Here is a 72,089-nt window from a genome sequence, read left to right on the forward strand (position 1 = left end):
TGCCGTTGCACTGTATTGCGCTCCTGTGTTTTATCGTTGAAGTACCACTTAAAAATAGGAATACTGAAGGCTTCAACTGCTTAAAGGTGAAGTCGAGGGTCGTTCTCAAAAGAAATTGTGATGAACACTGCCACAGAAACAAGTTCCAAATTAGTCCAGGGAGAAGAAAATGAGTAGAAACCAGAGGAACTAGGTATAGTTTTACCAGAATATTTAAAGTCTTTGCTTTTTCAAATGGAGCAATTAACCCCTGACGAAAATTCTCTCGTAACAATTAAAACCCTATCTAGGGCTATGATTGGTGGCTACATTGTGAAGATTGCCGAAGACAATAGAGTGCCAGGATTTTTAGATAAACTAATTGAACCAACCTAAAATACGCCATTATCAACCCTTATTTAGTCCCAGGATAGGGAGGGTTGAAATATTCATCAAGGCTTCTTATAGCCTATCTTGCGATTATAAGAGTTCATTCAATGGTCACTGAAGTTGTTTCCTCCAAAAAATGCTCTTAAATTACATCAATACAATTTATCCCCATGTTGCAAAGCCCTTACAATGGAAATGTGAAAATAGTAATAATAATAATAATAATGAAATGAAATGAAATGAAATTGGAGTTTAATGTGCATAAAAAGAGTTACAAAATAACTCACGAGATTATATAATAATAATAATAATAATAATAATAATAATAATATTTATTGTGTTCCACAACAATACAAAGGGTATCTGCTAGGTAGTACACATAGTTTTATATAAAATAAAATAAAAATCTTATTCTCGTAAGGAGAAATATCTAAATTCTTAAAAGAACGCGTCACATGTTAATTGTAAAATTGAAATTGTTACATTATAAATTTTTTATGGTAGAATTTACATTTCGATCATGCTGCTGTCTAATATCGGGATTTTGATCGTCAAAGTTCTTTAGGGTCAAAGTAAAATTAAATAAGTTTACATGCTGGAAGTTATCATTGTACGTTCTCAAGATTCTATTTATAGGGTCACATGATAATTTGGTGTAAAAGGTTTTATGCTTTCTCGTTTTTCGATTAGGAATATTAAAGATCACTTTATGTAATATTACAGAACAAGTAATTTTATAGTTAATCAGTTTACAAAGAAGAACAATATCGAGTTTTTTTAAAACCCGTGATATACTTTCCAGATTTAAAGATTTTAGTGTGTTTTCGTAAATATAAAAATGCCAATTTTTGAAATAGGATGAATAATACCAAATGAATTTTCTTTGGACGGATTCCAGTTTGTCAATGTTAGTTTTGCAAGTCCCTCCAAAGCTGAGTTAGCCATAAAGGATTAGTGGGCGAACTAAAGTCTTGTAAAGCTTCAGAAAACATTTGGGTGATCGAATTTGGAGAGCTATGTTTAATATCCCACCTAAAGTTCTTCGTGCTCGGGTTGAACTATACCCTACGTGATCAACAAATAGCAACTTATGATCAAAGACCACACCAAGGTCACAAATAGTCAGTTCCCTGTCTAAAACTTTATCGTTTAATTTATAGTCGTATACTAGGGGATTTATTTTGCGGGTATAAGTTATAATTTTCGTTTTGGTTTCATTTATAGGGATGTTATTAGAATTACACCATTTTTTCAGGTTTACTAAATCTTGTTGTAGTGCCTCACAATCAGAAATCTTAACTACCGATTTCGCGCACTTATGATCGTCCGCGAATTGATAAAGTTGAGAACTCGTTATATAACTTGAAACATCTGCGATGTATATATTAAAGAATAATGGGCCCAGTGAAGATCCTTGGGGTACTCCACACAAGACTTCATAAGATATATTGGACAAAAAATTGTTACACTTAATAAAATTTCTTCTTCCATGAAGATAGCTTACAACCCATTTTAATACGGGACCGGACAAGGCGAATTCCGCTAATTTCTTTATCAATATTTGATGCGATACTCTGTCAAATGCTTTAGATAGATCTAAATATGCCACATCAACTTGTCCGCGACTCTTAACTAATGGCTCGACATAATTTAGAAATGTTAAATGATTGGTATCAACAGAACGGCCTGTAACAAAACCATGCTGGGTTTCTGGAAGGTTAGGAGTAAACCATTTGTATAAAGTCGAAAACTAGGGCCATGGCGCATAAAATAGAGACCGGGCGGTAATTAGTCGCGTCTCCATAAAGCCTTTCTTAAAAATGGGTGAGACTAAAGAAACCTTCCAACTCTCAGGGAAGAGTCCCTGGCCTACCGAAAGGTTGAATATATGTGCAAGAGGTGCGCTTAAAACCTCTTTGTAACCTTTTATAATAAAATTAGGTATATCGTCATAACCTTTCGAGGTTTTTGGTTTTAGTTTATCTATTGCTTTTAGAACGTCTGCCTCTGACATTATAATATTTGATACGTTTGTCGCTTTTTTACTTGTTTCAATCGAGTAATTTAAGTTCGATTTGTCATCCGCTATCTTTGAAAAACATTTTGCAAATTCTTTTGTAATTTAATTTTCATTGGTAATTATGTTTCCATTCTTTTCTAAATGGATTACTTTCTTTGTTCTTACGTAAGACCAAAATGTCTTTGGGTCATTGTAAACTGATTCACTGATTTTTTTTCCCGTAATTAGTTCTGTCTCTGACTAATAGTTTTTTAACTTGAACACGGTAATGTTTGTAATTATTTGAATCTATGGGGGAGAGTTTCCTTTTGTTCTTTTGATGGTAATATCTCTTGCGTCGTAATGCAATTCGTAACTCATGGGAGAACCAAGTAGGATATTTGTTTGCTTTGTTTCTTTTCGTGACCTGTCTAAGTGGAATGCTGGAATTCATGGACTCAATTATATATGAATTCAGTAAGTTCACAGCTCTTTCGATATCCCTGGTTTCAAAAAATCTACACCAATTACTATCTCTAATTGAAGTATAGAGTTTATAATAGTCCCCTTTAGTATAGTCTCGGAGGTTATAATCTCTACCTTCTGAATTCGAGTTGGGGATAGAACAAAGAAATGATATCAATAATGGGGGATGGTATGGGTCGATTGGTACTAGTGGATAGTTCAATGAAGGTTTAACTTGACAGTGGCCACTATTATTAAAGCAAAGGTCGAGAACTTTCCCTTGGTGATTATTATAATTGTTTAGTTGTAATAAGTTACAAGAAGTAGCCATGTCTATAATTTTATCCGCCTTAGGTCTGATGTCATATCTACAGAAGTAAGATGTACCTTGATTCAAGTCAACTCCGGGTAAATTGAAGTCACCCATGTAAATTATATGGCCATTGTATGTGAGTAGTTTGTGTGAAATATGCGAGCTCAATTTCTCATACGCGTGAAATGAAGTGTCTGGGGCCAAATAAATATTACCCAATAATAGTTTTTGGTTTTGGGTGCATTGTATCTCGACCCAGACTGATTCAAAGTTCAATACCAGGTCTGGTCGCCTTAAAAATTTTAAGTTTTTAGAAAGTGCGGTTAGAGCTCCCCACCACGTGTTGACTTAGTTCTGTCAGATCGAAGAACAGTATAATAGTCGGGGAAAAGATCTGTAGAGTAGTGTGACGAGTCAAGCCTCGTTTCTGTCAAGCAAATTATATCATGGTCCTGTAAAATACAGTTCGAGAAGAATTCTGATTTTTTAGTTCTAAGAACTCGAACATTTTGATAATAAATATTATATGGAGTGTTATGCTTATTAGACTTCATCATCGATTGCTTTGATATCTGCTGATTTATTCGTTTCTGCCGGGTTCACGTGGTCATGAATCTGATCGAGGTGCAATGGACCTTTGAAGGTCGACATAAAGCAACCCGCAGGAAAATTTATCGGATCGTTAAGTAATTCAAATTCGGTGTCGTCAGCGGTCACGTAAAAAGATGCATAAGTTGGGTGTTTAGATTTTATTCTGGTACAAACTACCGTCTTGAATTCGGTGCCGTCCAGAATACAATCTTTGAGGTCATTATTGCTGGTACAAGGAGGAAGGCGTGATATAAATATCGCTTTCTTGGGAATCACTTTAGCTCGAGGTGGCAAGGCTTTTAATTTATTTGACACCTTTCCCCCAATTTTAATGTTTTTTACCGTTCTTATAGATTTATTCCCCGCTTTCGTTGCGTTAGAATAATTTTAGAAATAGACACTATTTAATACTTAAGAGGTTTTAGCCGAAATTCTACCTTACCCGAAAAAGTAACTTGAATTTCGTCAAGACATTTTCCTTTAATTGAATTGACTTCACACTTGTCAAGTTGTAGCAGTATTATACTAACTTTAGCAACCTGGTTTGCAGCGTCAGGTAGACGATAATACTCCTTGTGAATTGCGACATTATGGCCCATGAAATTGCAAAGTTGTTCGATTTGGTTTTCAGTCAAATTCATTACTTGCGCCACCGTTGCAGCGTGTTTGCGCAAATTTGTTGTAGTTATTCTATTGTCAGGTGATAAACCGGCTTAGGCAGGCGTCAGTTCTGTGACTGGTTAAGTTGTCTTTAGATCCTCTGACAAATACAAACTTGTTTAGGGGATGGATCCCAATTTCTTCCCTTGCTTCGATCGATAAATCCAAATAATGCTTCAGTGAAGGAGTAATAATTACTGGAACAATCCGTCCTCGGATTTCCACTCGGTATAGCATCTTGCAAAGGGATTTTTCCATTTTTGAGAGCGAATTATAGAGATCGCTTGATATATTACTTTTCGTGCATTTTTGATAAGTCGAAAGTTCCATTCTTTTTAACTCTCCACCCCGCTTACGGTTAAATAAAACAAGTTTCGTAAGAATAAGCTTGTTTAACAGTCCGTACACGGCCAGATTGGAAATTTTTCGTTCAGAAGCAACCGTGCAATCTATTTTAGCAAGCTCTTGGTCGAGGTACATTTTTAGTTTTAATAAGTCCTCAACTATGGGAAGATTGGGCTCTTTGTTCATTTTTGCAATCGCCAAAGTTTCGAGAGCATGACTTGAAACTAGCCTTGTCCAATCTGACTCTATAACAGTTATAAAATCTTCGGTTAAGGTACGACTGGCCACATTGCCTTTCGTTATGAACTGAGAGTTCATAAACCTTGCAAGCTTCTTCAGTGAGATTCCAAGCTTTAAAGCCAAAGAAGGAATACCATATTTCCTGGTTTTTTCTTCAAATCGAGACACAACTTTTACTCCAACAATTATTATGTCAAAATACTTTGGGTCAATAGCGTGAGAATAGTGTTTTACATTTGGATTATGTAAGGCCGCTCGTGGTCTCAATGACCTTGTTTGGAAAATATTGCATCTCCGTATTTAGCCAGAATAGGATCGGCGCGGACCACAAAGGCCACATAGTCCAAAGCCATTTTGTTAAGTATCTTATCTTTAAATTCACTTTCAACATTTGCAGGAATTGGTAGCATCATAGTGCTACTCGCTTGATGAAATTGTGTTGGAAATTAGAGATAATAACGGTTGTTTTTTTATCTATATCCAGATTTTTTCTATACTTGTGTTTTTTATGCATCGCGGTCATTGTTGTAATCTTTATTTTTTATCGCGATGCCTTAACTATATAACCGGATAACATTCCGATAACGTTTGTCAGTTCTCAGTTCACAGTTGATCAGTTCCCAGTTATCAGTTGTCAGTAGCGTTCACGGAAATTAACATAAATGTTCTACTTAATTTAATAAAGAGTTCATAACCAGTTAATCCCAGAGTCGTTCTTGCGTCAAACAACAACAGGTTATGGGCCCAGCACGCTTCCACTGCGCAAAGGTTTAGAAGTCATAAGAAGTTCAACGCCGGGAAGATTATCCTTTAAGGTGCGGAGTCAGACATAGAATGGCCGGAAATCACCTGGGACGAATCGAGACGTTAACTAAGGATAATTATGATACCTGGAAAATGCAAGTGGAAGCCCTGCTTCAAAAGAACGACCTCTGGGAGTACGTAGATGGAACTTCAACAAGGCCAACTCTGGTACGGGGAACGGAAGGCAACGCCCAGGCGGTCGCTACCTGGGACAGTAATGATCGAAAAGCAAGACGGACCTAATCTTGTCGATCAGTCCGTCGGGGTTGAAGCAAGTAAAGAATTGCACCACCTCACGGGAACTATGGAAGAAGCTCGAATCCATCTACCAGTCCAGTGGACCTGCCCGGAAAGCGACGCTGCTGAAGAAACTGACCCTCAAGAAAATGAAGGAGGGAGAAGATGTTCGGGACCACGTCCGAGAATTCTTCGACGCAGTAGACAAGTTGGCTGACATGGGAGTAGCTGTAAACGACGACCTACTGGCCATTATGTTGTTATACAGTCTACCGGAATCGTACGAGAACTTCCGGTGCGCAATAGAGTCCAGGGATACGTTACCTGATCCAGAAGCCTTAAAAATAAAGATCCTGGAGGAATCGGACGCCAAGCAATCTAAAGAAGACGAACCCGTGCAGAATGCGATGATGGGTAGTAGGGGTAGAGGAAGAGGTTCACGTGGACGAGGAAGCACGACCTTCAAGTACAAGTGTCATGGATGCAGGAAACCCGGCCACAAGGTAGCCGATTGCCCCGACAGAAACCATGGTTCAGGCATAAGAACCAGAAAGAAAGAAAACGCCCATCATGTACTGGCAGAAAACTTGGCCGAGGAAGACTTCGCATTGCACCTGAAGGCTGATCACGATTCCTGGTGCCTGGACAGCGGAGCCACCTCACATATGACTTCCTACAGAGACTGGTTCAACGTTTACGAAGAGACCACGAAATCTTTAAACCTGGCCACTGCTGAGTCAACGAAGATACGAGGTGTTGGCGAAGTAAAATTACCCGCAACGAATGGCAGCGACAATCGAATTCTTCGCCTGGAACGAGCCCTTCATGTCCCGGATTTAAGAACAAATCTCCTATCCATTGCCAAGATGACAGACAAAGGACGTGAGGTCACATTCAAGAAGTCGCAGGCCTGGATTAAAACGGCAACCGGGGAAGTTATTGCAGTTGCTGACAGAGTTGGAGACCTTTATTTCCTGAGAAAGGCTGAAGAAACGGTCCATGCAGTGAAATCGGAAATAAAGCCTAGAAACAACCTGGAGAACTGGCATTTCCTACTCGGTCACTTGAACGAGAGAAGTTTAAAGGAAATGGCCCGGAAGAATTTGGCTACGGGACTCAACATTGAAAAAGATGGGAGCCTGGGAATCTGCCAAATCTGTATCAAAGGAAAGCAATCGAAGGAGCCGTTCCCGAAACCTGAGGATAGCCGCACCTCTCATGTCCTGGAAATAGTACACTCTGACGTATGCGGCCCGATGAGAGTAACGTCGATGAGTGGAGCCAAGTACATCGTCGTTTTCACTGATGATTATTCCCGGTGGAGTGAAGTCAGCTTTTTAAAACACAAGAGCGAAGTGTTGAAAGCCTTCAAAGAATTCAAGCAACGAGCTGAAGTGGAAACCGGGAGAAAAATCAAGACCTTGCAGTCCGACAACGGAACCGAATACTGCAACAATGAATTCGACAGATTCCTGAAAGACTCTGGGATAAAAAGAAGGCTCACCGTACCATACACCCCGGAACAGAATGGCATTGCCGAAAGAAAGAACAGAACACTCCTAGATATGGCCCGATGTTTGATGATACAAGCGCAACTTCCACCATCATTCTGGGCAGAAGCGATGGCCACGGCTAACTACATTCGAAACCGTTGTCCTTCCCGGAGCATAAATGGAGAAGTACCATTTACCAGATGGACCGGAAAGAAGCCATCCCTGCAACATTTGAAGATTTTCGGCGACAAAGCTTTGCTGTTGGACGAAGATAAAAGGAAGGGGAAGTTTGCAGCCAGGAGCAAAGAATGCGTTTTCATCGGCTATTCTGAAGTCTCGAAAGCCTATCGACTCTGGGTTCCGTCTGAGAAGCAAATTTAACGAAGTCGAAATGTCAAGTTCCTGGGAGAATTTAATAAACAAGGCGGATATGATGATTTCGTCTTTCCAGAAGTCAACCTGAATTACGGAAGCAAAGCTAAAGGCGAAATCGAAGTCCCGGCCACTACACACGCTGCAAAACCGCTAGGCAGAGAAGAAATCAAAGAAGTCAAAAAGGAGTTCAAAGATGAAATCCCGGAAGAATCTAATGCCCAGGAAAACGAGGAAGTCTTCGAAGAGCCCTCAGAAACCCTCGTTCTGAAGAAAGGTCCTGGAAGACCGAAGAAAATAAGAACTGGAGTACCCGGACGACCGAAGAAAAAGTTCAACATGATTCCGAGCGTCTCAGAAGAGTCTATTGAAGAGGCTACTGATGAGCAAGAAACCCTGTCCGATGAGTCAGCAAGCCTAGCCATCTTATCAGAACCTTTGTCCATGAAGCAAGCCCTGGCTTCTCCGTACGCAAACGATTGGAGGAAAGCTGTAACGGAAGAGTTCGTTTCGCTTATCAAGTGCGAAACCTGGGACATCGTTGACTGTCCGGAAAACCAGAAGGTCCTTGGAAATCGCCTAGTCTTCCGAACGAAGTACTTACCCAGCGGAGAAGTAGAGAAAAGGAAAGCCAGGCTCGTAGCGAAAGGTTTTGCCCAGAGACCAGGGATCGACTACCAAGAGACGTTCGCACCCGTCATTAGATCCAGCTCCATAAGACTGCTTATGGCCCTTGCTGTGGAAATCGGTTTGGAAGTCCACCAAATGGATGTCGTCACGGCCTATCTTAATGGCGAACTCGAGGAGGAAATATATATGGTCGTCCCGGAAGGATTAACAGAATCCCTCGAAGAAATCGTCAAGTCAACCCCCTTCGACAAGTCGATCATTGCCAGAGCAAAGAAATGGACCGGGGACCTGGAAGAAGAGGGACATAAAGTCTGTCGCATCAAGAAATCCCTCTACGGCCTAAAACAATCGGGCCGCCAATGGTAGAAGTTACATCAAAGACTTTCGGAGATTGGAATGACACCATTGAAGAGCGACCCCTGCTTATACGTTTTACGAGTCGCGGAAGATGTTATGATCATTGGAGTCTATGTCGACGATCTGATCCTTGCAAGCAACAACCCGGATTGGATGACTGAAGTAAAGATTGAACTTGGGAGAAAATTCGATATGAAGGACCTGGGGCCAATCCATCACTGTCTCGGAATGGAATTTCACCAAGATCTAAAACAAAATACCATCCGGATTTCCCAAGCGAAATATGCAGAAACGGTCCTGAAACGTTTCAACATGCAAGACTCCAAAGCAATAGCGACTCCATTGGATGCCAACAACAAGTTGCAAAATCCGGAACACCCAGTAGCAGAAGACATCAGTCGTATTCCGTATCAATCTCTGGTCGGCTCTCTCATGTACCTGGTAGTGTCATCACGACCGGATATGGCGTATTCAGTCAGCGCATTGAGCCAGTTCAACACAAGTTATGACGAAACTCATTGGATTGCCGGGAAAAGAGTTCTGAGATACCTGAAGGGAACTCTTCATCATGGGTTGCTTTATCGAAAGACCGGATTGCCAATCCAGGGTTTCGTTGATGCAGACTATGGAGGCTGTCCGAAAGATAGGAAGTCATATACTGGATATGTCTTCAAACTAGCCGGCGCTGCAGTATCCTGGGAAGCCCGGAAACAGCGAACTGTTGCCTTGTCCAGTACAGAAGCAGAATATATGGCAATGTCCGACGCAACCAAAGAAGCCATATATCTCAAGGGACTTCTCAACGAACTTGGAGTATCAGTTCAGGCGATCGAGCTGTACAACGACAACCAGGGTGCCCAGAAACTCGTTCAGAATCCTGTTTTCCATGCCAGAACGAAGCACATTTATATCCGGCACCACTTCATTCGAGACACCTACGACCAGGGACATATAGTCTTGCGGTATCTACCAACAGAGGAAATGCCACCTGACATCTGTACAAAGAGCCTGTTCCGTCCGAAGCACCTCTTCTGCGTCAAAGCCCTTGGACTGGAAATAATTAAATGACCACCCCCTGGATAGAAGATTGAAACCACCGATATTAAGAGGGACTGTTGGAAATTAGAGATAATAACGGTTGTTTTTTATCTATATCCAGATTTTTTTTATACTTGTGTTTTTTATGCATCGCGGTCATTGTTGTAATCTTTATTTTTTATCGCGATGCCTTAACTATATAACCGGATAAAATTCCGATAACGTTTGTCAGTTCTCAGTTCTCAGTTCACAGTTGATCAGTTCCCAGTTATCAGTTGTCAGTAGCGTTCACGGAAATTAACATAAATGTTTTACTTAATTTAATAAAGAGTTCATAACCAGTTAATCCCAGAGTCGTTCTTGCGTCAAACAACAACAAATTGCTTTTTAGTGAAATCTGTGCGATCACTTACATTGGCAATACATTTTTGAGAATGTTTCCAAAGCTTCTTGCGAAGGAAAAATCAATAGCAGTTTTTACATGGCGCGTATTCGCTGCTACTGTGTTTTACCTTTGGTCTTCGTTTAACCCAAATATAACCAGATTCTTGATTTAAACTTTTGACGTTTTCATTAAATGCTCCTTTGTTAGAGAGCATTTGCAATTTCTTCTTTCCAGTCGGAGAACCAATTGCAAATAATAAAGCTTCAGCTACATCGACCTCGTTGGGGTGCTTTCTTTGTAAATGCCTTGCAAGTTTCGCAAAGCTCTTCTCGCAATATATGCAAAAATACTTTTTATCGTATTTACGTTTACATTTAGTGTCTTTATTTAAGTTAACTTTTAAAGGTGTTGTCTTTTTTGGCGTTGAAAAATTAGAGCGAATCGCAGAATCGTCAAGTGCAATAGAAGTTTGCTTTTTCTGTGCGTTATGACGGTTTGAGGAAACAGGTTCTTCAATGGGCGTACCTTCTACGAAATCTTGATTCTGTATATCAATTTTACTGAATTTCACGGACTTTGGACTAGACACAGCTTTACAGCCATCAGTTTCTATTATTTCCGATGGCGCATATTCACTCCCGTAAATCGAAACGTCGCTACCAATGTCCGTGAGCACACTCATAATAATCTCTGAAATTATTCCCAGTATAATTTGGTTCAATTAGTAGCCCAGGACTATTAGGGTTTGACCTAGAACATTTGAACATAAAGATGAAAATTGGTACATGTGTTGTTTTTGACCCAACAAAAAATATACTAAAAGTCCCCTGCTGTAGAGCGCGAGCTTTCGCCGCCATCTTGGATAATGGCCGCCGGGAATGCCAGCTACAATGTATTCCACGTTCTTCTTCAAAAATTATGAAAATTGGTACACATAATGATTGGAAACACATGAACATCATGGTAAACTTTTACAGCTCTGTGTTCAATAGTTTGGTCGCCATATTGGAAAATGGCCGCCGTGAATGCTAGGTACAGTATATTTCACCATGTTGTTGGAAAATTATGAAAATTGATAGGTATTATAATCAGAGCTGTGTGAACCTCATAGTAAAATATTGAAGCCAATTGTCAGATATTTTGGCCGCCATGTTGGAAAATGGCCGCCATCAATGCCATTTAGATAGAGTATATGGTTCAAGAATTATGAAAATTGGTAATTATTATGCTGAAGACCATCTAAATATCATACTTGAATATTGAAGACGTGCTACTGATAGTTTGGGCGCCATCTTCGAAAATGACTGCTCGAAGTGCCAAATATATTACTGATATATAAATTTTTTCGATATTTGTTTATTGAGTAGATGATTTTCATTAACGTAATGAACAACAAAAAATGGATATCTCGAAGTCGAAATTATCGACGCCATCTTTAAAAATGGCCACACGAAAATCATTGCCCTAAATTCTGAAAGAAAGTTATTTTAAGCTGTTATTCTCAACATGTTGATTAGAGAATATGATTTAATATGGGGTTTATACATTCTAGTGTTGTTTAAGATTAGAATATAGACAAATATCTAACATTTCATACATATTCATCGTCATCCTGAAGATTTTTCATAATAATTGCATGTTAGAGCCCTTGATTAGGCGCTACACCTAGCTGGTGGCCTTATCAGCGCCCCTCCCCATCATATTCCAAATTTAACCTGCGGAACCGCCGTCATGGCACACGGGATCGGCCAGCGGGCCCGACAAACGCCACTTGAGCAGGTGACTGAAGCTGGACACCGTCAGCGGCGAGCCCAGTCAGGAGGTGGTCGGTGACAGGGAAGGATTAAGGCAGCAGAAGACTCGAGGGGACGGGGGGGTTCTCTCCAAGCACAACAGTGCCATACGGCCCAAACAAATAGTGTATTCGCGACCCCTAGAGGGTGGCCAATAGCGGGGGCGAAAGCGGCCCAGAAAAACCTTCACGGAATGGGGCAAGGAACGGTCTGAACCAAGGGCGAACCCAAGGAACTCCCGAACCGTCACACCGAACTCGGGCCCCTCCGCCATGACAAGTCCTTTGAGTTAAAAGAGAACACTTCTTTCATTTACATGCTGTAACTGGGTGTGGTTATGATAAGGCGTGGTTTAAAGTAATGACAGATAATCAACATCTTACAAATTAGTTGCCCTTTTTTAATGACCGTATTGCATCTAAGGGAGCCATAGCTGCTGCCGAAGAGAGATTTCTTTTCGCTTTTTTTAGGGTGATAATTGACACATACTGTCAAGTCCTCATTTGATCTCGCCAAGCTTCATCCAACAACCGACGCCCCAAAACTACATTTTTGCCGAGCGTATCTTCAAGGCCAACAATAGCTAGGAAACGATTTAATCCCGAACAGTGGGCATTGGTTCGCGATCGGGAAAGTCGAAGACCCATCCACACCATTCTCCTTCCGGCATCAGATGAACTTATAACACTCATTATTTGTACCTGCAGCCTGCAGAACATCTTGTGTCAAGAACTGTGAATGTAGACGATCTGGATTAGCTTGCTGGGCAATGTGTGGTCATAGTCAAGGTATAAGCCATAATAAAAAATCTTCAGGATGACGAGAAATATGATCGAAATGTTAAAAATGTGTCTTAAATCTAATCCTTAACGACACTAGAATGTATATACCCCATATAAAACGGTTTTTCCTAACCAAAACCCGAGTAATATGGCTTTCCTTTTCTTTTTTCCAGATTTTAGGATAGTAATATTTCAGCGAGCATTTTTGAAGATGGGTCGATAATTTAGACTCGAAAATAGTTATTTTTATGGCGTTTTATACGTTCATGAAAATCATCTACTCAATAAACAAATATCGAAAAATTTTATATATTAGTAATATATTTGGCACTTCGAGCAGTCATTTTCGAAGATGGCGCCCAAACTATCAGAAGCACGTCTTCAAAATTCAAGTATGATATTTAGATGGTCTTTAACATAATAATTACCAATTTTCATAATTTTTGAACCATATACTGTATCTAAATGGCATTGATGGCGGCCATTTTCCAACATGGCGGCCAAAATATCTGACTAATGGCTTCAATATTTTACTATGAGGTTCACACAGCTCTGATTATAATACCTATCAATTTTCATAATTTTCCAACAACATGGTGAAATATACTGTACCTAGCATTCACGGCGGCCATTTTCCAATATGGCGACCAAACTATTGAACACAGAGTTGTTAAATTTTGCCATGATGTTGAAGTGGTTCCAATTATTATGTGTACCAATTTTCATAATTTTTGAAGAAGAACGTGGAATACATTGTAGCTGGCATTCCCGGCGGCCATTTTCCAAGATGGCGGCGAAAGCTCGCGCTCTACTGCAGGGGACTTTTAGTATATTTTTTGTTGGGTCAAAAACAACACATGTACCAATTTTCATCTTTATGTTCAAATGTTCTAGGTCAAGCCCTTTTTTGGCCTATCTGTCCTGGACTATAGTATCTGTTTACCAGATCTTTGATAAAATATCCACGGTAAAAATAAATCCAAATGCAAAAAGTCCACTGGTAAAAAATCCCAGATATAGCCGAGTCTTATTGGGGGCAATTCTTTAACTTATTAGCCGAGTTATCACAATAGATAACCATCGATTAAAATGTTTCCCACCGCGCTTTATATGAGAGCGCGACGTCAGTTGAATAGTTTTGTGTCACCAATTCTCGAAAGAAATGTGGCGGATGTCTCGCGATTCTGTTCGTGCTAATTAAAAAAAACTTGAAAATTAACCAATAAACTTATTTTTTGGTCTTAATTTATATTTTGACTTTTTAGAGATTTCCATTTGAACTGAGCTACAAGCTTCGACGCGGCTTCCGCCTTGAAAGTCTTCGGCGTCTCTACCGTCTTCAAGTTTATCAGCGTTTCCACCGTCTTCAAAGCCGCTCCCGTCTTCAAATGCTTCGACGTCGCTCCCGCACTTTTCAACGTCGCTCCCGCACTTTTCAACGTCGCTCCCGCCACTTTCAACGTCGCTCCCGCCACTTTCGACGTCGCTCCCGCCACTTTCGACGTCATCACATTAGTACGTATCTCAATTTTTTCTTTACATTAAAAATTAGCCTTGGTTTCCAAATTAATGAGCAAAGTAAATCATGTACATATTTTAGCTTAAAATGATGAGGTTACACGACCATGCTTGTCTCGAGAGCCCCTTTCACCAGCTCATAGGGTGGCAATTACTGTGAGGTAAATATATCCAGGTTACGGGTGAATACGTTTCAGTATTTAACCTATTATTTGAAGGCTTTTAGCTACCGGTGAGACCTTAATAAGTATTGCATATGACTTTCGCATTGGAAAATCAACGGTCCATAACGTAATCAAAGAAACCTGCGACGCTATATGGGAGGTTCTTCAGCCCATTTACCTCAAAGCAAGTATAAAAAACATTTCTATGTAGGAGTGTTTTTAACATACTTTTGTCAGAGTACGACCGAAGAAACATGGAAGGACGTCGCTATGAATTTGGCCGACAATGGCGGTACCCAAACTGCTGTGGGGCTGTCGATGGAAAACATGTTGTAATTCAGCAACCATCTATTAGCGGTTCTATTTACTACAACTACAAGGTAAATATGACGTTCTAGGTTCGAACAGCTGCGTCATAATTTATTGTATAGGGTAAAAATTCCATCGTTCTCATGGCTGTGGTGGATGCTGAATATAAATTTTTGGCCGTTGACATTGGTGGATATGGATCCAATTCGGATGGCGGCATTTTCAAAGCCTCTCCAATTGGTTCTGCTCTTGAAAAGAATAGGCTTTATTTTCCACTGCCAACGAAACTACCAAGAAGCAACACCATCGCGCCATATGTGTTCCTAGACAACGAAGCTTTCCAATTAACAGAAAACTTTCTACGGCCATATTCCTCCAAGGATCTAAATTCTAGAACAAGGGTTTTTAACTATCGTCTAAGCCGAGCTAGGTATATTTATGTTTTACATTATTTATAATCATTGTTATTGTCGGAAAAATATTCAACTAACGTTGTACTTTAATATATTTTTTTAAAGGCGTTTTAGTGAGAATGCATTTGGAATATTGGGTGCAAGATGGAGAATAAGTCTATAACTCTTTCACCTGAGAATGTTAATCGTGTAATCAAAGCTACGGTCGTTTTGCATGATTTTCTAATTTCGAAAGAAAAGTGCTTGAAGAAGTCACAAAAGGTATACTGCCCCCCTGGATATGCTGATTTTACGGATAGCCTTGGGGGTTATCGCTATGGCACTTGGAATGATGAGCCAGAAATGCTTTGTTTTCTCTTCATGGAACTATGGCCAGAAATTCCAGTGAAAAAGCTAAAAAATGTCGAAACTTTACACAGAGTACTTTTGGTCTGACGAAAGGGCTGTCCCTTGGCAGTGGGATATGTCTGGTGTTAACCGCTAATAAACTAATTAAAGACACATTTTCACAACTTCGATTCATATAAATGTCATTTAATTGAATTAAAAATTGCAAACATATAACTTAGTTTAAGAATTATTTCTCATATAACTTCACGCAACTCCCATAAGTTCCATTTTACAATCAAATTGAGACTCTTCTGGTACATTAGTTAATAGATCAGAGAAGTATTTGCAAATCCTCTGAGATCGTGTTTCAATAGGTCTTTCACATTTGTGGGTGATGGAAGCTGCTAGTAGGCTAAAGTCCATTTAATATTTGCATTAAAACTAATAGCTTGACAAAGATTATAGACAGCTGATTTCAATGTTCGCAATTTCCTCTCGAATATCCTGACGCGTTCGTTTTCCAGTAGGGTAATCCACCAGTTTCCTCTTATTTGATTTTGGCTTCGTTGTAGATGCCCTTGAAATTGCCGAACTTGACCTCATGGGGGTATTTTTTGTGCCCTTGATGTAGACGCCCTCGCGATTGGCGAATTTGACCTTGTTGGGATAATTTCTTCAGGTAAATCTGATTCTGGAGATGGTTCCTCGTGCTCAGCATCGTCGTCAATAATCTCATCCGGCAGATTTCCTTTTGCCATTGCATTTAATATCTATCCTATTGAACAGTTATATAGCCATTTGATTTAATAAATTATATTAATTATGTACGTGATCAGCAGCCTCTCCATTATTATATTCGATATTGCATATTGTCCTAAATTCAAAATGGTATAACTTCAACTAAATAACATTACATTGGCCATACTCACTCTCGACGGCTCACAACGTCCTTTAAAAACATAAGTTGTTTAAAATATGGCCATTTAACTAATTGAATATCTTAGTCTTCTACATATTCTTGTCCTGATTTTTTCTTGCTGACCGCATGGAAATTTGTTTGGAACTGATCCTCTAAATACTTCCACATTTTTTGCACGTCTTTCACTGAAAAAAAAAATCAATTAATATAACCACGTCACTACGTACAAATATACGGTTTAAAAACAAGATTAAGAATAAACTTTATTTAATTTACCTGACATTTTCATAAGTTTGGCAATTTCTTCCCATTTTACTCCTTGTAATTGCCTATTCCCAAAATCGGGACTGGCTTTGTTCCAGATTTCTGGGTAATTATTCATTATGTTGATCGACACCTAATTTTTTGCATCGTATGGCATATCAATGGTTTGGATTTGGTCACTTTCCTTTTCTTGTAGCATCGCCACACATAGCCGTCGATCCTGGACTCTCGTTTTCTTAAAACCATGAGTTCTTGACATTTTGGACATTTAACAGTACGAGCCTAAAGTTTTTTGTTTTGTAACCATTCAATTATTCCTTTTTTGTCTTTGCACATTTCATGAATTTCAAATATTGTAATTACTTCCGCCTCGCAATCTCGCCGGATGTATCCAATTCGGAGGACGAATCTACGTCCGAGGAATCCGTCATTTTTCGTAAATTTTTTAAATTAGTCTAACACCCAAAAGGTCACAATAAATGAATTTACCAACACGTTGCAACTTAAAAATCCCTTCCATAATACGCCCGTTCCGCCCCCTAGGACGATTTCTGAAAAAACAAAAACATCAATTTTGGAAAAATTGGCCCACTTACCTAATTTTCCCACAGTTTACAGCCGTTTTGCCTATAAAAAGCTGCAACTTAGTATTCAATATTCATAATTTTGACTCTATCCACTGGACTACCGGATCGCCGAGAGCTAGGATATTTTAGGTTATATTTGTTGGAGGTTTTCGGTCGTGCGCATGCACATCGCGCTCGCCCTCTATATATATATATATAAATAACTCTCTAGTTACTATATAGTAGGACGTATAAGATTTTGCCTGGACCTATTCTTAAAAGTGGCCTCTCCCTACTCTGAGGTCTTCTCTTCCGTTGGCTGGGTCTTTGAAAAGGCCGTACACTTGTCATGGGGTTTTACACTTCCTTTTTGGGCCACCACAGACAATGGTTCTTTGTCTTCAACATCACCATCATCTACAATTTCTTCTCTGTGACATTAATTTAAATTAATAAATGTGCAATCTTGTTTATATTGCTAAATACTTGAGTAGAATTACTTAAATATTATTAGTTTCAAAAACAACAATACGTTGTTTTTAAAAATAATAATATTACAGGGTCCTTACATAATTGCAATTTCCTGACCTTTCAAGGTTGTCCGGGTTGTGTACGAACCCTGTATAAGAAATGTGCAATTGTAACAAGTTGTAGCGTACTCAAAGGCATCTTGCACCATGGAATTGAAAATAATCGTTGCCATCTTGGCTTGGGTTACCTCGTCTATTTCATTGTCTTTAGTCGGCGAAGTTGACTTGCGTTCATGTTGGGTAGTGTTGTGAAAGCCTGAGCAGCTTGACTCCTCAATATTACTATATGTTCTTGAGAAGACCATAAAAAATAAAGCCAAAAATAATGTATTACCTTACCTTACTCTCTAGGTTCTACAGTGGTTTTTAAAAACCCATCCAGAAGTTTAAACAAATACCACTTTGGGTCTAAAATATCTTGTGAACCAGCTCCGCTTTTTTTCTTCGTGTCTATAACCTTTTTTCTTTTCGGTAGCCGTCTCGTATGGATTTCCTTGAATTATAAGCCTCTAACTCTGTACTAATATGAAATAAATGTATATCCACACTTAAAATATATAATGCTACCTTGTAATCGTACCTGTAATCTTGAAAAGCGCTCCTATCGCTGCCCACCGGTCATCTTTTAGGTTTGTTTCTTTGTAACTTTTGTGACCAAGGTCGTACAAATAAGGATATTTTCAACTTCCTCAATAAACATTTCCTTGTCTAAAACAAGTTCCTTTCTTTCTTCAGAATTACTCACGTTCTTTGGAGGCATTGTCTCACGTAGAATCGAAACCGACCAAAACAACAAATAAACCGAGGCTTAATAAGTTGCGTGGCCGGCGAGATCTCCCGATTTGAATACGTGTGATTTCTACCTTTGGGGTCATCTCAAGGACTTGGTGTACAAGAGTGAAGTCCGTGATGTGGACGACTTGCAACAACGAATACTTGAAGGGTGTGAAACAATCCGAAACACACCAGGCATCTTTCAACATGTCCAAGAATCGTTCGTTAGACGGGCACATGTTTGCATTAATGTTAATGGTGGGCATTTTGAATAATACCTCTAAAACTGCTGCTAACTTTGTACATGTACGAATAAATGATACATTAACTGGAAAATCTTCTGTTTGTCGTTTTGAAGCAACGTTTATTGGCCAGTCCTTGCACACTTCAACCTTTAATAATACGCTTCTGCTAGAAAATGGCTCATTAGAATTCTATGATGGGAGGGTACTGGAATTGTCTTAACAAGATGAGCAAGCTTACATGTCTTACTCCACATTTGTGACATCATGAATAGATCAATCGTCGAGTACGAACAACTAAGGTAAGAAGTCATTTTTAAAAGGGAGCTAACAGTTTTGACCCTGAAACGTCACACCCTTCTATCTCTTATTGGAGTTTCATCCCCGAAACGTTTGGAAACAGTAGTCTACGCGCAAAAATGCCAGCCAGAGGGGGCTGCGTGACGTCACACTATCTCTTCCTTCCCCCTAGCCAGTTGTTAGCTCCCTATATCTTATTTCTTTGTAGTTATTCGAGTAAAAGGTCTGTCCTCAGTGAAATTAAACGCCAGTTTGTAATGACAGCTGCTCAGTCTAGCGAAATTACCTTACCCTCCCCCCGTTTCTTAGCTTACTTAACTGCGCGTGCGATTCAGGGTTGCCGGAAATTTGTGACTTGAGCATCTTGGGGTTTAGAGCCGAATGATAACTACAGAATCGAACGGAATACTACAAACATGACAACAGTCTTGTTTGAATTGCGCGCGTCGCGAATGAATGACAAGCCCGTCCCGACCCGACACATTGCGTGAATTGAACAGGCCCGGTCCAGCCTGTGCCGTTACACCAGAGCCCTCAGAGGTCCTAAAATTCCTATAAAATCCTATATTTTTGAAACTGTCCTATAAAATCCTATATTTTTAAAACTGTCCTATAAAATCCTATATTTTTAAACCTGTCCTATAAAATCCTATATTTTTAAACCTGTCCTATAAAATCCTATATTTTTCAAACTGTCCCATAAAATCCTATATTTTTAAACCTGCCCTATAAAATCCTATATTTTTAAACCTGTCCTATAAAATCCTATATTTTTCAAACTGTCCCATAAAATCCTATATTTTTAAACCTGCCCTATAAAATCCTATATTTTTAAAACTGTCCTATAAAATCCCACGGATTCCCATGATACCTTTAGGCTTAAAAGAAACAAAATTTGTTGATTTAAAAAAACCATTGAAATGTCGTAAAATTTTACTTTGAAATGGTTTTTATTAGGTTTTCGTTTAATAATTTATGGCAACGGTAATTGACTTCTTTGTAGAATTTTATCTACAAACCTTTCGAAGAAAACGTTCGTATCGAAAACGCTATTCAAGAGCATGTTGACATGAGAAAAGTTAATAATGAAGTTCAATTAACTAAAATTACCGTTAATTAAATGTTTTATTTGTGATTTATTAGGCGATTAGAACACCTTCTAGTGACGAAGCTGGCTTACAACTTTTATTTAAATATTATATTCAGTTGCGATTTATGGAACAACGCTTTTACGCGCCAAACCTCAGTTTGGGCATTCGTTTCACGTGGTAAGGGTTGTCTCTCCCCCCTCCGTTACTTTTGGCTCTTGTATTTTTGAATAGACTAAATTTTTGTGGGCCCTTTAGGTTTGATTTCATAAAGAGTGTTCGAAAAGCCAGAAAAGGAAAATGTAAAAGAGGAAGAAGAAAAACTCATGGAAATACCCAAAAAAACAATTGCTTTTGAGAAAGCATCTGTTTTATTCAACAAGTAATGAATTTAACCTTATCCTAACGTAACTAGGAGGGTTTTATGGAAAGAGATAGACTAATAATTATGTATGACGACTTTCACCTGACGCGAATAATAATTAATCTCGACTAACGTTGTAAATAGCGCGAAGAAATGAACATGGGGGATATAGGGGCACAATGATGCCTATTATTTAGCTGTATAAAGTCATACTCTTACAAATAAAGTAGCATCGCTCTTTACGCTTTATGATAGTTACTCGTAACCCTTAATGACCCCATTGTCTAAATGAAACGTAACCTCTATCTTCAATCAGTAGGGCTCGGGGATCGGTTAACCATTATTCAAACAAATGAACATACCAAAATTTGTAAAACGAAGATTATATAAAAGTATTTCGTCTCGATTTGATTTGGAAAAAGTCAGATTGATGCAATTGTTAATCGTACGTACTTTTTCCGAAAAACTAAAATTTTAAACATAATTAGAAGAATTTTAATCGAAAAAGGTTTTTGCGATACGTTTTATACGATTTCAAATAAAAAATTAAGATCCATTAATTTCTTGATACAAATGTGGCTTTGGTTTCATTTATCGATTATTAATGGGACGAGTAGCCGCCACTATTATTTTTTTACGATAAACTTTGCTTTTTTCGTTAATATAGAGCTAAAGCAATTTAATAAAGATCAATGTTTTAATTATTGACAAATAATTGTATTGAAAAACCTGATAATGGTATAAACTATCAATAAAAACATTGTCATTTTCAATATAATCAGATGTATATAATACTAATCTTCAAGAGAAGTGTACCACAAAGCGTGGTAACATGAGAACATAAAAAAAACCATTACCCTATTAGCACTTGACTATTTCGCAAGGCGTGCACTGTTAAAAAATGTTGCCCAAATTAGATTTAAATGGATCCAAACGGCTGACTCTGAGAATTCACATTTTTTTATCTATTTTTGGATAACGTAACTAGTGTCCAAAAAGGGAGGTTCGAATGATAAGCCAGATTTGGAGTCTCATCCAAAATTGGATCCACAATCATTTATAAAGGGATCCGTCATAACCCAGAAATGGGCAGGAAATTATCCATACATCAATCAAGCCCACATTGGATAAATTTCTAACCAATATAGGACTAAAATCAAACCCTCATTGGACAAATTTCTAACCTATATCGTTCTAATATCAAGCCCATATTGAATTAATATCTAACCAATATCGTTCTAATATCTAACCAATATCGTTCTAATATCTAACCTATATCGTTCTAATATCAAGCACATATTGAATTAATATCTAACCAATATCGTTCTAATATCTAACCTATATCGTCCTAATATCAAGCCCATATTGAATTAATATCTAACCAATATCGTTCTAATATCAAACCTATATCGTTCTAATATCAAGCCCATATTGAACTAATATCTAACCGATATTGGACTAAAATCAAGCCCATATTGGTGCAATATCAAACCGACATTTCACAATTGTCGAACAATATTGGACTCATGTGAAGCCAATATAGAGGCTAGATTTGTTTACTTCACCGAGTGATGATTGTTTTGGAAACGTTCTTTTCTCGACGTCTCCATCTGTCTGTATGCTTGTGTGTCTGTCTGCCTGTTGTTACATCCCAGGGGATTGCGTTCACAATTTTCTAATCTGAACAAAAGGGTTCTCAATTTCCGGATCGTATTCACAGTTGACGGATATCTGAAAAACTGCACTGACCACTTTTCTATTAACTCTCATCACCTATCTAACTGCACCATTTTAAGGTCTTTCAGACAACCGCGAAAGAGGCATACTCTAGGAAAAACGTCTCTTAAAACGATACAACTAGAAGAATAATAAGTAACTAAAGATAAAAATAATTAATTTCATATAATTTTAATATATTATTTTAGAAAACCTCTCTTATTTGAAAAATCTGTAGTCAAAGTCTTTAAAGCACGAGTAACGAAGATTGGGTATGAAGTCGAAAGACTGGATGCATTTAATAGTTTGTATAAAGCGAGAAATTGAGACTTAACTCCACTGTATCATGAAATTCTTTCCAAAGTTAATAAAGGATGAGTATTGTTATCGTTAGTTAATAAAAACGTAATAGAGAAGTCGTATTGAAGTAAATGATCAAAAGATGTGTCAAGTGTTTGACTCTCTGAAACATAGTAGCCGGTAGGGACGAGTGGATTTTTACTTCTCCTGAGAAACAGGCTTTGTACCTGACGTGTCTGCATTTCGTTTTAACATCTGCAATTGTCTATCAATAAAGAGAAATGATTGCATATCTAGGTAAATAGGTATGTTGGTGATCCTCAAATATTATTTCACTTCCCCTTTTAACCTTAACCCTTTTTTTATTACAGTAACCCCTCGTTTGTTCGAGTCTAGGGTGTTTATGTTAAGATAATATGGATGGGTTTCGCACCAAGAATCGAAGACATCCATTTTCGAATTAAAGCTAGCATTATCTATTATCCCTTTCTGATGTTACACATTAATTGTTGTTGCTTTTATGGCCATTTCGACGATACGGTAAGCGGTATCACGAGATCCCTATGGCGAAAACATCACAGATATACACTTTTGGTGCTTGGAGGAAATAATTTTGCTATAGAGTCCACTAACGTAATAACTATGGCTTTTTGGAATTGGGTTTTATCGAAAAGATTGTAACAATAAGTGAGTTTGGCGATCTGATCATAAATAACTGATACGGAGAAAAGCGTATACATGTTAAATTCTAATAAAAAATATTAGTGACAATATTCCAGATGAAAGTCTACTTCAAAAAAATGATTTGGATATTTTTTACAAAGCTTGAATTACAAAATATTACGCTAAAAGTTAGACTTCAAAGCAAGTGGATTTTATAACATAAAATATTTTTAATTTAGCCGAACGTAGAGTACGACCCTTTTTTCTACATAATTTTTTTTCGAAACATTTGTCGGTTAAAATCTTACTAAGATTATTCAATCTCAAAAAATATCATCTAAAATTGTTGTATTGTTTAAACGAATAAACTTCTGATGTTTTCGATTATTTGCAGTTAATTGTATTTTTCGAAAAAATTGACCAAAAAACCCCGAACCCGACTGGTCGAGCGTGTCCAACTTTCTACCGCCGTAAAATGTAACCAAAAATCTTTCTCCGGCTTTTGCTACTTCTTCGTGTGACTGACTAGCTTGATTAAATACAGACATAAGATTTCTTAAATTCTGTATTTACTTCCAGAAGTTTCATCGCAGCTTTCTTGCCCTTTCCATAAAGTGCTGATGTGGTATCACAACCAGTTACGGCGTGAGCAAAAAGAATATGATCTTTAAGTTCTCCCAATCGGTTCTGAAGGCAAGACAGTTTAACCAATGTAGAGGAAGTGTTTCTAGATCCCGGCTTCAAGAAAAACATATTCAAATCTGTACTAGCGAGTGATATTAGAAGTACAAGCACATCAGTATCTTCTGCAACAACGGTGATAGGAATACTAAGTGTTTGTGCTTCTGTAATTGCAGTTGTGACAATTAGTATCAGCGTCCGCTTCTGCTTGATAGCTTTTAATTCCTGATTTAGATAGTTTTCCACGCAACAGTGCTATTAATTGACCTTTATTGTGCGAATTGCTTAAAAAAGCGGCTTGCGTAGTGGATAAAAAAGTTGTTTCTTTTACTTCTAAGTTTGCTGAAATATTTTTGGAAGTTCTTCTCATCTGTTCTACTTCTTTGGTAGAATTACTGCTACTATAACCATCAAATACTACTTCAACTTGGGAGCCGTAGTGAGAAAGCAAGTAAGATTTGTATATGTCAAGGACATCCTTGTATGTGGCTGGCTTTGGCCAAACCACCTTATGCAGTAGGTGGCCACCATCAACTATGTAAAGAGTCCCTTCATTTCTTGCAGGAGAATCTTTATTCGCAACATCCAACAAAAGCTTTTCCAGAGAAGCCTTGTTTCCTTTCCTCATAAAAACATCGTCAAACAGAGACGGTGCTCGAGGAGCGAGCTCATAAGTCAAATAATCTTTGATTTCATCACTAGAGTCAATCACACACGTAATTCTATTGAAAAGCAGTTGAGAATTTACATCCACAATCTCGTCCCTTATTTTAACTCCATTCATCATAGAAGCTAAAGTTTTTACTTTGTTGATGCGTTTCAACTTTAGCTCCGCAAAGTTAACTCCAACCATGGAAGTCATTGCTCTCATTCCAACCTGCTTAGCATGATGGCAGTTTATAGTTTCATAAGCCACCATTCCACTGAATAAAGACACAAGATTTTTAGACTGTTTGAAAGGATCGTGATCTTTTAGCTAATTCACAAGCCCTTTGGTGTCAGCTTTGTCACGTGATTGTCTACTGTCACGAAGCTCGACGTGTTGCTTAGAGGTGTTACTTGAAACCCCACTTAAATCCTCAACCGCATCAGTAATTTGAATACAAGCTGGCATGGCCTGTACCCATGTTGCTAATGTACTTTCTGTTAAACCTCTTACTTGAGTAAGGCCACCCGTGATTTTCATGGATCGCATTAAAACCTGCTCTAAGGTCATATCTGTCCTAACACCACTCCAAAAGCGGTTCGAGCGCCGAACAGTGAAGAAACCGTCTCTAGTGAAGTTTTGAAATTCTGGAGAAGGCATGATGTCTTTTAGGTTTTCCATCTGCTGAAGATATATTTGAGCAGCTTTGGCGTATGGTAAATGAGCTGCTGCATGAAAAAAAGGTAGCATTTGACGTACAGAATGAAGGTGAAGCTCCCAATCTCCAGTTCTTTCGGCTCGCCAAACATTCTCATCAATGAATGTGGCAAAGTGAGGTTGAATTTTCAACATTCACAACTAACTCATCATTTTGAAGAACCTTTCTGTATAGTTCACAAACGTCTTTAAGCTCATCTTCACTATTTTCAATATCCTCTAAAAGGATCGATGTGAGTGCAAGTTCGGTGAGGTAGTGTGCTCGAAGGGCCCGAGCATAAGCGTGTCCTGTAAGCATACGTTCCACGGAGGACTTGGAATAAATTATGGACCATGGTTCTAGTAAGCCACTACCGGCCATGATGTTTCCTACAGCTCCCATGAAAGACATCAGCAAATGAAATCCTCCCAGTCGTGGAATAATCACGGAGAGTGGGATCTCTTTTACCGCTGCCGTTATCGATCTCTACTGATTTCATGTATAATGGCTGATCGAATGTGACGAGACAACACGTTTGACCACGACTTCGCGCTTCTTTAGCAGCAAACATTAGAGCAGTGTAAATGGTCGTTGGATTGCTAGGATCCATCGTAATGAATGGTACAGGAATGACCTTCGATATCTGGTAAGGTGTTTCATTTGTTGAAAACGACTTTTGCATATATCCATTCCAGCCTGGAGTGTTATTTTCTTCCTGCGTGGATCCGATAGCCCATAAAATATCAAGTAGAGTTTTAGAAGTAACAAATTCTGCACTTGGTTCCTCATCAGTGAATTGGGCTTTCGCTACAATATTCGTTAGACCTTTGACTTTCAGGGGCTTGTAGGCTATGGGAGTTATCTTTTCTGCCTCGTTCAACATTATGTCTGTGGTTTCTGTCAGAATTCTTGGTACTGCTGTAGAAACACTGACAGCACTTGAAGGTGTAACACACTTGATCCCGCCCATGCAATGAAATGTACCATGTCCATCGAGTGTACGAAAGTTAAAATCCGCGTTGTCAAATACGAATTGCAAGTAGACATTTTCGTCAACTATTGTGGAACCAGGGTTTCGTACCACTGCCCTTTCAAATTGAAGAACCTCTTTGTAGGATGAGCACAATCCAAGATTTGATAAAATATCTATGACATGTCTAGATCCATAATTGCTGTGAAGGTGAACCCCCAGACCAATTTGTACAGAAGAAACAAAGGACCGAGGACGAACCGCGCATATAATTGCGTGCTCCAGGGCGATAGACTTTTTTTCAGGTGCCTTCGTTAGCTCTTCTATAAATAGGCGAAGGGAATTTAGAATTAGTTCTGGATTGCCCCTTCTAAGTTCAATTTCGCTGGGATAGAAAGCAGTGTCGTAAACGTTTAATCTAATGTCTTCACGAATAGTATTAGCGGCAGCTTCAACAATTCTAAGGCGTTCTTCGTGATCATTCTCTTTTCTTTGGCTGTGCCAAGGATCTAGTAAAATGTGGTTGACCTTTTCTATGTATGTTACTATGGTTGGTTTTGGTGGCTGGTCAGTAATATAAATTCAATCTTCAAATGCTTCAGACAGTTTTCTTCTAAAATGTGCCTCGGTGTAACATGACTCTTCGTGGCAATTTTCTTGCAATTTGTCAAAGAGCTCTTTAAGAGTATATTGACATTCGTCATTATTGGAAATATAATCGCAAATTTTAGTAAATGCATTCGCAGCAGCTGAGTATTGAGGCCTAGTGCATGTAGATTCTTTTGATGCCTGACGTGTACTTCTACTAAAATTTCTGTGACAAGCGGAGTGGTAGCGAGCTTCGGCAGCTACCAGGTCTATTGTGTCACCGATTCTCGCGAGAACTTGAGCTCCCCATTCGTCGTTGAGATTCAAGGCAATTAACTGAAACGTGCCAATGATTTCAAGGGTACTCACTTCGCTAATTTTGCTTCTGTATTTTGCTGGTTTCTTGATTTCTCCACTTAGGTCAGCGTTGCCTCCACAAAAAATGCACAGTTTTTTAAAATCGAAAGTGTTGATCGTTGACCCTAGACATGGACCTAAACTTGTTACACATTTTGAAGTTGATGGTAGAGAAGTCAAAGTTTTTGCAATCGAATTAGAACGCGTATATTCTTTTCTGCAATTTTTGTGTAAAGTCACATTTTCCATATTAGCTATCTTCTGGTCGAGTCCATCTTGTCTTTTAACGCTGGCTTCTATGATCGTACTTAAGCCTCGAGTGACGCAAACTGTTTCGCCGATATCCAAGCTTGAGCCACAAATTAGGCAGTCCATTGCAGCTGGGCGGACTAGCCAAGTTAGTAGGTTGGCAAAATCCCCGGGGCCGTTAGCAAATCAAACTTTCGGGGTCGCAAGCCACGGAGAAAGTGACCGGTCGCAAAATATTTCTTAAAAATAGATCTGAGACACTAAAGTGGTGAAACTAGTACATAGCAATAAAACTAGGCATAAACGTTGAATTTGGGGCTTTAAATTTCTTCTCTGGTGCTTAACAAAACCGTTTGTTCCCACGCTATGCAATAGACCCATTATTAAATTCCTCCAGGGAAGCAAACACAGGAAGGGAAGGTTTTTTATCTCGTTCCAAGAGGCAACGCCAGACGGAACCCAAGTTCACTACACGCGGGAGGCTATAGCCAGTGCCTCTAACGGTGCTTCATGGTGCGAGATAAGAAAACAAACTGGCACTATGTGTTCGTTTCACTGGATGTAATTGATGGATTGGTCCACAAAGTCTTTATGTGAGTAATAAAAACGGTTTATAGGCACAATAAATCAATTCAAACTAAAATCCTAATACAAAGAATACAAAGAAACGTCGAACACGCATGCATTGAAGTTTCGATGCCAATTTGCAAATGAAATCTGTAGCTTCATTTAATTTTTTACACGTCAAAATCATTAATAAATTTTATTTGCCTCTGGAAATTTATTTTTAGGAACTTCCGTTTTAAAAATATATATTTTTAAAATTTTTGGACTTTTTTACCTTTTGGCAGCCATTTTAGAAAATGGCGACGACGCAAGCATCCTAGAGGTGGGGACTTTAATATATTTTTGGTTACGTCAAATACTACCTGTGTGCCAAATTTCAGCTTGTACCTAAAATTGTTGGGGTTCGGGCCATTTTTAATTTATCGGTCCTGAGCTACTTACTGTAGGTTATATCCAGAAATTCAATACTTTCTCATTTAGGAAAACACGCAGCTTTTATTTGGATAGTTCCGCGCTAGATATTTACTCACTCTGTATTATTTTAACGTTGGTGTTTAAATTTGAAAATTGCCTTTTCCAGTATGACGGAATTCGTTTCCAAGCACCCAATATTTTCGCGGTTGACCAAAACACACAATGGTCATATCGATATTATTGCGAAAAATTAACTCACGAAAGGTCTCGAAATAATTGAACGCATGAACGGACGAGTCCCTCTTCACCTCACTAGGAAGACCATTCCACGAGTTAATAACCCGTTGCGTGAAAAAGACACGCCGAGGCAGGGACGTACAGCGGAACTTGGCTGGGACCACTCCGGAGACCAGTTTATTATTTAGGACACTAGGGGGGTCACTGGTCCCAAGGACTAGTTTAAAAAATATCCTTATTTCTAAGTCTGGTAGCACACTATAGGTTCTTTTTTGGAGCACAGCCCACTCGATCCACGACGCAAGCTGCACGCGCATCTTCTTTAGTAGTTCGTGCTGTTTTCAATGGGTATTTTATACGGTGTGATTTTATTTACGTCGTAGACTCGTAATTATTAACAAACTGAAGTCTTCCTAAAACGGTATCAGTAAGTCAGAAGTCTCCTCGTAAAATAGAAATTCAGAAACATGCCTTCACGACATGTGCGAAGGCACAGGGTTCTGAATTTAGATTCATTCCTTGCCCAGTGTCAAAATACTATTCGTGATGTAGTAAGACTTCTAGAGTCAGACAGTGTCTCTTCAAATGTACTTGACTCTTGCGAAACAAGATTAACTCTTACTATCATGAACTTTGCAAGAACCCGTGAAGCCTTAGCTGATGAAATATTTTCATCTGTTTTGGATTCCTTGGTTGAATTAAGACGAGTTGTAGCTAATTTGGGAGCAACTAACCAAGAAGCTGAGCTCAATTTGGTGGTTCAAAGGGTCAGCTCTGGAGTAGGCGGACCACCGAGATATGATATTAAAAAAACCAATTAATGTTTCTTCTTCAATATAAATTTTCGGTTCCCAAAATTGCTACAATGCTACACGTATCTAAATCCACTATAAATCGAAGGATGGCGTAAGTTAATATTTATGAGATTTTACTTTTTAAAAGACCTTTCTTGAAAATTTGACGTCAAACCCAAAGAATTAAATTAGGCCTTGGTATAATAATAGAAAGCTTTATTTAATCCGAGATTAGACAATGAAAATAATTTTAAGACCTTTTTTTAAACGCGAGCAACTATATTTGAGTAAATGTATATACCTTTATATTTTTCAGTTATTTTGGTCTTTCAGTTCGAGGTTTTTATGTTTCGTTTGATGATAACGAATTAGATGAATTAATAAGACCAATCATCGAAGGAAACAGGCATTTGGGTGTTAAAATGATAATGTCTCAACTTGAATCACAAGGCTATTTTGTTCAGAGGGAGAGAGTTAGGTTGTCTTTACAACGGTAAATATAGATTCAAAGTTTAAAATTTGTTGCTTAACTCTTTTTATGCAAATCTTGATAAATAACGAATTATGTCAGACTCGATCCACTTGGACTAGCTCTTCGATGGAGTGATACAATTCAAAGACGTACCTATAGGGTAGCTGGACCAAACTCACTTCGGCATATTGATGGGAACCATCGACTAATAAGGTTAAATTTTAGATTTATTATATTGCTTTAGAATATATATATATATGAAGATTTTTCGTTAAAATACGGAGTAAAAATTCGAAAATTGAAAATCTGGTGTAGAAGATTTTTATGCATGACCAAGGGTTTTGATTAGGACTACTTTTTTAAATAGGTGGAAATTTGTAATTCATGGTGGGATTGATGGGTTTTCAAGGATGATAGTTTACCTTGGAGTAGAAACTAACAATAAAGCAAGAACAGTTCTTGAGCTTTTCGAAAAAGCTGTACAACGATTTGGTTTACCAAGTAGAGTTAGAGCAGATCAAGGCGGTGAAAACGTGCTTGTTGGAAACTTAATGGTTCAACAACGAGGTGAAAACAGAGGAAGCATAATTTACGGAAAGAGTGTCCACAACCAAAGAATTGAGAGGCTATGGGTCGATCTGTTCGATTCCAGTACAAATCACTATTATAACCTTTTCAAATTTTTGGAACAAGAAAATATTTTGGATGTCAACAATGAAAATCATCTTTACTGCTTACACGTGGCCTTCAAATCAAAAATTCAAACGAGTTTAAACGTGTTTCAAGAACAATGGAACAGACACGCATTGAGGACGGAACATAATTATTCTCCTTATCAGTTATATATTTCGAGAATGTTAACTGGAAATAGTTACTCTTTACATGAAGAACTGGACAATAATGCAGATATTGGTGACTATGGTGTTGATTGGAATGGCCCGCTAACAGAGGAAGATAGTGAGACAACAGTTGAGGTACCTGATGTTGAAAATCCCATACCGGAAAATCTTCTTAATGAATTTAATGAGCATATTTCAAGAAATGGAAATGTGGGGAATGATTATGGAATCAATAGTTTTCTAAGTGCTCTTAGTTTCATGAGAAATCATAATTTGTGAAATTTAAAAAAATTGATAATAATTTGTGAAATTTAAAAAAATTGATAATAATTTGTGAAATTTAAAAAAATTGATAATAATTTGTGAAATTTAAAAAAATTGATAATAATTTGTGAAATTTAAAAAAATTGATAATAATTTGTGAAATTTAAAAAAATTGAACAAATAAAATGCTATTAAAACTGCTTTCAAGAGCGTGGTATGAATTCTTTCAAGGGATAGTGATGTAGGAGAAAATTATTTTTAATCGACGAAGCTATTAAAATATGCACAAAAACACAATTACCCACTGAAACTCTAGCGTTAAATTACGATCAGACTGATTTGAACTCGCTAGGCTTTACTTCTACTTTTTAACAACAAAAAACTTTCCCGCGACCAATCAGCGGCCATTAATGGCAGCAAATTAAATCCCCTAAATCGATCATCCACGTAATTTGTCACGGCACAAAACTTCATTTCACAAATAACTTAATTCTAAATGGAGTTAGGCCTGGCGAGTTAAAATCTCATTTTGGTATTTATTCTTAAATTAACGCGAACGTTTTGGTGAGTAATCCTAATGGTTTTTATGCATACTTTAACCGCATATTCCTTGGAAATTATTTTTTTCCCTACTTCAGTATACCTTTAACGCGCATAAGCGCAATGACTTTTATTATTAAAATTACGTCTGAAATAGTTTTACAAGTTTAACAATAATAATTTGTTAGACCTTCAACCGCGTGGAGTACAATCTTAAAACAAGGTGAAAAGGAAAGTATTTGATTCTACACTTAAAAGTAATCCTAGTTTTCCTACTTCAATCTCAAGCCTGTTCCCAATGTTTTTCTTTTCTCGACGTACACCGTGATTTTTTAATTCAAATCGTGCAATCACTATGACGTCATTAGAAACTGTTGTAATAGGCCTAGGCTTGAAGTCTATTTTTAATCTATTGCTAAAAAACTAATCATTGGGTAATTGGAAAGAACAATCCAGACAATCAAAAATCTCATGGAGAAAGCCTTGAAATCTGGGACGGACCTCGATCACATTCTTCTGGAGTATAGAACCACGCCGAAACATAACTTGCCATCCCCTGCGGAAATACTAATGGGTCGCCGCCTACGCACACAGCTGACCGCCAATGAAACACTATTGCGACCACATTACCAGATATGGGCAACAACCAACACACTGCAGAAGAGGCATCAAGACATGGCACGACAGGCTGGAGAACGTCCAAATAGACCATTGCCTCATCTACGACCAGGCGATTCTGTCAGGTATATGGCAGGTCCAAAACAAAGGATACCAGCAAGGGTTCAACAACGCAACCATAATGACGACTCCTACATAATACGTGCAGAAAATGGGCGCCTATATAGAAGGACAAGAACGCATTTACGCCCTAATATTAGCTCGAAAACAGCCCATGAAAACCCAAGGCCAACAACAAGAACTCGACAACAACCTCTAGACGGAAAAGAAAATTCAGAACCATACATGATGATCAGACTACCGATCCGGAACCAAGTCGACCACGAAATTCCACCAGAACATGACGCAATGAGGGCAGAAGAAAGACCACAGAGAAACCAACTGTCAACACGAACCGGGGAACAAGGCCCACCATCATTCCCAAGTACCCGAGAGACCCAAAGCAACAAATATATTATTGCCAGACTGGAAGGATTCAGCCACCAAATCATTAGGAGCGGCAGGATATCAAAAAAGCCAGATCTCTTCTCTCCGTAAAAAACAAAAACAAAACAAAAGTTGTTGTAATAGGCCTAGGCTTATTACAACAGAAACAAGGTCAAATATTGAAATTCAAAATTATTATTTTACTGGCCAAACAGAGATTACTTTTACAATCAAAATCAAATAAAAAAAATGGCTTTTTTTTCTCCCCTAACATTTTAAATTACAATCGAAATCAAATAAAAAATGGCTTTTATTCTCCCCTAACATTTTAAATTACAATCAAAATCAAATAAAAAATGGCTTTTTTTCTCCCCTAACATTTAAATGACTATCATTTTTAATAAAATTATTTTAAACTAAAGCTTTGTTTATAACATTTGAACAATTATGAACTGTTGGAACTTTAACAGCATAAATTGCATCTTTAAGAATATTAAATATGTTCGGATAAATGAAATTGAAGTTTTTAAGTTTTTTCCCCTCTAACATTTAAATGCGTATCATTTTTAATAATAATATTTAAAACTAAAGCTTTGGTTATAACATTACTTGAACAATTATAAACTGTTGCATCTTTAAGAATATTGATTATGTTCAGATAAATGAAATTGAAGGTTTTAACTCCCCCCCCTAACATTTAAATGCGTATCATTTTTAATCATATTATTTAAAACTAAAGCTTTGGTTATTATAACATTACTTGAACAATTATAAACTGTTGGAGCTTTAACAGCATAAATTGCATCTTTAAGAATATTAATTATGTTTGGATAAATGAAATTGAAGGTTATAACTTTTAAGACTTCCTTTACCACATAAAAATGAGACGTCGTTTCTAAATATAATGAATTTGTTACTAAAAGTGTTTAGTACTTTCCTAAACACAATTCAAATGCATACCATGCCAAAGACAAAATAAAATTTTCTTTCTCTTGGAGAACCGCATCAAATAAGTCGGCAAATTCTTGGAAAGTTGAAAAGTTCTCGGACACAATAATATTTTGAGTACATGTTTTGGCATGAGGAGATCTTCCCAATCCTTCACCACGTTTAAATGACACCGATATTTGTTTTGGCAAAGATGACGTTCCTGTAACGTATTTCAGGAAAGTGGATAAATCCTTGACACTAAGATTTCTTATGTAGTTTTTCAAGAAATACAACGTAGTTTCCTGTTTGTTTGTTAAAGCATCTTCGTCAACATCGGTTTTCAAAGATTCAACCACTTTTTCAGGTGTTGGGCGCGCCATGATATACAGAGACTCAATTTCAGCTAAAGTTAAGCTTCTTAAAAACAATTCCTGGGTTTCAGTCAATCCATTAAAGATTTCACTCATTAAGAACATAGGTTTAAAAATCAGCTCATTTTTCGCAATCTTAATCATGTGGCAGTGAATTTTACTTTTGCATGGTATGCTTTGCAAATCATAATGCTGATAAAACGCTATTAACTCGTTGAATAGGTGATCCGAGAAAGTAGTCGCAGACAATGCTTGCATTGCCAGCTTTCTTTCAGCTGTTGTTAGATACAGCAAGAAATCTTCCATTAAAAGTTCGTCTGATATTTTATCTTTGTTATAGATTTTAGACATTAGCGTTGTACGGCATATTTCAGTTGGCAAAGCTTTCATTAAAGCAATATAGTGGCCAAAAATTAGACCAATTGTTTTAAATTTATCATTATCTTCTTGCCTGGAAAGTGGTAAGAAAGGCACTTTTGCATCTTTAAAACAACTATCCCAAAATAGGGAAAATGCTTCACGCGTTACGCCTCCAAGATCTATTCCTTCTTCTCCCAGGAAAGTGACGAATAAAGTTTTTTGAGTTAGTAAACTGTTGTTTTCATATAACTGCATCATTTCATTGTAAATGGATTCTCTCTTAAAGTACAAGTGTTCTGAATATAAAATTCCTGTCTGATTAAGCGATCCATTGAAGTTGTCTACAAAAGCAAGGATTAAAATATTTAACCTTTACTAACAATAATAAACTTATGTTAAAGTGTGCATTCATAGGTGAGTTTCGTGTTCAATTTTCATAATTATTTTGTACCTGGTGGAACTAAAACACACTTATGGATATACCATAAACCTGTGCTGTGAGAGCCTCGCTTAGACCAAAAATTAACATTAAAAACCCTTTTTTTACTATGAGAATTTTTGGACCAAACCAAAACACTTGCCACCTATAGCTCTGCCAGGGATAAAATACCATCCAGGTGTGAAAAAGGCAAACTGATATACCAGTTCCACTTATTATGAAACGAGAGACACATGGATACAATCAGAAGTCCATAACCCCATTCTAAGTACCTAGTTGTAACCGAGGAGGGATAATAAGATGAAGTTGCGAAGTGAAGAGGCGGGTGGGTTCCTCTCTCTAGAATCTCTCTTGCAAGGACGTTCACTTGGCTATTGTACCTTGCTCGTACATTTCTGAGCTCGCATGTGTCAAATTTAAAAAACAGCCTTGAATTCTCTAAGTTTCTTGTTGCAACTCTTTATTATTCGCCGTCTTTCGCTCGGAAAAAGTGTGGTGCTAGCGTGGCGGCATGTGACTGCATTAAGCCTTAAGGCTGATTAGGGAAAAGCTTCGCTTTGGCACTCCGGGGGTCATGGAATTCCGACACTATAGTCCCAAATCTATCATCCCTTTATTTCAAAGTTGTATAAGGAACATTGAAAACCCAAAGAATATTTAAAGGGACTTGCCAGAGCTTATGGGGATGAGGAGGGGGGGATCAAAATGTTAAGCACAGTGGCGCCACCAGGATTTTTTTAAGTTAGCTAAACATTTTTAGGCCCCCTAATCTTGCCCTCGCCCATGGTTTCAGTGGCTAATCAAAGGGAAAATTTATGCCCTAATGGGGTTAAAACGATTCTAAGTTAAATATAGGAAAAGTGGCCACCCCGTATTATACACCCTTCTACTTTCTTTCAACAGTAGTAAAGTATATAACAAAAATCAAACCATTTGACGAATCAGAGAGTGGCCTTTCAGGAACAATATAGAGGCAAGATCTTTTCAGAGTATTGTTCTTTTTAATTGCATATGGCGTGTTATCGCTATCAGAAAGCTTGATAAGATTTCGTTTTATATCAGACTTGCTAAGGTGAAATGGTACTCCTGAGAGGGCTGGATACAACGCCGATAATTGATTTTTGAATTGCTCTTCTGTTGAGTTAAGAGGAAATGAAACTTTGGACCTTCCATGATCACCAACTAGAGCTCGGCATTTTCGATCAATTATCCACTTTATTTTATCTTTATCCATACCCGAAAATTATCCACAGAACTTACATGTTAAATCGTATTATAATCCACAAATTTGTTTATAAATAATCGGTTATCCACCAATTTGTGGATAATTGATCGAAAATGCCGAGCTCTATCACCAACTTTCTTGAAAGGACCTTTCAAGTTCAATTTTCAGAATTAGAAGTTGGTTTTTAACAATTTAAAGAGAGAATTAAATGGAAAATAGAAGCGATTTTTTATCGATTCTTCTACTAATTATAAGACCAACCTGCATAGAGAACTTTCCAAGAAATACAGTCTCGAAATGATTTTAAAATTACAATTGGTTTGAAATTTCATCGTGTCAGATGTATTTTATCGCAAGATCCGATAACATTTACGCGCAATGCGACAATCGTGGCGCGAGAAATGAATCATGACACGAGAATTCTGTTAACAAAAAGGCGTGGAGTTACGCGATTGGTTGGAGGTGCTTATTTCAAATTATCCACGAAATTTCAAAATAATTTGATTTTAAAATCATTCGGAGGTATTTACTGTATGTTTCACATTGGACTTATAATTAGTAGAAGAATCGACAAAAAAATCGCAGGATTTTCCTTTTCACCCTTCCTTTAAAAAGGGTATTCTAATTAAGCCTCTTTTTTTAAATTGTAACATTTTCAGCAAGCACTCAAACTATCGGTCAAATATGACTGCCAACTCCACTTCCAAAATTAATGGAAAATTTACGTGCTTTTTTCAAACCCTGCTGATACATTTTCACCTTCGGTCCCATTTTAGGGATTTTAATAATATAGGGAGCTAACATTAGCGAGCTTGGAACATCACACTTTTCAATTTAGTATCATTCTATTTAATTTTGGTGGCATTCAATGACTGGAAGTGAAAAAGTATTCCACTCACAAATATTACACTTAGTTAGGGCTGTATGACTTCAGACATATCCACTACCTTTTCTAATTGTTCGCTCCCCATAGTTCTTAAAGCAAAGGGCGGCCCGCCTTCGGAACCAAAAATCGTCACTAGATGGGGCTAGGATCGGAGATAATTTATTCAGTCTCAACTAGTGCATTAGGCACCATTGGTCAGTTTTTTCCAAGCACCAAACACCACGGCTTAAATAAAGTAACCAATTTTTAGCATTGAAATGATGTTAAGATGTTAGTCTCGTATCGCTGCATTGTTCGCCTCTCAATGTAACGGTCGCAATTTAAACTCGCGAGTCCCACCGGTTATAGCTCGCGACGTCGCGTTACCTTCGTGACAGCTTACTTTGTCTAAGTTACTTGTGTATGTTTGGGAAATTCTAAATTTTCTCAAATGATATTTTAAAATTCTCGAAATACCACAGTATTATTGGTTTGTGGTTATGCCTCCTAAAAGTGAGTACCGAATTTAATTTATAGTATTTTTGAGTATTAGTTTTAAAAGCAAGTCTTACGATTACCATTAGGTACAAAAAATAAGATAAGCCTTGGTGATGCTTTCGAAACATTTAGGGAAGAGCGGTTAAAGCTCAAAGTTACCAATGAACAATTCGCGACTTTGTTGTTGAAAAAATGGACGACTGGCTCAATCACGAGCAATGTTGTACCACAAAATAGTACTACTAGTATTGGTATTCAAACAGATATATTTGTAAAGGTGGGTTCTTCCTCTATCGGAACAAATACTGAATTTAGCTGTTTAAACCCAAAAACGTATCAGCGTACAAAAAAACCGACTAGTAAGTTTACACTATAAATCAAGAGTTAAATTATGGTATTGAGCTTTTTCTTTTTACTTTAATAGAATTACCAACCCATTTGGAATATGGACTTGCACTAGAGTCCGATCTTGAGTCCAATGGTGAAACTCCTGAGAAATTTAAAGAAATGTTTTCTACGCCATGCAAAAAAGTCAAATTAGACTTGGCAAATTTCGAACTTTCTCCCATGTAAGCTAAATACCATATTTGTATTACAGTACGTCATTATCTGTTTTTGTTTTTTAACTCTTTAATTACTATAGAGTTAATGACATTGAGAACGATAGTGAGATTGATAAAAGTCGATTAGCTACGGTGGAGGAACATGAAATGGCTTTGGGATTAGAAAACATTGGGTTAACTATTTTTTTAAATATATATGATAATTTTCTGTTTAAGGCGAGGCTTCATAGATTTACAGATTTTCAAGCGACCGTAACTCGGTTTCTACACATAGTAGCCTATTCTTATTATGTTTTTCGTAATTTAGATTGACTTTGCTAGGGCATCATATAGTCTAAACCTTGATAGCTATTTTTTTAGTTTTAAGCATGATGCCAGAAGCAAAAGTATGCTTCGGACAAACATTGGTCATTGCCAACAGATTTTCTCTGAGAGTTGGACTCTTTTGTAATGTACTTTAAAAGCTTAAAAGTAGGGTATCATCATGTAGAAATTTAATCGCAATAATGGTTCATTTGTTATTGACGTTGCTAAATGACTGTAAAACAATCAGCCCAAACGTTTCAATTTACATTTTATATATTTTTAATACACCTAGCCATCAAAGAACAGACCGTCCTACGCCCAAGGAAAAAAGTAATCACTCTAAGTGAAATCATCTTTGAGATATAGATAGTTTGCACACATGGATAATTCATACCATTTACAACCGGAGGCTGGGATACCTTATTGTCCTCGAGGTATCCCAGCCTCCGGTTGTAAATGGTATGAATTATCCATGTGTGCAAACTATCTATATCTCAAAGATGATTTCACTTAGAGTGATTACTTTTTTCCTTGGGCGTAGGACGGTCTGTTCTTTGATGGCTAGGTGTATTAAAAATATATAAAATTTAAATTGAAACGTTTGGGCTGATTGTTTTACAGTCATTTAGCAACGTCAATAACAAATGAACCATTATTGCGATTAAAATTGCACACGATGATTTCCTAGTTATAACATAAGTATATTAAAAAAGAGGCCGTTCCTCGGAGTAAATCAGTTAACGAATGTTTTCTCAAGGATCTTTTCACTTCTGGCATCATGTTTCAAATTAAAAATAAACTAAAATAAAATAGATATCGCCTTTTAGATGCTAGGAAAGCCATCTTAAAAAACAAGACCAGATGAAAATACGATTTCTAGAATACCAGTTATGGACGCTTGAAAATTCTTTGATCTTTCAGGCTTACTTCCATTCAAATTATTTGAATTTTTTAACTATAATCTGTGTCAGGGAGGAAGATGCAGATCCCTTGAATTTTTCTAATGCATTTACTGATGGTGGAGAAGAAAATGATGAAGAAAAAGTGATTTCTTAAATCCTTCTATTGATTTAATAACGGTAACTTAATAATTGGTCATTTTTAAAGATGCCATCTGAATTCGGGGACTTCCCTGACCATAATGATTATGACTCGCTTTTAGTTGAACAATGTGCAAAGGTATACGCTTATTGTTGAAGCGTTTTTGTTGAGAATTATATAGTTTTTTTACATGAATGATAGTTTAGTTTACTCCTTTCAGGCAGAGGTAATTCCAGAAACGAGAGAAAGTGTGGTCGGCAGTCAAATGGCTTTAGTTCACGTACCCACATTATTGGCATTAGTAAAAAAAGCTTACAATTCTCATTGTTACATTTGTGGAAGTTCTATAAACTATACAACACAATACATGGGAACTGCTATGAAGGTGACATGGTGCTGTAGTGAGACAGATAATTCTGCGAGGCATAGCAAGGTACAAATATTGTCACTATAATAATAGTTTTTTACTACATTTTTTACCTTATTATTTATTTAGGGTAATTGGGCAACGCAGCCAGTTATTGATGGACTATATTCTGGAAACTTAATTATCGCTGCTAGCATTCCATTTTCCGGGAATATGTATGGAAAAATAGGGATGTTCATGAGAACTGCTGGAATCCTCTTTTTCAAAAAGGACACCTACAACAAGTAAGACTTTTTATTGGTTTTACAGGGTTCTTACGGAATCTGTTTAAGTCGGGGATATGGAAAATAAGTGAAAAGTCAGGGATTTAAATCTTTTTAAAAAATGCAACAGTGTCAGTGATTTCGTTTTGTACATCAAAACATGATTGCTTCGAGCAATGCTAAATATGAGCTAAGTGTATTTATGAAGTGGGCTCTGGTTAAAAAAATCGAAAAACCACTTTAATTTCACTATAAAAAAATTTTAGTATCTATGCGTGATGACTAGTTTCACCTTACTTCGAAGGCATCCTCAGGTGTGGTTAACAGTCTTTTCGCCCGTATCAATTTTTGATTCCGTTACTTCCCGCCTGTCGATTGTAAACTCGTCCTTTTTTTGGTTTTTGTAACAAAGTTCACCGACATAACTGGCTATTCAAGTAATTTTTTTGGGTTTCTGTTTTTTTAATTATTTGTAGGTATTCTCTTAAATTTAGCTTAAAGTAATTATCTACTGTGGCGATGGATTTAGCGTTTGCAAACAGAACAGAGTGGTCATTTCCCATGCTTATATGTTCGGCTAGTGCTGATGAATAATGTCGTTTTTTATGTTCATTGAACCGGAAACGGAAATTGCGTTTGGATTGTCCAATGTATGATTTGCCACATGAACACGGAATTCATACATCGGACAGTCCAAACGCAATTTCCGTTTCCAGTTCAATAAACATAAAAACGACATTAAAAATAACAAGTCCTATTCATCATCGCTAGGAGAATATATAAGCATGGAAAATGACCACTCTGTTCTGTTTGCAAACGCTAAAACCATCGCCACAGTAGATAATTACTTTAAGCTAAATTTAAGAGAATACGTACAAATAATTAAAAAACAGAAACCCAAAAAAATGACTTGAATAGTCAGTTATGTCGGTGAACTTTGTTACAAAAACCAAAAAACGGACGAGTTTACAATCGACAGGCGGGAATTAACGGAATCAAAAATTGATACGGGCGAAAAGACTGTTAACCAAACCAGAGGATGCCTTCGAAATAAGGTGAAACTAGTCATCACGCGTTGATACTAAAATTTTTAATTGTGTAATTAAAGTGGTTTTTAGATTTTTTAACTATTACCTTATACACAAGTGTCATTCTACACTTATTTATCTGGTAAGCATTGGGATATTGGCAAAAGTTGGTCAGGGATAAGCTGGAGAAGTCCGGGATTTTAAATATAAAAACTACGTACTATCCCTGTTTTAATGTAAAGCACAATGAATAGTCCTATGCGAATACTCTGATTAAGGCAGAATAAAAGCGTAAACAGGAAGGGATAAATGGGCCAAATTTCTAGCTATCTCTCCAATCCACCAGTAGGTCCTGATTTCATATCCCCCCTGTGTAATTCATCATTGGTTCTCACAAACCCGTACCAGCGCGTCGTGAATGGCGACAAGAAGTGAGAGAAAAAAGTCCTTTTACATTTCCCTCCTGTACTTTGAAAGGGGGAGCAAGATTTTCACGCGCGTCGACCTAGAATTTTTAGCTTTTCCTTCAGGTCAAAAACTTTTGCTGAAATACTGTACCAACAATGGAAAGTCTATTATAAACCTCTAAGATGAATGGAAACCTCTAAGATGAATGGTCCATTCTCAGGAGATGTAAATATTAGCCATACATAATTTCCAACCACTCGGGCAAAAATAAACGGCCCTCTGTAGAAACGTTCAATTTTATTTATATACCCATATTTGTCGCAGTGACAATCTCCCCAAAAATTATTCGACAAAGTTTAGAAACAGTATTTATTGTGGGAAAAAAATGGTGATATATGTTAGTCTGGGTAATAGCCTCTTCGGAAACCTTTGTATTCCCCGTTCTCACTGGGAAATCGAGCACGAATTCTTAGCACAGCGCAAGCTGGCAAAACAAGTCTATTTCCCACGCCTAAGCGACCGTACAACCAAAGGCAAAGATTTGAGTACGCAGCAAATCTAAGTCTGTTGTTAGCAATGTCCAACATATCTCTCTCTAGTAGTAGTTCATTTCTCATCCTCATGTTCAAGACTAAAACAAACGGCTCTAGGCAAAGCATCCTAAATTCAGGAGTGGTGGTAATGCACATGGGATCCCGGCAGCACTTATTTTCTATCACCGTGGGCATTTCCCGGCATTGCCCACAAATGCATTTTTTAGGACGAGTGTGGCTAAATTTTTGCGTTGGTGACGGTACATCTGATGTTTCAGAAATTTCTGGAACTACATCTAATGGTTCCATGATTTCTGATTCTAAATCCAAATTATCAATTTTTTCATAATTAGGATTGTCCCGCTTCCATTCTTTCCACTCCTCCTCTTGAGCTTCTATTTCCGGTTCAGTTGGGCCATCGATTTCGCCTAAAACTTTGGGTTAGAAACAATGAAATAAAATTTTACAAATGCATTAGGAAGCCTCGTTGCAAACATTACGTCCATATATACCTTCTTTCGCCAATGTATCAAATTCGGGAAGTATTTTGCTGACTTTAGTCAATAGCGCCTCTTTAGCATCTAAAGGCATTCGATCAATAAGCGCCTAGAATTAACATTATCAAGAAATAAGAACCATGAGTATTTGCTTGTTCCCAAAAGAAAAATAAATAATGATTTTTTTGATTACCTGCAAACGCGCGTGATGACTCTCTAAGCTAGTTGTTAAATTTTCCATATATTTCGGATCAATGGCGCTCATTGCTTCCTTTAAAACTTTGTTCCCTGTCTTTCCTCTTTTTGTAGTCGTTTTCCTAACAGCTTTCTTTTTGGGCTGCTCTGTTGGTAATTCCAGCTTCTTCTGTAACAATTCAGAATTAACACAATTTTTAACTTCACTATAGGCCTAGTCTCTCTTACCTTTTCAATTTCTTCGTCTGATTCGTGAAATGATGCGTGTGGTATGAAATCTTCATCCTCAGTATCACTCTTCTGAACTATTTCGTCATCATCATTACCCAAAGAATCTTCATTAAGTATTTCCTCCTCTTCGACTAGAGGTTCATATACTTTTGTTGATTTGATCTTCTTAGTGTAGCTTACTGACTTCTCTTTGTTCACACAAACTAACTGTTTTTTACCGACTTCCCCGCATGTGCATGTTTCAGTGCAGGGTTTATCGAGACTTTTGCAGGGACACACGTTTCTTCCTTTTATTCGACTGCAATTATGCTTACACGAGCAACTTACAGCCCAGGCCTCTGTTGACCCCCTTTCTAACGGAATATTGTCTCCAAATCGCACCAATTCCATAATTTTTTATGGTTTTCTCGGTAATAAATATAGGATAAATGTTGAGAACGTTTTCCTTGCTAAATTCTAAGCGCCACTAATTCGCCAATACGCGAAACAAAAGAGAACATTTACTGCCCCCTAGGTACAGTCTTTAGCTCACTCGATCGCGCTAACGACGCTATAGAGAGCTACTGAGAGGGGAGGAGGTCAAATATTGGCTGACGACTTCCAATATGGTCGCAAAAATAATATTTCTTATGGTTCTTTTCTTTTTCTTTTTAATTATATTTCTATTTTGGTAAAATCCTATGTTCTCGTGATACAAATAACATCGAGAGTTTAGTTCCAACGTATTTATCATATAAATAAAGTCTTGGAAATATTTTTAATAACTATTTACTTCCAATTTCGTTTGCACCAGTGTATCTGAATGAAATTCGAGTGTTATCACTGAATCTATCATTATTTTGGATATATTTCGATACGTTGAAACAGACCTCCCATTAAATTTTCATGTAATTTAAATAAATAGAACAGAGGATATTGCCCAAAAAACCTCACGGCCTTCCATAATTTTAGCCTCATTTGAATTTCCCGCTTTTATAAAGCGAGCAGATTGTGTGATCGATTGGGCTATGCAACAGCGGAATGGTTAGAGTGGGAATATCTTTTCTTCTTTGCTGTGAGTCATCCGAAGGGGAGAATCAGTGTTATAAAGGGGAAATGAAAAAACGAGGCAGATCCCGCTCGACTAGACTCTAGAGGGCTTCTCCCACACGTGACGGGTCCCAACCACCCCCAGACGCGCGCTCTGCCCAAGGTTCTTATAGAAAACTTCGTACTCTATAGTCTCTATAAGTGAATGCATGCGCGACATAGACTGTAGGCTGGCTGTCTATACGGGAGGGGGGTTAGTGGTAAATGGGGAAAGACAGTATCGTGGCTGCGTTCAAGAGAGAAAAACTCAGCCTAGTTTTTTTTTTGGAATTTTATCTTGGGAAAGTCAACGAAGTAAATGGGCGGGAGGGAGGCGCGTTGGATTTGAATGCCGACTGAAGTTTTTGCGCGAGCTAAGTAAACGTTACTTTCTTGCGTAGTTATAAATCTAGACACATTATAGATGTTTCAGGCCATGATTATGAAAGAATTATTAGTGGTAAAAATAATCTAAGTGACTTTCAGAAGAGTTTTGAGGTGGAATTCATAAACGTCGGACGCAACGCAATTTAGTACAGGCAAAAGCAGGGCGTCGTGCGCAAAAGGCGGAAGTTTGCGCACGACGCCCTGCCTTTGCCTGTACTAAACTGCGTTGCGTCCGACGTTTATGAATTCCACCTTTAGTCCAATAACTTTTGAAATAAATTAATTGTTACTGAATGAGGTTTGGCCTTGGTTCTTTGGGAGCTCCTTGAAAACTCAAGTGGATCTACGTATATAATTTGGCAAAAGTGGCAATTATTAGTTTTAGACCTATATGCAATCATACACAATAGATTATCCGAGGGGTCCGACATTCCCAAAAAAGCGTACTGGATTTCGCGATTTCGCCAAAGATTTCGTGATTTCATCTTTGATTTCGTGATTTCATCTTTGATTTCGTGATTTCATCTTTGATTTCGTGATTTCATCTTTGATTTCGTGATTTCATCTTTGATTTCGTGATTTCATCTTTGATTTCGTGATTTCATCTTTGATTTCGTGATTTCATCTTTGATTTCGTGATTTCATCAAAGATTTCGTAATTTCATCAAAGATTTTGCGAGAAGCGTACGCGATTTGGTGCAAATGTTGAACCCCTCGAAATTATCACTCTAATAAAACTGCTGCATGGGAAATGACAATGGAAACGATGTTAATTTACCATGCATTCTGACATACATATTTTTGGGATGTACCTATGTCACTAGAAAATCCACAATATGGTTTCCTACTTATAGCTATACAAACATATATCTTATCTTTTAGCTACCAAGATCATTTTATAAGTCCTGCAGTGGATGAGTTTTGGATTGAGACCCAGAAGGAAACATTTGAGGAACTAGCCAATAAGAACCTTATTGTGGCTGGAGACGGCAGAAATGATTCCCCGGGACATTCTTCTATGTATCTCAGTTATACAATGGCTGACACGGAAACACATAAAATACTGTCAGTTAAAACTCGGGATGTAAGGCATGCAGATGGGAAGAGTGTCAACATGGAAATTATGGGTTTCGAACTAGCAGCTGCGGAAGTTCATGAATTAGGCCAAAAATCAAACACGAAGGTGGTGGAGATAGTAACTGACGCGCATTGCCAAATAAAAAAATTATTAGGTATTTATTTTTGGAATTTAGTTTTCTTTGGCTTTTTTAGTTAACTATTACTATTATTTGTGGCTGTCCTTATTGCAACATATCTGTAACATCCATGAATGGAATTTGCCACTGGGTTTTGGTGCCCCCACTTGTTGTATGCATGAGGATCTAACACCTGAACAAATTGAACAGCACCAATGGTTAGAATCCAAATGTGAACAATTTAAAGAAATTAGGACCATTGTGACACAGAAATATGTTCTAAATAACTTAAGTTATTACGCAAATTTTAGGTAAGATTTTGTGGGAAAAAACCTTTCTGTTACATATCATTGTATGTAAAATTTCATATACTGTTGTAGGCACAATGGATTTCTGGAAACGTATCATAGTATGATACTAAAATACGCAAGTAAACGTTTTGCTTTCAGGTAAGGGTAACATAATTTAATTAGATGTAATTGTGAAATATAATTATATATCAATATTAGCTATAAAATATATGACATGAGAGTGAAGTTAGCAGCAATTGATCACAATCACCATACTGGCCGTGCTGAAGCCAGGTCAAAAGATGGATCACAGCAGTAAGCATTTTTCGAGGAGATAGTCGCGTGGATTGTGTGTGCTTTGATTTCGCGTCATGTATAAACATGAACCGGTTCATAAACCAACTGGAATGGTCAGGGAAAAATATTTTGAAGGGAAATTGAAAGTCTGGATAACAGTATCAGGGTGACCAGAAAATGTGTTGCCTGGTATTTTATCAGAGCCCCAAAATTCGCGTAGCTCGCTCCGGAACTTACATAAAATTAAATTCCAACAAAATAGTTTACTTAAATTTATAACAATAACTACTCTTTCAAAAGTGATGCGAGTACAGTTAAAATTATAGTTCTATTGTGAATATGTTATCTCTCTTGATTTACAGGTTTTCTAAATGCTACAGTAAACGTAGTAAAGCATGGTTTACTGTTAAAGTTTACGAAGCCAAGTCTTACTCATATATGGACAGGCTTTTGTTAAAAGTATTTGAAAAACGCCATATTTTCAGTGTGAGTAAATATAATTAGTGTGCCCAGAATTAGTACAGAAGAGATGCAAATTGACCTCAAACATTGCAAGAGAACGAGGGGTTAGTCTTTTGAATAATCGGGTGTACAAAACCGCAGAAATTGATTACTTGATTTCTAGAATACTTAGAAAATCATCAGTAATCAAAATCATTCTTGTGAGTAATTAAAGGTAATGAGAAATCTCCTATAATCACTGAAAATTACGTGAAATCTTGAGAAAATCAGAAATAATCACATGATTTTCTAGTATTCAATGTAATCACCTCGGTAATTGCTCCTTTCGTGAAATAATCACACATAATCAATCGAGGAATTCGAAAATCCAAAATAAAAATTATAATCAATGAAATAGAAATAATCACCAAAAACCACCGGAATAATGGATTTAAACAGGAATCACGAGTAATCCGCGGCAATAAACGTAATCAGAGAAATCAAGGAATTCGTTCGAATTTTGGTGAATGACTAGCCCCTCGCAAGAGAATTGCTTTTTTTCTTTCCCAATGAAAACAAGCTGGTCCAGCAACCAGGACATTTTTGCACACCCAATCAATTTATAGGACATTGGTCCAGTGAGGCAGTGACCCCTATAAGTGTCTCAAAGTTATCTTATTTCCGTCCCTGCTTAAAATAAAACCGACGAAATAAATCACAGCTATAAAAGGTTGAATTGGGGCGGAAATAAGTCAAATACTTTGAGCCTCCTGGAAATTCGCGAGAGCGCAAATAAGCAGAACACTTGAAATGTATCCAGGGACACTATTCTCTAAAAATTTCAATGATTAAATACCCAAATCCAAATGTAAACATTAGGGTTGGTTCCATAAGGAGAGAGAGCTTAAAACCCTATTCTCTAACCCAAATCCAAATGAACATTTGAATCTCCCGCACGTACATAATTTACGATACCCCTGATAACGCGCGCGGTCTCTAGAGCCGCACCAATACGAGGTTACTAACCCGCACCCCGCGAGAGCGCTCGGCATTCGAGGGATCAGGCAACTAGCGTAATACGCTTCCCATCGTACACGCTCAGATAGACTTTATTACGGAGCGGCTTTCCCCACGACAACTAGAAACGCACGACGCCATTCGAGGGATCAGGCACTGGCGTATTCCCCCGGTATTACCTTTTTGGTGGTTTTATTGCCGTAAATTCGGGAGATATGCCTTTAATCCGTTCTAATATTGAAATAAAACTGTAAAAAGTAATCCCGAGTGTATTTCCGCGTTAAAGGCGTAATACGCTTCCCATCTTACACCCACAAAAAGACTTTATTACAGAGTGGCTTCTCCCTCGTCAATTGTCCCGTATAGAGACTAACATTTTTGCATCCGCCAGATGGCGTGTGCAAAAATAAAAATGTACTGATTTGGGATATATTTTTCTCTCTGTGAAACGCGCTTTCTTCCCCCTCGTCCTCAATCTCGACTGTAGTAAATGCACTCTTTCATATAAAAATATTACAGGGTACTGCGTTTTACTTAATTTTTTGGTATTATTTACAGGGTAATATGAAAAAAAGGGGGCTCATTGAACTTGATGACCCGAAACTTATACACAAAAACAGGGGTATGGTAGATTGCCCACCAAAGTCAACATTGATTGAAATGCATCAAAGCCGTTTCGCCGCAATTAACACGGCAACTAAAAATTAAAATTAATGTAATATAATATTAAATAGGGGGGTTGATAACATTAAGGTTTAAAATTAGATTAAAATGTTTCCTTGGGGTTGACAATAAATTAAAAACTATTCTCGGAAATTTGGTCTTTATTTCTTTGCTTCAAAGTTTTGCGCCTACAAGTATGTATTAAAAATTTAAATAGAAAATTAGAAAACAACAAATACCCCATATAAACCCGATTGTTCATTGAAACTAAGCTTCATTTTAATGCTTTACAAAGTATCTTTGTTTGAGAGTTTCTCCGAGCAAAATGCCAATTGTAAAATGGCTCGAGTTAACCAAATCTAAAAACAAAAAGGCTCCCTCTGTGAAAATTCAGTAGCCATTTAGGGCAAGAGCCTCCTGTTATTTCACTGTTTACTAAGTAGTTTGGAAGTCCAATCATTTTAATGAAAAGCTATTAAAAAATGCCAGGAAATCCAAAGTTGAGAAATTATAAGCGAGATACTTGAAAATTATGGGTCTCTGAACTGTACAAAAACGCAAACTTCGCAAAGTAGCTCACCGCAACACCAAATTTTTCGGTAGGGTGAACAAACCTGCAAAAGTCACTTAGCCAATCTCAAAATAGCTCTGTTGTCAAAAGTGCACCACGATGAAAGAACAAGAAATTAGTTTCAGGTCTAATTGTAAACGTCCAACAATTATTACCAAGATTCTTAAATTGTGTTTTGATGGCTCAAGAACATTTTATTTTATGAAGGTTTAGTATTACAAGGTTCGCGAAAAATTCTTAGTAACTTCTATAAGTGGATAGTAAAAGCTCCTTAGCTTTGCCCTACTTTAGAATAATTTAGAACTTACTTCATTATTTGGATTAGATCTCTGAAAGTTCGAAGTAAGTCCTGCCAGTTAAATACTTCACTTACAACGGTATCCCTTATAAAACACGTTTTAGTTGTTTATTTAAGGGCACAAGCCACTATCACGGCTATTCCATTCCTTTTCCAAAAAAAAATCTTTCGTATCATAATAGGGAACTCGTGAAAGAGCATAAAGACACGGAGTGCCGCCATTTTTAAAGATAAGACCCCGTCAGTCCGTCACCCCCCAAAAAAATTCATTCAAAATAAGCCAGTGCTGAACATAAGCCTTTTTTCGAAAAAAAAGGTCTGAATTGAACTCGAACTGTACAGTTCCTCAATTTACCGCTGGGTGGTGTACCAGTACAGATAGTGATTCTAGTGTACTGCGGGAAAGATATCAAAGGGGCAACGATGGGGCCGCCCTTTGCTTTAAGGATTTCACTAGGTGCCCCTTTTGGAGCCTAAATTTAACAGACAAGTGAATGGAGACTAGCTATGTTAATTAGTTAAATACCCCTTTTGTTTAGTCCCCTCAATGGAAACTACACTATTTCTTTATACCAGCCAATTTAAAAAGAGGTGAAAATGTGATAAATTACCTATTCCACGTTTAGCGAGTTCCTTCATCTTCAGGCCAATTAAATTGTTCCTTGGTTTGTCTAAACAAGTTACTGCGACATTTAAGCATTTTGGGGGAGTATTACGTGGCCTCACAATATTAGTGGTACGAGAACGATCAAGCTCATCTCTAAACATGTTGGATATCTGAAGAGCTGATAGTTGCTGAGATTGCGAAGTTAGTTGCTGAGATTGCGAAGTTGTTGAACAATTAGAGGTTGCTTCTGATGAGTTCCCCACATGCTGTCTAGCATTATTCAGAGCATTTAACGCTCTTTCGGCTACAGTACTAACTTCCATCAGAAAGACTACTTCCTTTGTTGTAAAACTCTGGCAGTCTTTAAAGAACAATCCCGTTAGTATTTTTGCCGCCAAAAACAACCTCAGTCCTCACTCGAGGGAGTCGCGAACATTCCAGAACCAAGGGGGGGTGAGCATACATACCTTTGTTTCCAAAAACGTGACCACTGAGTCGTCTGCTATGTCGTCTTGGTTTTGTTTTCTTATAATTTCCCATTCCGAATCTCCTTGGAGAGGAGGCAGGTTTACGGATTCATTTATGCCACTTAATTTTATTACTTGAACTAGTTTTTTATTCAAAAAAAGAGGATCACTGATCTATTACAACTGTTTATTAAATCGAAATGATTATTAAGACTAAAGGTTCTTTTTTGGAGCACAGCCCGCTCGATCACGCGATCCACGACTCAAGCTGCACGCGCATCCATAAATAAGTTGGCAAAGGCTTACAGCTGAACTGACACACAATTGTTAAAATAATAGTTTTTAATTCGGCGATTCTACAACCGAATTTACCTCATTTTCAGTAATTGAATAAGGTTTACCGAGGTCCCGTAAAAGAATTTATTTCGCAATACGCCTCCTGAAATCCGCCATGTCATTATCGCGGTTGGCTAAAAGCAAGACCAGGCGTAGATTTCTACGCGAAGGGCTCTTCCTACGACTGGACCTATGATTATGCACTGTGCAATCTTCGGTTGGTTGTTCGGATTTTTTTTTCTTGGATTTAAAAAGAAGTGTGGTCGGAAACGCTCTGATTTATGAACCGTAGCCCGTGGTTGCGTATAAAATAGGGATCGGTGAATTACCGGTGTTCAGCTCCGAACGACATGATTTTCAACGCGTTAACTCGCCAATCGTCTCACATGCAACACAAAATCAACGCGTTAACTCGCCAATCGTGTCACATGCAAGATGATTTTGACGCGATGATTTCGGATTTTTGTCGCGTTGATTTCGGGTTTTTTGTCGCGTTGAATTTCATTTTTAACGCGACAAACTCGCCAATCGTGTCACATGCTACATGATTTTGACGCGTTGAAAATATTTTGACGCGATGATTTCAGTTTTTTGTCGCGTTGAATTTCATTTTTAACGCGACAAGCTCGCCAATCGTGTCACATGCTACATGATTTTGACGCGTTGAAAATATTTTGACGCGATGATTTCAGTTTTTTGTCGCGTTGATTTCGGGTTTTTTGTCGCGTTGAATTTCATTTTTAACGCGACAAACTCGCCAATCGTGTCACATGCTACATGATTTTGACGCGTTGAAAATATTTTGACGCGATGATTTCGGTTTTTTTGTCGCGTTGATTTCTGTTTTTTGTCGCCTTGAATTTCATTTTTAACGCGACAAACTCGCCAATCGTGTCACATGCTACATGATTTTGACGCGTTGAAAATATTTTGACGCGATGATATCGGTTTTTTGTCGCGTTGAAACACAAGGACTCTTCTGAACCTTTCCAAAATAGGCGTGTTTTAGGCTTTAGGGACTATAATTTTGTTTAATTATAAGATTTTTAGTGTCATGCTTAAGCAATATGTTTAATAATTTATTAAAAAAAATAAAATCTGCCCACTACTCTGAAATCTTGAATCCTTTTTAAATTAATAAAACACATCGAACCACACGTCTTATTAAAATTTCAGGTCAATTGGATCAATAGGACAGAGGATATGGCCAAAAAGCTACCTCCTCCCATAGAACTTAAATGTTACTTTTGCCATCATTCGAACTTCCCGCCGATAATCCAAAAATCTCATTTATTGGCCGATTGAACGGGCTTCTATAGTGCAGTTGACGCCAAGGCTTAGATTATAGAGCTGAACTCACACGATTGTTAACGTTCAATTATAATTGTTAAAATAATAATTTTTAATTCGGCGATTCTTACAACCAAATTTACCTCATTTTCAGTGATTAAATAAAGTAATAAACTTTTCTGAGGTCTCATAATAGAATTTATTTGGCAATACGCCTCCTGAAATCCGCCATGTTAATATCGCTATTCCAAACGATTTGCGATGCCTGGTTGGCTAAAAGCAAGACCAGGCGTAGTTTTCAATGCCTACATACTTTTAAGGGCTCTTCTTCAGTGATAGAAAACCATAAAGTTACAACTGAACCTATGATTATGCGCTGTGCAATCTTCGGTTGGTTGCTGGGATTTTTTTTTCTTGGATTTAAAAAGAAGTGTGTTCGGAAACGCTCTGATTTATGAACCGTAGCCCGTGGTTGCTTATAAAAAAGGGATCGGTGAATTGCCGGTGTTCAGCTCCGAACGACATGAATTTCAACGCGTTAACTCGCCAATCGTCTCACATGCTACATGATTTTGTCGCGTTGATTTTCATTTTTAACGCGACAAACTCGCCAATCGTGTCACATGCAAGATGATTTTGACGCGATGATTTCGGATTTTTGTCGCGTTGATTTCGGGTTTTTTGTCGCGTTGAATTTCATTTTTAACGCGACAAACTCGCCAATCGTGTCACATGCTACATGATTTTGACGCGTTGAAAATATTTTGACGCGATGATTTCAGTTTTTTGTCGCGTTGAATTTCATTTTTAACGCGACAAACTCGCCAATCGTGTCACATGCTACATGATTTTGACGCGTTGAAAATATTTTGAAGCGATGATTTCGGATTTTTGTCGCGTTGATTTCGGGTTTTTTGTCGCGTTGAATTTCATTTTTAACGCGACAAACTCGCCAATCGTGTCACATTCGCCAATCGTGTCACATTTTACATGATTTTGACGCGTTGAAAATATTTTGACGCGTTGATTTCGAATTTTTGTCGCGTTGAATTTCATTTTTAACGCGACAAACTCGCCAATCGTGTCACATGCTACATGATTTTGACGCGTTGAAAATATTTTGACGCGATGATTTCGGATTTTTGTCGCGTTGATTTCGGGTTTTTTGTCGCGTTGAATTTCATTTTTAACGCGACAAACTCGCCAATCGTGTCACATGCAAGATGATTTTGACGCGATGATTTCGGATTTTTGTCGCGTTGAATTTCATTTTTAACGCGACAAACTCGCCAATCGTGTCACATGCTACATGATTTTGACGCGTTGAAAATATTTTGACGCGATGATTTCGGATTTTTGTCGCGTTGAATTTCATTTTTAACGCGACAAACTCCCCAATCGTGTCACATGCTACATGATTTTGACGCGTTGAAAATATTTTGACGCGACGATAATTTAGACCAATGATATACTAGATTTGATGTCGTGAAACTGGTAATGGACCAATTATGTTAGTGAAGATCATTAAACAGCTCCCTTTGGGCAAATGTTTCTGGTTATTGGACAAAGGTTGAGCCACTAGAAAACCATCGAAAATGAACGACACGATTTTGTCGCGTTAAAATGAAAATCAACGCGACGAGACGATTTCATCGCGTTAAAATATTTTCAACGCGTTAAAATTATTTTGTCGCGTTAAAATTTAAAGTCACGCCTTTGCCACTCCTTCCTGATTTCCGTAATATGATTCGTTAAAATATTTTTATCAAAAATATCCGTGGATTTGGTTGGTTATAAATTTTAACGCGACAAAAAATTTTTGTCGCGTTGATTTTAAATTTTAACGCGTTGATTTGTGTTGCATGTGACACGATTGGCGTTCCATACCCGAGATGAGGACGGGCTCTTGGGGGATGATGGTCAGTCGCGAACGCAAATCGGACAAGCCCAATCCCTCCACTTCCACCCCGTCTACGACGATCTGACCGCGCACCCCCTCGATGAGACGGAAGAGTGCCAGCGTCAGCGACGACTTTCCGGCGCCTGTCCGCCCCACCACGCCCACCTTCTTTCCAGCCTCAATACTGACATCAATGTCCTTCAAGACCAAATCCAATCCTTCGCGGTATCTGGTGCTGTAGTTCTGGAATATGATTTGTCCTCGTTGAGGCCAGTCAGCAGGTGGTTGAGATTCTGGTTTCTCCCACTCGGCCTCGGACTTCAAACGACAGTATTCGTCAACTCTTTCCACGGAGACGACATTTGATTCAAAAACCGTAGAGCCAGCGATGAAGAATTTCAGATATTGCACAAGCTGTTAGATCAAAATATTAAATTAGCACTAAATTTGCAGAAAATGAATAATTAGCGCAATTTAGTGATTTACTATCTAAATTCAAGGGAATTTTTCGTTAGACATTTAAATTCAAAAGAATAATATATTTTATAAATATGACCCGATAAAGCCTTAAGTGTAAAGAAAATGATATTTCACTAAAAGTATACAAAATAAAACAAAAGTTCCGATCAACTAGGTGCCTGGTCATGCACGTTTCCTAAATTTCGTACCCTCTTTCCAGGAGGTGTTACCATCCTGACATTACACATGCATTTTAGTACCTCTCCGTGGTGTTATCGTCACTCGGAGAAGTAATAAAGCTTGTCAACGAAAAAGACGCGATTGAAATCGGGCTTTATTGACGCAATTGCAAAATTACCTTTGTGCCATGGTCATCATGTAGTTAGCGGCAGTGCTTTCGTCGATCAGTTTTAAAAAGTGTCCTTCGAAGTTCTGTACGGCGTCACACGCTCTGATGACAGTGCTCCCAGCCACTGATCCTCCCACATGCGAAAACAAGAAGGAATTTCTCAAGCTGGTTATCCGCTTGAATTGACGATTGCTCGACATCAAGAAACGCTGCCAAATAAATGGGAAAAGCTTCGGTTTAAATGATATATTTTGAAGTAATTCATTCCAGAAGTGGGCTCGAGCACTCCGCCGTTAAGATGCAATAAAATACGTAAGTGCCAAAACATTTAAAGAGATTTAATAATTCAAGGAATTGTATTTCGCTGGGTTAAGAAGTCGTGGAACCAAGTCATCTTTCCCGTAGCTGTTAGGGATTTTCTACGCTTAATAATACTTCTCAAAAAAATCTTATAATGCCTATTAAGATCATTAAATGTCCAAAATAATATAGCCTTTTTTCAATGTTGATTTTTATGTTTTCTATTTTACCAGACCCTCTAATGCAACCAACTCCCAGATTATTAAAAATCAAAAGTGTTTACCCCCTAATCGTTACGAATTCTGTGTTTAACCACAACAATTAATAATTGAGAGTGATACTGGATAATTACGTATGACAGGAGACTAAAATCAAGATCCTACCTGAAGTTAAAGGTATCCAACGAACACGACAATGCAGGGAATTATGAATAACGGTAAATATACTGCAATAGCTAAGGTGTAAACAACTAAAAATATCAATCCGACATTGGTTGCTCTTAACATCGGAGAAAATTGCTGGTCAAGGGCGTCGATATCTTGGGAGAAGCGATTGAGTATCCTTCCAAGGGGGGTCGTGTCGAAGAAGAACATGGGAGGGCGAAGTACGCTTTCGAGCATTTTCCCATGTAGACAGTTTGCAGCTCGTAGACAGCGAAGAACGCTGATGATAACGTACAAAAATGTTTGAATGGGTTGGGTTAGACCCAGAGCGAGTAAGACTGCTATACGGGTTGCCTTTAAGTCAGGGTTTGCTTGAAAATCTTTCTTGGAGTCTGCGCACCACTAAGACAGCCAGTACACTGACGTGAAATTGAGGACTACAACACTGGTGATTATTGCTTCGAAGAGCGCATACCATGTTATACCGTAGGCTTTAAAATATTGTTTGTATTGTGATACGGATATCTGCAAATGCGCAATAACATTATCACGAGGAAAAATATGTGTGTAGAGAGTTTTAGTTCTCAAGAAGACAAGAAACGTCCAAACTCTCCTCGTATATTATAGAGCGCATACGTTTCCTTCTTTGAGTTTCTCTTTAGTCATGAGCTTTGCCTCATCTTCATGTGAGGCTTTTCCTTGCGTTGCACGAATTAACCTCTCAGCTTTGATATTTGAAGTTCCACTAAAATTGCGTTACCAAAATTCATAAATTAGCAAGGCTTGTTCAACTTGAAAGAAACAATTCCAGAACTTTAAAAAAAGAGCTATCTCAACAAATAGTGCAGGCCAAATGGCTGTTGTTTGGTACAGTTAATTGCTATGAGTTAGGCCTAAAGTTTTTCTACTACGTACTGGCTATAGATAGTGTAGATATAACTCCAAATTTAATCACGACGCTTCAACTTTGTCATCGTCGTTCATGTGTTGACTGAAATAATCTCTGGCCATTCCCTGACCACTCATGATTTCGTCATAGGTTCCCCTCTCGATGATCCGACCGTTGTTCATGAAGAAGATCTCGTCCATTTCTCGGATGAAGCTCAAGCAGGAGGCTCGAGGGGACGGATGAATTCCTTCCAAGCATATCAGTGCCACACTACCGAAACAATGTATCCGCAACCCACAGAGGGTTGCCAATAGCGGGTTGGGCCATTTAAGACAACACCTGCGCGGGGGCGAAGCGGCCGAGCAGAACCTTAAGCGAACTGGACTAGGAACGGTCTGAACCAAGTTTGAACCCAAGCAACCCCCGAACCGGCACACTGAACTCGGGCCCCCTCCGCCACAAGAAGTCCATTTGCTCTTATCCATCACAGCTAGTACAGCGACTATGTCCACGCAATGCTGAGACAACTAATTCGGATCGTCTACATCCACAGTTCTTCACACAAGAGGTTTCGCAGTTACAGATAATGAGTATTAAACGTTGGTCTTGAATGGCGTGAATGGGACTTAGGATTCGGGATCGCGAACCCATCCCCATTCTTCGGGGTTTAAATCGTTTCCTAGCCATTGTAGTAGCGCAATTGCTTTGTTCTTTTGCTAGACTATCACACCCGAATTGGAACGTCTTCCTTCTTAAATCTGAAACCAAAACGACACTAAGAAGAGAATCTCAATTGGAGGCATTTGAGAAAAAAAGGTTCAGAGAACACTTCTTTCATTTACAAGGTGTAACTGGATGTGGTTATGATAAGGCGGGGTTTAAAGTAATGACAGATAATCAACATCTTACAAATACGTTGAGAGTTTTTAATGGAAATATTAAAACAGCAATAGCTAGGAAACGATTTAATCCCGAACAGTGGGGATGGATTCGCTATCGTTAAAGTCAAAGACCCATTCACACCACTCTGATTCCTGCATCACATATAGCTTTGCTTTCCTTTGATTCACATTTTAGGATAGTTATCGTTTAGTGACCATTTTTAAAGATGGGATCGATAACTTAAGACTTGGAAATAGTTATTTTTATGGTGTATAATACGTTCAAGAAAATCATCTACTTAGTAAAGAAATATCGAAAAAATTTATATATCGGTAATATATTTGGAATTTCACGCAGTCATTTTCCAAGATGGTGCCCAAACTATCTGTAGCACGTCTTCAATATTCAAGTATGATGTTTAGACGGTCTTCAACAATAAAATTACTAATTTTCATAATTTTTGAAAAGTATACTGTATCTAAGTGACATTCCCGGCGGCCATTTTCCAGCATGGTGGCCAAAATATATCATGAATGGCTTCAATATTTTACTGTGAGGTTCACAAAGCTTTCATTATAATATCTATAAATTTTCATAATTTTCCAACAACATGGAGAAATAAACTGTACCTAGCATTTACGACGGCCATTTTCCAGTATGGCGACCATACTATCGAACACAGAGCTGTGAAATTTTACTATGAGTTTCATGTGGATTCATTCATAATATGCACCAATTTTCGTAATTTTTGAAGAAGAATATGGAATACATTGATGCAGGCATTCCCGGCGGCCTTTTTCCAAGATGGCGGCGAAAGCTCACGCTCTACAGCAGGGGACTTTTAGTATATTTTTTTGGGTCAAAAACAAAACATGTACCAATTTTCATCTTTATGTTCAAATGTTCTAGGTCAAGCCCTTTTTTAGCTTATCTGTCCTGGCCTAAAAGCTGAATTCTTAATTCTAAACATCATTCTGAACTACATTCTGCGAATCTCTTACATCTCAGAATTTACCTAGTAATACGATGTAAGTATGATCAATCTCTACCTTGATATTGTAAAATATTTCTAAGGATTTTCAAAACATTATACGAATCCCCTGAAGATTTTCCCTATTTCTACCACGAAAGGTGTATCAGTAACTCCAGACTGTAATATTTTCATTGGAGCTCTGGATGGAAGTGTCGGCATCGCATTGACTGAAAGTCATTTCAAACAACCTCGGAAGAACGATCAAATATATTCAATCTTGGGAAGCGATTCCATTGAAAACACTTCGTTTTTCTTCGAAGGATCAGAAACAAGACGAGTCCAGCTGAGCATTTTCCAAAATCTGAGAGTGGTGGACGTGAGAGAAATAGTCCTCGGGTTAGTGTTCCGGCTGATCGCGATGCCCTCCAGGCTGACCTTGATGCTATCGTTAGGTGGGGCTCATCTCATGGGCTCAGTTTTAATATTGGCAAGTGTAAGATACTCCACCTTGGCCGCAAGAACCCCTCTTTCGATTACTCCATTAATTCGGCTCCCTTAACTAAGTCTCTTTGCGAACGTGATCTAGGCATCCTAATAGACTCCCTTCTCAAGATGTCAACCCAGTGTTCAAAAGTCGCCAAGCGCGTGCGTAGCATCACGGGTATGATTCGCCGCAACCTAAATTTCCGGTCCTTACCCCATATCAAAACATTATACAACTCTCTGGTCCTCCCCATATTCGATTTTTGCTCCCCAATTTGGTCTCCCCGTCTTAAATTGGATCTTTATGCCTTACAAAGGACACAAAACGCTTACACTAAGCTTCCCAACAAACACAGTTCCTCTCCTGCACCCCAACGCCTCTTTTTACTTAATATTGACCCGGTCCACATACGACATAAAATTAACAACTTATGCCTTGTCCATAACCTTATCAACGGTCACCTCGACATTGACTTCTCCCTCTTTTTCACCAGAAATACGAGCGGGAATACCCGTGGTCACTCTCAAAAATTGGTCAAACCACGAGCCCTAACCACCTTTCGGCAGACCCATGTTTCCTATATTGTAATTATTGACTGGAACTCCTTGCCCCCTAGCATTATTGCCATTACCAACAAATCTCTGTTTCGTATTAAACTCTCTGAACATTTTAACAACATGATTTAAACCCCGATGCATCCCCGTTTTTTGTTATTTTTTCAATTATTTTCACTTAAGTATTTTCATTGGTATTTTAGACCTCTGTTTTAACATTATCCTAGTCATTGTATACTTTTCTTGTCACGGCTCCCTCACTATAACCGCCGTCTGCTTACAAGACACTAAGCTGTCGTTGCGGATGTCGTATAAATAAATAAATAAATAAATAAATAAATGGGACGAATTATGGAAAGCAGTACCTAACCAAAAGGGGTTTCACTTTAACGCAATACACCTGGAAGACGCTGATGGACCAATACGACGAAGTAATAGCGTATCACAACGAAGTGAAACGAATATTCAATAGTATCAAACGAGACGTACTGAACACTATAACAGAATTCGTGAATAAGCAATGTAATGGTTGTAAAATTGATCATCCTTCACAAAAACAACACGATTGTCTCATGAGTGATTGGATCACGCGTTTAAATACGTATTTTGTAGATGGGATGGATACTATTAGTTATTCCGAAATTACCCATAAACTTGACACCTTTTTAAATGAGGATAATCGCGATGCGATTATGTCTTTCATTGTATGTAACGCTAAGAAAATGTTGTATAAAACTGAAGATTTTTAAATTTAACAATAAATATTTAGTATTAAAGTGTCAATTCTCTATATCGTAGCTCATTTAAAATCATGGAGCCAGTTATGAAGCATCCATTCACTGGACTTGTCTCAGGTCCAACGCAATGTGGAAAGTCACATTTTATAGCGAAATTAATTAAGCATAATGCGTCCTGCATTTCTCCACCTCCCCAAAGAATAGTTTGGTGTTATACAGAGCACCAAGAGAAATTATTTAATTCCGTGTTGGAAAATAATCCTAACGTTGAGTTTCACGAGGGTTTATTAGACCCGAGCAATTTGAATCCCGAGGTTAGAAATTTTATAATCCTCGACGAACTATTACGCGAAATAGCTTATAACAAAGACGTCACTAACTTATTTATTCGAGGTTCCCATCATCGTAACACTTCGGTGCTCATTTTAATGCAAAATTTGTTTTATCGCGGGAAAGAAGTTAGGACCCTGAATCTGAATTCTCAATACCTCGTTATTTTCCGTTCGCCTAGAGACGTCTCCAGTGTCTTAAATATCGCTAAACAAATTTCCCCTTCTAATACCAAGTTTGTTGTCGATGCATTTCGTCAAACCGTGGCAAAAATATACGTTTATATATTTATCGACCTGAAACCAAACACTGCAGATGAATATCGGCTGCGAACGGGAATATTACAAGGGGAAGAAGCCGCTATATTTGTACCAAAATAAAATGACTATATCAACGTCGAAACGGGTGTGTAAAAACTAGAATTTTTTAAAATTTTTGAGCACATGGAACGCGAAACAGAGGAAAGCTATCATCATACTATCGAATCGTGACGCTGTATTAGAGTTAGTCAAATGTTGTATAAATGTACTACGTGGGAACATTCAACTAACAGATGGGCAATAGAGTCAGTTGAAGAAACATCGTAAAGTGTTGCGTAAACTTTGTAGAAAACTCCTTCTCGCTAAGAGAAACCAGATTCTAGTTCAGAAAGGTTTTTTTTTACCTCTTTTACTTTCACCGTTACTTTCAATCGTTAGTTCAGTCGCTGGCGCTGCCGTAAACCGCGCCATTAATAAATAATTGCTCGAAAAATGGTATTGGTGTCCGAAGACGCTTTACGTCGAATGAAGAATGCTACCACCGAAGATGTCGCTCTTGAATCGGACATACCATCCTTGGATAAAGAAATGAAAACTATCCTCGACAAACCTCAAATATCCGAATCGGAGAAATAAACTTTATACAATCAAACTTTACAGCGACACATAGCATCTAATCGAAAACCAATTGAAACACAACAGACATCGGTTAAAAAAACTTGGTACGAAGAAATTGCAACGTCTATCCCACCGAGTATGCTTTCTGACGCGATATCGTTGTATACTTGGACAATGAGGTATATTTCGTGGAACGAACTTGGCGAAATGGAAATTGGGGGAAGGGTGGTGCCCGGAACTAACGTAGTTGATTTAATTTACGATGCGGTTAGAAAAACCATACCAAATACGGACCCAGCGGGTTACAATAGCTTCTACCAGAAGTGAATCATATTAAAGCTCCCTAGAAGTACTGGACGATATAACATCGCTGTGCATCAGCATTGTCTGCCAGCACTGAAGGGAAAAGGGTATATTCGAAACGCAGCGGCGAATTTGTGAACTAAACCAGAGGAATGATTTTGGCGCGAAAGTAGAGCTCGGCATTATCTATCCATTATCCACGTTATTTTATCTTTATCCATACTCGAATATTATCCACAGAACTTACATGTTAAATCGTATTATAATCCACAACTTTGTTTATAAATAATCGGTTACTCACCAATTTGTGGATAATGGATAGATAATGCCGAGCTCCACGCGAAAGAAATTTTTATTAAGAGTGCGGAAGAAAACAAGTTGTTCCATACAAAGTGTTGGGTTGTGAATATAATAGTAGAAATCGACTTTTTTCCGATTTTATAAAATAATTGGCGGTCTATACGTATTTGACGAAATTTTTAAACGCTTTTGTTGAAAAGGATATAATTAAAATTCAAATGATCAAAAAAGCCATCATGCAAGAACATTTTTAATGCATCCTTTAAACAGCACTATCTTCCACCGATTTGAAGGCTTTTAGCAGGGAGAGTTGGACCGATTTATTACTAATCAAACGTTCTGTGCGTCGACATAGAAACTCGTTTTCCTTTTTCAAGTACAGCAATTTTTTTCTGTTTTAACGTTTTCCGTTTGTGAAAGATGCTAGTCAATATTTTTCAGTGTTTGCAAAAGTTTTAGTCGATTACGGTTAAGTGCTTTTAATATCACATAGATCGTGTTCAAATGTGTGTTTCATTTGGGCATGTAATTAGTTACATTGATCGTAGGTGTTTTCCTAATTAGCGAAGAAACATAAGCCATTCTTAATCAAAAATTATCACGCGATAACAAGCTTCGCACTAATCACGACACTGACGGCGGTCTGACAGCCATTACAATCAACCGGAACTTTCTTAGGTCAACGTAACTCCAGATCCGGGTTAATGGGCAAACTATACTTGTAAATCTGAGCTATAGATGGCGGCTTTGGATATCTTGGAAGATCACGCTGTTTACAAAAACATAACCTACGTCCAGTTATTATGGGGAGCTGTAATATGATCCACTTACGACATTACATTTGAATGTGAGGAAATAAATGATAGCAAAGATATTCATTTAATGTGGAGCATATAATGTAATTAATAATTTAAACGAGTATTTTAATTCAAATTCTGCCAAATGTCTTAACTTTAAGATATCTTAGAATTTAAAAAGGCATTAAAATATTAAATGCTCACTTTAAGACGGGTTTTGATTCCGAATTCTTGGAAACCTTTGGTTTTGAGCTCGTCTCTGAATTTGCCGCAGCTAAACGCTTGAATCCTTTAGTTTCTCTCGTTTTATCCGTTGATTTTTCAATTATTCTTTAATTTTTTATTTTCAAGCTTAGCAATTTTGTAAATTTTTCCTATAATGTATCAACTTAATTACTCATAAGTAAGAGCTAAAAAATATAAATGCATTCATTATCGGACCCATTGGATATAGTTCGTACATCACTGAGCCTATATTTGTGTAAGCGGTTCCGAGACGAAAATGTGCCAAGTATGGCCACTGGTGACAGTACCATTTTTTAGGGGTTTCTCTATAAACTTAGAAAAAGCAGGATTGCCATAGACTGTAATATTCGCGTATATATTTTATATATAACAAACTGAGTTTTGTGGTTTTTTGTTATTGACAGTTCTTCCTCATTAATAATAGAAGCAAAGCTAGCTCCTTGGTCTTTGCCAATATCGGTCTCATCAGCAGTCTCTTTGCTATTGGAACAAAGAATGTTTGGCATCTCCGTATGCTGCTGGCAACTTAAGGTCTGAGAATAGTTTTCGCAACTAGTTTCCATCACAGACATGCTAGAATTAGGAGCTATAAAAACAAAATCATTTCTAATATGTAAAGTTACACCCCTATCCAATAATTGAACTAGTTATATCAGAAGACGCTCCTTTTTCTAATGGAAACGCGGTTGCTGAAACATCATTTGCGTTAATCACTAAATTATTAAATGCGCACTTAAGCAATAATCTATTTATGAAGATTTACAAAATACGTTTTTCGTGTTTCGTAACTGAGCAACAACAGTAAGCATAATTGTTATTTGTTACATCTGCGCTACTTTCGTATTCACAGCACTCGTTCTTTCCACAATCTTTACACAGCACTCGTCCTTTCCACAATCTTTACACAGCACACGTTCTTTCCACAATCTTTACACAGCACTCGTCCTTTCCACAATCTTTACACAGCACTCGTCCTTTCCACAATCTTTACACAGCACTCGTCCTTTCCACAATCTTTACACAGCACTCGTCCTTTCCACAATCTTTACACAGCACTCGTCCTTTCCACAATCTTTACACAGCACTCGTCCTTTCCACAATCTTTACACAGCACTCGTCCTTTCCACAATCTTTACACAGCACTCGTCCTTTCCACAATCTTTACACAGCACTCGTCCTTTCCACAATCTTTACACAGCACTCGTCCTTTCCACAATCTTTACACAGCACTCGTCCTTTCCACAATCTTTACACAGCACTCGTCCTTTCCACAATCTTTACACAGCACTCGTCCTTTCCACAATCTTTACACAGCACTCGTCCTTTCCACAATCTTTACACAGCACTCGTCCTTTCCACAATCTTTACACAGCACTCGTCCTTTCCACAATCTTTACACAGCACTCGTCCTTTCCACAATCTTTACACAGCACTCGTCCTTTCCACAATCTTTACACAGCACTCGTCCTTTCCACAATCTTTACACAGCACTCGTCCTTTCCACAATCTTTACACAGCACTCGTCCTTTCCACAATCTTTACACAGCACTCGTCCTTTCCACAATCTTTACACAGCACTCGTCCTTTCCACAATCTTTACACAGCACTCGTCCTTTCCACAATCTTTACACAGCACTCGTCCGTTCCACAATCTTTACACGCACCCCTTAGGATGTTCCGACTATCTAACCTTGCTGAACTACAAAAAAATCTTCAAATTAGGAGCAATAAGCGAATATGCATGGGGATGACTGGCAAATTTGTCTTTCACTTGGTCGGATGAAATTAAATCTGCTAAACTAACGCCTTATCACACTAAATATCCATCTCATTGAGAATAACGACTCAAATTCATATAATTAAAAATTACATGTTACATATAAAAATAAAAGGTATCAGGATATAAGTAATTTTCATTAAAATTTAGTATAGTCATTCATGAATGACTATGGAAATGGGTTTTGCAGAGTTGACTGATGAACCTAACTATATAATTCGTTTAATCAGAGGGGAATAAAGGAGAAGGGACCCGCTTTATATCTCCATAATGCTTTACACTCGTAACAACAGTCTTACTAACCTCAAATCAACTACCCTTCACTGATTGGCTATCTAACTTCTGTCGTAACTGTGACGTCACATAAGAAGGTGACGTCTCGGTTGACGTATAAAAAGTAGTTTTGTTTACAACTTTACATTGAAGGAGATAAAAATGGCCGAAGTTCATGTTGTTAAGCGAAATCAAGCTGTGCAAATTAATTTAGATGCACGGGAAGTAAGTTTTAATATTAAAAAATAAAAATTAGTTTCAATAAAATACATACTTAGGTTATAATTGCACAAGAACGAAACATCGACAGCCCTAAGCCTTTGTTGAATGAAAATCTAGCAGACAAATAGGCCGCCTGATACCGCGGAGAACTTAAAGAACTATATTTGCAGTAAATTGGTTATAAGCTGTGTACTTGCGCAAAGTTTTCGCGGTTTTCTTGAGGTTGGTCGGACTCCCGTTACCATATCAGCCTCTAATGTCTCCCTTCTCCTTTATTCCCTTCTGGTTTAATATTAATTTGTACGCAATAAAACCTATTTGTACTCGGTTTTCACGAGTCTTGGATTACAAAGCTCAAAACGCTATAAGTTTCTAAACTTAATATCCGATGAACAACGGTAAAATTTGGCTGTGCCTCATTAATGCAATTTAATACTATAAAGTTGCCTTCTCTGTAGATATGGCTATGCTCAAGGGCTTCTTTAATTTCCCAAATTTGAGATAGTTCTGCTAAAGCCCTAATGCCGGTTATGATATATTCCGGTTAATTTGACAATACCAATGAATGCTTAACAGATAAACACACCGAAAAAATAAATACCGAAAATATGTTTCAAATCTCATACATCAATGGTGTCTTAATGGAGCAAACATAGAAATCTGCCAAAGTTGATCTATAAGATAATGGAATTTTGGTTTAATTGACATTTCCGGGTAAAGCCGCCTAAACTCTATTATGGAAAGTTCAACGGCATTTTTCAGTTCAGTCAACCGTTTTTTATATTATTCATATGTTCTAATATGAACTATTTGAACCAAGAATATGAAGTGTTTTAATTGCCCTTTGACTCATCTGTACCCCTTTCCATTAAAACAAATGGCAAGATTTATATTAGAGTTTGACACGAAGCTGCGGGTATTTTTAAAGATCCTTCAGATTTCAAGATAGAACTTTCAATTGTTGGTGATGTGTTTCTATTTTCAAGATAGTAGTATTTAAAATTATTCAGGGCTTGATTTAAACATTGTATCGTAAACAATTTGGCTTCAGAAATGAAAAAACTCAAAACAGCTTTTAATTCAACAAGGGCAACGCCTTCTAACAAAACATGCATAGGGTCATGTGTCGCAATACTTAAGTCAGTACCCTTTATATCAAATCTTCTGTTGTACGCAAACTAAAATGATCTTCGCTGAAGTGTTCAAAAATATTGGGCAACATTTATGAGCGAATCCAACCTCCTCTTTAAAACCCCAAAACCGGTTTGAAGCAAGAGTATCTGTTGGTGTACCAGGTAAAAGGTCAATTAAATTTTTTCTAACGCCATCCATTTTAAGCCCCAAATCTACACCATTCTGAAGTTCACTCATAGGTTGTACAAAATATAAAAGAGTATTTTTTATACCAAATGTCTTAATTTAGGATGATTTAACAATTTCCAGTAATTGCTTCCCCAGCCACGTTTGCTCTTCAACTTTACTTGTTGACCCGTGTAAAAGATAATGAAGAAACTGAATTTGTTTAACAAATAGGCCCGTCACTAAGCCTATTGCAGAGACAAAGAGAGTCTAATGTTACCCTTACCGTAAGCCTAACAGAATTGAACATTTCATCATCACATTAAATGTTCTATAACCCTATGATATATAGAGTACCTTATTCATTAGGAGCTAAAACGCTTTATCTTTTAAGTTTCTCAATTATTATACTGTTTGACCAACAAAAATGGTACTGGGACCCAAGTGTTAGGCGATCGCAAAGCAAAATATGTTAACATCTTTGAATTTATCAAGGCGGAACTGTGCTACTGTATATTAAAGTTTAATCTTGAAAGACGATTTGGAACGTATGAAATTACGAATGATACCAATAGTTTCGCAATTATTTCCTTAAAAATCGGATGGAAAGCCTACCCGGATTTGAAAGTTGGCAATGTTATCCGCTTACATTGTTGCAAAATCAAGAGGTTTTTTGAAAAATTAAGAGGTTTTTTTAACAAATTATAATAATGACAAGGAAACGAATTCCGATGGAGATGATCTTGAGTTGGATCACGTCGAAGATCCACCTACGGGCGAAGACAACGGGAATACCGAAAAACCAAGTTTCCCTTGCGTTGACCCAGATGATGATTCCGCTTTCCCTCGTCACAGCAGAAGGAAGAAGCCTAAATATTTGAACGATTACATACAAAAAATTTAAAATAAATTTAACGTACTTATAGTTTAAAGTTGTTATTTTTATAACTCTTATTTTGCGATTTTCTAAAATATTTGAGCCAATGGTTGATTATATAAGAATTGATTTTAAAATAAGTGCTGCTACTTCATGGAGAATAGTTTATTTAAAACTAGAAATTAAAAATTATTTTCGGGAGCTTTCGAACCGTGGTTCTTCCTCAGCCGTCTAAATAAACTATTCTCCATGAAGTAGCAGCACTTATTTTAAAATCAATTCATATAAAGTTTTACCATGGAACAGAATTTTAATATTTATAATGGTTGATTTTTTTACCAATTTTAACCGGGGTTATAAATAACAAGGCGGCCGCTAGCTTTTTTCCCTAGGATAGATGGCGATACGCGCCGAATCTTTCGAGGGACCCTTATGCCTCTCGTTTTACCACGGTTTTGGTTTTTGAGTCTGTTCACACGTGAGGAACGGAGGCATCCATCTCTCGTTCCGGATCGTTATGTAGTTAAACGTGTACTTATTTTTGTAGTGAACATTGAAATTTAACTTTCTTATTTTCATTCATCTCGTTGCTATTCATTATTCCTAATTATTATATAATTATCCTGACTAACGGATACATAAAGGGTTCAGTTTATATTAAAAGTAAAATTAAAGGATCGTTTACTATCAGCTCGAAATAAAACGTTGCAATAATAATGAATACCAACACGAGACTAGAAAAATCAGCTTGGTATGGCTGTAAAGCTGGGGAAGAAGGAGCGTGTGAACACGTTGGTGCAGTTTTATGGTTTATTTTGAACTGTTAACTTGAGGGTAAACTATTCCTTTTGGATGATCAAGCCTGCACGCATAAGTCCAGAACATGGAGTGCCCCAAGTGATCATAAAGTCTTGCTTAAAAGAAGTTTTAATAAGCTCGATTTCATACGTCACACCCCAGGAATGAGTAGTGACGTGCTTTGGGAAAGATGCAAGAAACAACAAGAGTTCAACTGATTAGATAATCAAGGAAATGACAATGATGTAAATATTATGCAGGAGAGGATTAAAAACTGTCGAGAAATTAGAAACTGGCAAAAAGCGCTCGATGTTGCGTAAAATTCAACAAGAATACAATTTTGCTCCAGCTATTCGTTTATTGGCAAGGAATGAAAGCGCACCAGCTACAGATCACAATTTTCACCCTACTAAAGAGCACTTAGTCGTGCAGACCCCATTTTCTCTGAGGTTGCTTGAAATAGACCGAAGTGTCAAACCAATTCTAGAGAGAGCCATGTCACTAGCACCCGACACTATGAAGCATGTTTTGAATACAGCCATAGTATTAGAAAGTGATAATCGAGAGCAATTAAATTGCCTCTTATGGAAAGGTAAACAGATAGCCAGGATTACAGCCTCAAAATTTTATTAATATGTAAACGAAGATTTAAGATTCGATAACCTACGGTCTAGTAAGTCGATCCAAGTAGTACGCAGATTATGGACTGTTTTTAGCGAAATTTGAAAATGATAAGCTTTGCATTCTTCTAAAGGCCTACTTTTAGACGGCAAAGAACCAAAAATAACTGCTCTTTGAAAGCTAACATCATTGGCAGGCCTTTGAGGTTAAAATTATTCCATCCTAGTTTGCATTTATATCCTCTTTAACCATTATAGAGTGTCAGATTTTCCAAATCTGGCTTAAAAAATTCGTAAAGGTCATTGAAACCTTCTAAATCATCACAGCCAGTGTAAAATTTTATCATTGCCGATGAATGAGACACATGTTTAAGAGAAAACCGGCTTGAATCCTTACACGACTTTTCCAAGATGTTAATTTTACTTCTGTGTTTTAAGTTTTCCATCTTTATAGAAGTATTCATTTCTTTTAACACAGCAATTTCTGTTTTCAAAAGGTTAGTTTCTTTCACTTCCTCTTTAAGACGTTGCAACTCCTCTTTCAAGTTTAAATTCTCTGTAGACAAATCTTGCCAGGTTTTCTGTAACTTCTCCATACTTTCTAAGCTCGCACGAAGATGGAAAAGTTCATTTCTATGGTCTTGGATAATATCAGTCAATGATACCTGACCAGAGAAACAGTAACTATGATCTATAAGATGATATAAAATATTAGTTCTATCAGGAGTTCATAATAACCCGAAGTACGAAACTGGTTAAAAAGCCCGTAACAACAAAGTTTCGCCGTAAAGTTCAGCGGTTCATACACCGCTTAACTCCCAAAGAAATAGTTACCCCATTTTTTAGCGCCCACGCGCATTAATTTCCCATATTCCGGTTTAGCACTATTTTTATCTTGTGATTTTGGGAGCGAAAATGGCTCACGTCTGCTTCTGTCGGAACGGTGTAAATTAAGCCTTGGCTATGAAGTTTTCTTTTAATAGCGTTTCTAGTTTTCTATAAAACATTTAAACGATCGTCAATGATGTTTTGTTGTGATATGTGTGAGTGAGAATTCCGTGGTTAAATTAAAACGGTTTGGACAAATTTATTCCCAGTATCTTTAATATAAGAATTGCAACGTGTTTCTACGTTCACCATATCGCCATTTTTCTTTTCGACGAAGATCCCAGCCAACGGAAGATTTGGAACGAAAACCAAGGAACATAGACACCACTACGATATACTGTAAAGTTGTATGTCCATAAACAGGCTAATCCTTTCTATGCGCAACGACAGAATCTTGTTCTTCGCGATTTATACTATTAGCTCTATGGCCAGTTTCATACTCCCCCCCCGAAGGAGGGTTATTATGAACTCCTGATTTTACTGATTGATATCAAAATGGCAATCAGAGGAACTATAACCTACGTATAATTAAGATAATACAATAAATCACAATTTTTTTAGCTCAATTTTGTATTTTATACCATATATTCCATGCTTAGAAAATCCGTAGAGACCGATTTGTGTGCTACGAGTTCAAGTGGTATAGAAACGGGCAACCATGATTATTACAATTTGTTTAAAATGATTATCGCACACATTACCATATAAGTAATTATATCATAAGATAAGGTATTTTCCATAAGATTATAAGGTATTTTCCATAAGTATGACACTACCTATACTTCGTAATGCTAGAGACGCACAGCTCGAGCAAGTTCGAGAACGACAAGCGAGAATTGACTACACTCGGTTAATTTTGCAATCCATCTTCCTATTTAGCGTGTACTAAGCCTTTGACAGCGCCAGAACCAGGCGTCACTTTACGAAAATCTATGACCTATGTCATTTCATGACAAGCTCCAGTTTGTAACCAGTGATAAACTTATGGAACATATCTTAATAACTTATGTTATACGAAGGTAAAAGTAAGGTATTTTTGTCATAAATACCAATTGTCTTCTACAAAAATTCCTAATAAATTTCCTTTTTGATCCAAAACATCTTGTGGAATTCTATTTATTTTGAAAAGCATTTTTAATTTAGTACAATACTTGAAAATATAATACTAATTACCTGCTTCCGTCCAAATAGCAATAAGCCCTATTCGCTACGGAATAGCTGCCAATCGACATTATTATGTATCCCACAAATTGTATAAAAGTGTTACCGTTTTCAATGGGTTTTCGTAAATGTGGTCTACTTTGTTATGCGATAACGCATCAACCAAAATTTGGGCCGGAATGCCATTTAAATAGCCGAAGCCACCAGTCATGGTTAATTGTTGTGGATAAATTATAGTTTTCTTAAAAAAAAGCCTCGAAATATTTAGTGGCCAACCACTAGCAAAATCACCAGCTAATCGCTGTACAATATTCCATGGATTGTACTTAGCGGAAAACGAAGCCTTTCCGCTATCCATCTAAAACTCTTATAAATTTGGTTATCGGGATCTTTTTCGAAATTGAATCTTCTGTACCTAATAATTTTAGCATGGCCACGTTTCCTAATAAACCCTGATTCATCTTTAAGTTTCAGCCATTTACCACAAGCTTCAACTTCATTGCTCTCTCCCTCATCAACATGATCGTGGGCGGCTTTAGTCACTCTACGGGCTTTGGAATATTCGTACCAGGCTCCAAATTGAGCTAACGTTATTGCCTCTAGTTCCTCTGGCCTTTGAACATAATGTTCTAGCATCCCAGAGGCAAAAACATCATTACTGTCTGCTGGTAGTTCTTCAAGTTCAGATTGACTCTTAAGAATGTGTACACGATTTTCAGGGGCATTGGTGTTTATAAAAACACAGGCGCGACTGCACCTGGACACAGGAATTTGTAAACCACAGTAAGCCGCTTCCTGAGCGCTTACCTCGTGGGCATTCAAGAACTGATTAGCAATTAGTTTCAACTTCTGTTTTACTGTACATTTATCATTTTTTGCCTGTTTAGAAGCTTCGCGCAGAAGCAAAGACATCCCTCTTTGAGACTTTCCTATATATGATACAATATACATAACCAGTGCGTAAGCATCAAGAACGAATTGAATGTCCATATTCGCCTGCCAAAGACGCAAAGCGCACGGATTGTAAGGATTAACTCTAGTATCTTTAGGGTGTCTTTTCAACAAAACTGTTTTCCTTTTGAGGTCATAAGTAACGGCAGAAATATATTCCACTTCTGACCAACCCAACTTAGCTAGCAACTCCTCAAAACTATCTACCCAAAACTCTTTTTCTTTCGATTGCAACATCTCATACAATCTCTTTGACCTTTCCTTACCTCTGAGTTCTTCCTGTACGCTACCAGGCTCTCTTAAATCAGGGTCGTAAATTATGGTTGTGGGCATAGGTGGAAACGGGATTCCAAAACGACAAACGGAATTATTATCGACCTTCTTTCTACAAGTCGTTGTGTGTTTGTGAATTTGTAATCGTGTTAACAAATCTAAATGTTCGTCATTGTGCTTAGCAGCACAAGAAATAACCTTATCAATAAATTCCTCTACTTCCTTAACATTTGAGAGATCATTTTTAAGTTTTGGAGCATCTTTTATCCAAATCAAACCATGTTGGTGGGGCGAACCTCTTTGCTGTATTTCAACTCTAAAATAATAGTCTTCTATAACGCCAAGAGGACCTAATTTCTGTAGAGCCTTAAGCAAAGCCCGAAAAC

At 37.6% G+C, this 72,089-nt stretch overlaps 3 protein-coding genes, 1 long non-coding RNA gene and 1 pseudogene across 4 annotated transcripts; 2 read left to right on the plus strand and 3 right to left on the minus strand.

The window, feature by feature from the left end:
* Positions 1 to 29,302: 29,302 nt before the first annotated feature.
* LOC149630122 (uncharacterized) lies at positions 29,303 to 31,130 on the plus strand. The gene is made up of 4 exons (XM_089851306.1): positions 29,303 to 29,645; positions 29,850 to 30,026; positions 30,105 to 30,218; positions 30,373 to 31,130. Exons 1-4 carry the CDS (start codon positions 29,560 to 29,562, stop codon positions 31,121 to 31,123), a joined length of 1,128 nt encoding a protein of 375 aa, XP_089707432.1. The 5' UTR covers positions 29,303 to 29,559; the 3' UTR covers positions 31,124 to 31,130.
* Positions 31,131 to 37,059: 5,929 nt separating this feature from the next.
* Positions 37,060 to 48,350, plus strand: LOC149630123 (uncharacterized). Its single transcript, XM_089851270.1, has 14 exons — positions 37,060 to 37,455; positions 37,527 to 37,799; positions 37,865 to 38,009; positions 38,084 to 38,176; positions 39,281 to 39,353; positions 39,417 to 39,488; positions 39,532 to 39,783; positions 39,847 to 40,001; positions 45,210 to 45,559; positions 45,600 to 45,834; positions 45,904 to 45,972; positions 46,033 to 46,128; positions 46,473 to 46,596; positions 48,127 to 48,350. Exons 1-14 carry the CDS (start codon positions 37,443 to 37,445, stop codon positions 48,274 to 48,276), a joined length of 2,100 nt encoding a protein of 699 aa, XP_089707396.1. The 5' UTR covers positions 37,060 to 37,442; the 3' UTR covers positions 48,277 to 48,350.
* LOC149630124 (uncharacterized) lies at positions 41,209 to 43,262 on the minus strand. Its single transcript, XM_089851271.1, has 4 exons — positions 42,870 to 43,262; positions 42,640 to 42,810; positions 42,462 to 42,555; positions 41,209 to 42,383 (listed from the first exon to the last, which is right to left on the minus strand). The coding sequence occupies exons 1-4, from the start codon at positions 43,260 to 43,262 to the stop codon at positions 41,815 to 41,817; spliced, it is 1,227 nt and encodes a 408-aa protein (XP_089707397.1). The 3' UTR covers positions 41,209 to 41,814.
* A 24-nt stretch (positions 48,351 to 48,374) lies between the features above and the next one.
* Positions 48,375 to 49,041, minus strand: LOC149630125 (uncharacterized). Its single transcript, XR_016374170.1, has 2 exons — positions 48,958 to 49,041; positions 48,375 to 48,879 (listed from the first exon to the last, which is right to left on the minus strand). It is a non-coding gene; the product is annotated as an uncharacterized LOC149630125 (long non-coding RNA).
* A 4,599-nt stretch (positions 49,042 to 53,640) lies between these two features.
* On the minus strand, positions 53,641 to 54,392 carry LOC149630126 (ATP-binding cassette sub-family C member 3 pseudogene; annotated as a pseudogene).
* Positions 54,393 to 72,089: the final 17,697 nt, after the last annotated feature.

The sequence above is a fragment of the Phalangium opilio genome, unplaced genomic scaffold, assembly GCF_054372755.1.
Source record: "Phalangium opilio isolate 3A_F unplaced genomic scaffold, DU_Popi_V2 ptg000103l_1, whole genome shotgun sequence".
Taxonomy (NCBI): domain Eukaryota; kingdom Metazoa; phylum Arthropoda; class Arachnida; order Opiliones; family Phalangiidae; genus Phalangium; species Phalangium opilio.

Bases quoted from the DNA above. Each gene is read 5' to 3' on its own strand.
- LOC149630122 (XM_089851306.1), top strand. From the start codon at position 29,560: ATGTTTCTTCTTCAATATAAATTTTCGGTTCCCAAAATTGCTACAATG. The intron at 29,646-29,849 runs GTAAGTTAATAT...TATATTTTTCAG, and splicing joins ACTATAAATCGAAGGATGGC to TTATTTTGGTCTTTCAGTTC. The intron at 30,027-30,104 runs GTAAATATAGAT...GAATTATGTCAG, and splicing joins GTTAGGTTGTCTTTACAACG to ACTCGATCCACTTGGACTAG.
- LOC149630123 (XM_089851270.1), top strand. The intron at 39,354-39,416 runs GTGATTTCTTAA...TCATTTTTAAAG, and splicing joins AAGAAAATGATGAAGAAAAA to ATGCCATCTGAATTCGGGGA. The intron at 46,129-46,472 runs GTAAGCATTTTT...CTTGATTTACAG, and splicing joins TCAAAAGATGGATCACAGCA to GTTTTCTAAATGCTACAGTA.
- LOC149630124 (XM_089851271.1), bottom strand. From the start codon at position 43,262: ATGGAATTGGTGCGATTTGGAGACAATATTCCGTTAGAAAGGGGGTCA. The intron at 42,811-42,869 runs GTAAGAGAGACT...GAATTGTTACAG, and splicing joins CAGACGAAGAAATTGAAAAG to AAGAAGCTGGAATTACCAAC. The intron at 42,556-42,639 runs GTAATCAAAAAA...TGTTAATTCTAG, and splicing joins GTCATCACGCGCGTTTGCAG to GCGCTTATTGATCGAATGCC.